Here is a 71,379-nt window from a genome sequence, read left to right as displayed (position 1 = left end):
TGCACCAGAGGTTTAGACCGCTTCATTTTCGATCAACGCGCCAGCAGCTGAGCACTTCCCTAACGTAACGTAACGCAACCCTCCCCTGGTGAAAAAAAAATATGTTAAGTATACTTGAAGCCAGACTAATTATTATTATACTTCAAGTGTGTTAATGATTAGTTAACTTAAAGTGTGCTATTTTGAAACAACTAATTTTGTACTAAGTATATTTTAGTAGTAATTAAGTTGTAGTAAAGCATAACTTTAAATGTATTTAGTGTACTTTTGTGTACTAAATTGGAACAACTTTAAGTATATTTAGTATACTTTAAGTATATGCCTGTGTAGGGACTAGTTACATACTTGATTAGTGTATTAAAGTGTACTTTATTTGTGTTACAAGTACATTACAAATTAATTACAAGTGTCTTCGAAACATACAAGAAATATACCGTAAATGTATAAAAAATATATACTAAGTATACTTGCAGCCACACTAATTATAAGTATACTTCAAGTGTGTTAAGGATTAGTTAACTTTAAGTGTGCTATTTTGAAACAACTAATTTTGTACTGAGTATATTTTAGTTGTATTTAAATTGTAGTAAAGCATAACTTTAAGTGTATTTAGTGTACTTTTGTGTGCTAAATTGGAACAACTTCAAGTATACTTAGTATACTTTAAGTATATGCCTGTGTAGGGACTAGTTACATACTTGATTAGTGACAATAAAGTGTACTTTATCTGTGTTACAAGTACATTACAAAATCATTACGAGCAATATACAAGTCTATTATTTTTGAGTAAAAATGATATTCTCCGTAATACCTTTGGCTTAATCCAAATACTACAAATAGCACACTTTGTCTTCAATAACAAATGCACATTAATAAACAAATATTACTTAGCTATACTTTGTACAATATACTTTAAACATTACATCGTCACAATGCAGTATTTTAAAAATCTTACCAGAATACTGAAGACTGAATTTCTTGGGGGATTTTTTTTTTTTTTTTACACAATACTGAATGCACTTGTTTTCAAGGCCCTTAGTACAATAAATAACATAACTTTAATAACAGAGACACATGGTATTGACAACACAAACAGTGTTTATTTAAATCTCGTACACGGTTTTATTATTTTAAAACATAATAAAATGTACCAACCATGTTTTTAAATTAAAAGAACACTGAAGAAAAAAAAAAAGAGAGAAAAAAAAAACATTTTGGAACAGCGGCCACACACAAACTACACATTGTTATTTACTTTTTCTTGCTGAAATGCTCGTTGTTACACTTGCGCCTGATGGCCGCTCGCACATCAGACACACTTGTGTGTGGAAACTCTGCAAGAACAGCATCTGTTAAAGTGAACGAGGTAAGGTCAGAGGGCATGTTCATACAACTTTTTTTTCCCACTACTTCAGTCTGTTAAAATCCTGTATTAAACAAGTATTACTAAATAAAAAGTACACGAGGATTAGCAGTGAGGAATTTTATCAGTATGTCATGTCAATAATGCTTTCAGTATATACGGTATTCACACATACTGTATGCAACAAAAGCGAGTACACACATGTAAGATCATTTTGATGAACCAATGTCGTTTTAAAATCCCAATAATACATTTTGCAGTCTAGCTTTTTTTATTTGATGAATGAACAAAAAATTGCAGTGTACCTCTCATTAAAAAAAATGGCAATAACAGTTGTGTTTTTTATTATTGTTAAGGAAAACTCAATTTCATTATGAATTTGACAGATTGCTGTAGTGCCTCAGTTCATGTGGCATGTGAACCAAATCATCTCTTCCTCTTTACTACTAGGTTCATTCTGAAACTCAACAGAAAATTAACTGTAACTTGTCTTAACAAAGCTTTAAGTCTCTATTTTTAAAATACGTAAATCATATCAAAACCAAATATTCTCTGTTTAAGTAATCCGTATGAAAGCAACGAGAGGTACAGTTTCTCAAACGCATGCTCATTATCTCTAATGTCACCAGACCCACATGCGCACAAGCGATTCACATGCTAATCGTCCACGTGAAGGAACCCAAAACCTGTAAACTCCCTCATCAATTTAAAACAAAGCATGAAGAGAGAAGAGAAACTTCATCATTCCTCTGCTTTTCATCGAGTTTGGAAGACAGGCTATGAGTTTACCTTGGATTTACCTCAGACGAAGAAGAATGCGGTTTGAAAATACGATTTTGAAGGTAAGAAATGTATTCTCACATATATTAGCTAGAGTGTTATTGGTGCATAAACTGTACATTGTACTAGTTGAACTGGTGCCAGACTGAACTTTATGAAATCGATGGAAATTTTTTAAAATATGAACAATAGACAGGCAGGCAACCTTTCAATGATAAATAAATATACATGTATGATACAAGGATGTTTTTATGTTCGATAATAATTAAACAGCATGATATAAAATTAGGTTGATATGAGTGTTTATTCTAACATGATGAATTTTATAATGTTTAGACCAGTGTTTACTGTTAAATACTGTGTTTGTGGATATCTGCTCAAACGTAGATATGTATAATGTGGTAACAATAATGTTTCATAGTTTGGAGCGGTCGGTCGGTCGCTTCAGTAAATGTTCTCTGCACGTGCTGTGCGTTTCAAAAGCAAAACGCATCACACATTAGGCTTCATGTTTTTACTCCAATCTCATTTTGTAACATCATAACGAATGAAAACATTTGAAGTAACATGATAATCCATATATGTTTCTCTAGTGCAGTGTACTGAAGTGTTCCTTTTTATTGATTTATCGCTATAGGCTGCCTGTATTTATGTAAAATTAATATTATTATTATTATTTTATGCAGCCGTATAAGTATATGCCTACAAGGCACAACAAACAGGGTTTTTTCTTTTTTTTTTTAAATGGCAATTTTAATCAGAAAAATTCAATTAGATCTAAAATAATTTTCTTCCCCAAATCTGGCAGGTTTCTCTTGATATCAGCATGTTCACATTTGTCTTTTGTTACTTTTTTTTTTTTTTACAGGGACCAGATGGCACTGATGAGCCCTGCTGACTAAAACATTCACACAGATTTTTGTGTTTTTAACCTGAAGCAAATACCTTGGAAATGATAACTAAGATGTGTGACTGTTCACGTCTCTCTGTTTTTTTGTATCTTAGGACTATGTTGTGTTGTAAATAAATCCATTCTGTTAGGGTGCTTTCACACTGGTAGTTTAGTTCGGAACGGGGCACGGTTCGCATGAAAAATCGCTAATGTGAACGCTGTCATGCGGCCCTGGGTGCGTACTGGGGTACCGAACCCGAGACTAACTGGAGGAGGTGGTCTGAGTTTGGTTGCTCCCGAACCGTGCCGCGGCTCGCGTGAATGTGAAAGCAACACAGACTCAGGTGCACACTTGTTCAGGAAGTAAAGTGACCTGCGCATGCGTTTTAGCTGATTATTAAGTATTTAGTTAAATAAAACACATGTAAGGGATGATAATGTTGATGATTTACCTTGGATACGAGCGAGAGTGAGCCTACAGTGTATTCGCGCATATCGCGTAGAATCAGGGCACCAAAATAATGGAAATCCACTGTCTCCTCAAAAGAGTCAGTTTGCAAGCAGCAGAAGGCCACCTTATGTGCAAACTCAGAAGGTCTGAAAAAGGTGACACATTTCTCCAACTCGCGTGATGTACTGAGTGGGCAGGAAGATATTCACATAGTTTTGAAGCAAAATGTGTAGACTACATGATAATAACGTGACCAATAAGTCAGTATGGGTTTTATGACCTTATTTTAGTGACTACAATTATTTATTTTTTTCAACAACGTAATTTTCTCAAAACTACAAACTTTTACATACATGCTGCTGAGATATTATTGTAGCAGAGTTTGTGGTGAATACAGTGTAATCAGACTTTATCCATGGAAATATTAAAAGTAACAAAAATAAGCACAAATGTCAGAGCATGTCAGAACACCTCCAGGGCCCAGAAAACACCTCAGACCCCAGAGGGTTAACTCAAGAAAATTACAAACCTGTTATGGCCTGCACTTTGGCAACATCAAGCTGACTTTTTTGGGAGTCCACTTTCCCAGATTTCCCTGTCAGGGTGGACTCTGCAAGGATTTCCCTAGTGAAAACCAGAACAGCCAGCTCCTGGGCAAAAATGGTCATACGAGATCTGTTCAGCCGCTGAAAGGCCCTCTTTGGGACTATCACTGCAGTTCCAGCCAAGGGGTGCTGTATAGAGAGATGTGTAGGGAGAGAGAAAGAGAGTCCACTGACAAATTAATACATAGTTGGGACATCCATCTCTGAGGAATAAATATTATTCCAATGTGAAAATATGCTTAAATCTAGCTTGGTTTTGAAATGTTTTTGTCACGTTTTTTTAACCTTGCCAGTTTAAACTTTCAGTCAACTATAAGCCATTCAAATTCAATTAAATGGGAAAGGGACTCGGTAGGGAATTCGGTACTTTTTTGCTGTTCCGACAGATAAATCACTTTAAGATTGATCCATTTTACCATAAAGTTACATGGTGGAAATTCAACATTCTAAACACCCATGAATTCATGATGGCTGTTAAGTGATAGACACATTAGCCCTTAATTGTAACATACCATATCAATTTCATTGACCACTGTATTAGATGACATTGCCGATGAGGGGGTTCCGTCAGGTGAGCAAATCAATGACCGGACACACTGCACACACTCCTTCATTAATTTAACCATTTCCGGGAGCTCTACGTGAAAATAAGGGGGAAAGTTAAGTTAGTGTTGTTTAACTAGAAAGGACTCTGCATCTGTAGTACATGACAGATGGATGAAATGTAAAAGCTAGCCAGTATTACAGGGATAAAGTTACTAAAGTTAAGCAAAGGGAAATCATGCCCATTGTGGGACTTTGCAATGTAATGTCAACCCCTCCAATGCCAACCTGAATACCTACCACGAAGGGATGCCATGATTTCTTCATCCATTTGGGGCAGCGTTTTCTGTCCAGTGTTAGCATCCTTTATCTGCTTACAAACAAGCACAGTGAAACTTTTGATTACAGTAACATTATACCACATTTACATGTTTGTTATAATACAAATAATAATAATAATCATCATGGGAAAGTAACAGAAAAGTAACAATTAATGATGTTCTAATTTTAATTCTGCATTGAAACAGCGGCAGGCCTTAACGCTAAGGACTTTAGCTACTGCATTTAACTTAAAATACTCTGTAATTTTTTATCATACAGATCAGAGTAATGTAAAGGGTCTACTTTTATTTTCTGTAAACTCACAATAACAACAAATTGTTGAGCTTTTGTAAAAAAAAAAGAAAGAAAAGAAACCAATCAGGATGCGTTTTCTGCCGTCCCGTTCTCAGTGAGCTGAAACTCAGCGTACACTTGCCTTACAGACATGAGAAATAGATATATAGAAAGCTTGTAATGTCTACTTTTAAATGAAGCAATTCAAATGGAAAATAAATATTCTCAGATTATGTAATTCGTAGGGCTGGACCCGTATATTCGGATATTCAAATATTTGTTCGGTGGGTTGGTATTCGATTTTAAAATTGAACATTCAAATATTAGTTTTTTATTTTTATTTTTTTGCACACCTGGCATCCCCCTCGAAACGGTTCTCATTCGTACTTGAATATGTTTTACACTATAAAATCTGGCAAAATACAATACAATTTTTTTTAATTATCTTATATAGCCTAGCAATTTTTAATAGGCTGGACAGTTGAAGGAACCCAACCTCATTATACTTAACCCTCTGAGGTCGGCAAACGCGCCCACGCGTTTTGCTGGATTTTTTTCAGTTCAGTTCAAAAGAAATTAATTTTGCTCTGTTGACTTTGATATTACAAGCAAGTTTCATACATCAATTGATTCTGTTAAATGTGTATTATTTTTGTGTATACTCACAATAAAAACAAACTGTTGTGCTTTTTGCCAAATAAAGAAAAATAAACGTGATGCTAGTTCTGCCTTCTCTGTCAGTGAAGACCATTCTGAAACGCGTCCGAAAATGAACAATAACTCAGCGAATACTGAGTCAAACAGGCATACAGACATACAGGCATGAAGCTTGAATTCTCTTCTTTAAAATGAGGTAATTTATATAAAAAACAAATATTCTCATCTTGTGAAATCTGTATTAAAAGAGAGCGATTCCAGTCGAGCTAATTAGACCTCATTCAAATGTAATGTGACTCCGCCCACGGAGAGCGCGTGCTATTCAAACGCAAATTACTGAGGCAATCCTGTGAACGCCCCCATATCAGCTCGAGAAAACACAAGTTTAATCAGATCATTATAGCCTACGTGTTTACACCATCTGGCAGCGCTGTGAGGAATAATAATAACGGAAAATCTACCTCAGAGTGCGGGTATTGCAGGAGAGAGGATCCGAATATGTAGTAAGTTTTTTTTCCTTCTCAAGTTAATCGCGTTTCTGTGAATGAATGAACGGCAGCCGCAGAGATGCGAGCTGTGATAAACGAAGACAGTTTAAATTTAAATTGTGTCTCTGTGTGAATGAATGATGATGTTTTAGCAAACTGTATTGCTATACTGAGCTGAGTAAAAATCGACAGAAATATGTTGAAATAAAATGTAGGCTATTTGTATAAGCAACGTATTAAACTGAAAATTAACATTTATATGCCCTAATATTTCATAAAAACAACGTTACAGTCAGGCGTTTCTGTTTGTGAATGAATGTTTCGGTTTTAGCAAACTGTATTGCTATACTGAGTAAAAATCGACTGAAATATGTTGAAATAAAATGTATTTGTATAAGCAACGTATTAAACTGCAAATTAACATTTATATTTCTTATAATAAAAATGAAAGACCTATGTTACAGACATATAAGACATAAAATATCTGCCAACTCAAATAAGCTTTTGTTTGCCAATATTTGCTCATGTTAAATATAGTATGTTTTGTCAAAAATAAAGTAATCAAATAATCAATCAAATCCTTAACTTTGAAATATGTATGATAAAATGTATACTTTAGTTTTTACAAAGAAAGATTACACTTGAATTGTTGTTGTAATTGTAACCTTTTTAATAAAAATATATATTTACAAGGTAGATGTAAACAAACTATTAAAAGGTAAATATAAGCCTTTTCTTTAAATAATTTTTATTGTGTTTTATTAGTGACAAATTTGGGGAGAGGATAAATATTCCAAAACTGAAAATACAGTATGAGAATTAACTGCACAATTACTAGACATGTTTTCCTTGGATATTATAGGCCAAATTGCAAGCACAATATGTGGAAAAATAAAAAAGAATTGAGATGCTTCCAACTGTTGCTCTTGCATTCTTGTGGCTCAGTGACTCACCTGAATGAATGGCTAATTAAGTATGCAGGCCCCATTGTCTCCTAAGGTGTGAACCACTAAATATGCATGATCTGTGACGCCCACTCCGCATATTGCCTTTCCAAACAGAAAGTACTTTGCAAAATTCAAATCAATGTATTGTGTTATGTGAATGATTAGGCAGGGTGATTTTCACATCATTTTGAAGAAAAAACACTAGGCAATGACATCTATTAGACAAAAGTCTTATTGGCACATATTTAGTATGTGTTTTATGGCCTTATTTCAGAAACTTTAGTTTTTAGTTTTTTCAATAACCACGCATAAACATTATTCTCTCAAAAATGCAGACATGTACATTCTTGTTGCTCACATATTATGGTAGCCCTGTTTGTGCTAAATAGTGTGTAAATTTTTTTTGCCATTAATATGTTTATAAGCAACTGAAAAAAGCACAAATGTCAGGGCATGTCAGAACATCTCAAGGACCCCAAAAACACCTTAGACCCCAGAGGGTTAATAAATATATTTGCTTCTTCTTAGCCTACTAAAGTGTTCCTCAAACTGGAGTATTCTCTGGCTAGAGCAGAACAGCAGAGTTTGTATGGACAGAAGTGCATGCCTGAGCTTGTATTTTGGGTTAAGCTATTAGAGGGTTAGAATAATAGAAACAAAATGTATTAGCCTTTTTACCCGTTATTATCAATCTAAATTAACCTACTGCGAAATATAGGAGCTTTTGAGATTTTACGTCATGTCATTTAATCTGTTTGTGATGCTGATTATGCTACCATGTTCTTTATTTATTACAGTTCGTTCATTTATTTTTCGTTTTTCCTAAATTTTTTCTCAACTACTAGCGGTGGCGCGGTGGTTGTTTTGAAAAATTATTTTTTATAATAATAATAGGCTAAACAAGGCTCAAACATCCATTTTGTAACAGACATACTGTTTATTTGAGCAATTTTGTCAAAGAAACAACACACTAAAGCCTGTAAAGCATTGAAATACATATTAGGGATGGGAATTTCAAGCGTTTTTCGAATAATAATCAAATAATACCCAGCGATCTTCGAATATTATTTTTGCTTGAAATTCACACAGTGCAACTACCTAATTGAGGTTTTCTTGAAACTTAATGTTTAAATTGGCAAATCTAAAAAACACACATAAATGATTAAATGTGTGCTATTATTAGTTCCATATTCAAATATTTGTTTGAAAAGTGCGCTTACTGAATTTGGACCTAATAATAGCACACATTTAATCATTTATGTGTATTTTTTACTGCAGCCAAAAACAGAAAACATTAACAATAAATTACTAAAATGTTTAGACAGTCTCCTTCTGTTTTTTCATGACACATTCATAATCATTACATTTGCTGGTACACTGTAGCAAGCTTTATGCGTGCGTTTGAGCTCTGATTATGCTATGTAATAGGCTATATAGACAATTAAAGGCTTGTTATTAAGATTTATGGATTATTAATATTAACGCGCAATATTAGTCGACTAATTGCTTAAATGAACGACTACTAATTGACTGCAAAAGTCTTTAGTCGAGGGCAGCCCTACAAGGAAAACCAAACCCCATCAGGTGACAGAAATGGAGAAATAACCTTTGGAGAAAGTCAACTTGCCTTTGTTTCAGTTGAGGGTAAACCACACTCTTCATCCGAGTCATTGGCCTGAAACTTTGAAAAAACGAAAAGAGATCAGTGAAAATCTGGGGTAAAATCTTTGTGTGACCGGGGAGCTGCCGCTCAACCTGTCACTCAACCCGTCACCGCTAGAGGCAGCTAACGATGACTGGTCGAGTAGCAGGCGCATATAACGGTGGCTGGTCGAGTGGCAGGCGCATAAAACGGTGGCTGGTCGAGTGACAGCTGCCTCTAGCGGTGACGGGTTGAGTGACAGGTCCCCCTGTCACGCAAAGATTTTACCCCCTCTCGAAAATCAATAGAGAAAGAATTTTAAAGAAAAAAACAAAGGACTTACCATTTCAGGACTCCCTATGTTTGTAGCATCATCAGAACTGGTGTGATGATCTGGACAGAGATGGCTCGCTATGTTTGTGGCCTCATCAGATCTAGTATCATGATCAGAAGTGAATGCCAGGGGTCTGGCAGCCTTCTTAATCGTTGCTTGCTTTACATGGACAAAAATGTTAATAAGTGGTGGGTGAGGAGAGACTCCTGATATGATTGTAAAGCTTTGGGTGTAGAATAGTACATATTAAAGTGATATGCTATAGAGCTGGTAAGTCCCGCCCCTTCCGCTAACCCCACTGGACCTCTAGGTTGAAAAATCGTCAATGCAAGTGAATGAGAGAAAATAATCATTTTCTGGTCCCGTTTGAATTTTGCCATGAATGTGAACATGTTGTCTGTGAATTTTTTATATAATTTTTCGTGTAAAGAATGCTACAATTTAGCGGGTAGAATTTTGATACGGTTAGACTTTGTGTGAGAGCACTTTGTGGTCTACAACTCTTCTCTGCTTTCGACGCGTTTGAGCTGAAGAAAGAACAGCCTATTTTGTTTGAATGGTGACATTTGGGTACAAAACACACAGGCTTCTTGATCTGTCTCCATAGATGTGATTTGTGGAGGTAAAATGTGTTATGGGGTGACGTCGTCACATATGCGACATGTAGTCTTTCTCGTTATGTCTTTTCCACAACTGCTAGCCAAAGAATCATACCATATACTGTCAAACTCGTTACATTAAAAATTATATAAAAAATTCACAGACAACATATGTTCACATTAATGGCACAATTCAAACGGGACCAGAAAATAATTATTTTCTCTCATTCACTTGCATTGACGATTTTTCAACCTAGAGGTCCACTTGGGGTTTTACGGATGGGCGGGACTTACCAGCTCTATAGAAATGCTTCATTGTTTCTAAGTAAATGTCCCCTAGTTCTGTTTATAAAGCATATCAAAATGTAGCCAAATCCTCAAGAAAACAGCATGCATTACTTTATTAAGACATTGTGGAAAATCATCATCAGAGCTAGTGTGTTGATCTTGTGTGGCTAGGGCCAGGGCCCTGTTCTGAGAAAGGGAATTCTTCAGGTTTTGTAATATCTGGTCTCTGGCTGCTTCTTTGATATTGGTTTGCTTTCCCTGAAAAAAGTAAGTGAGAAATAAATCAAACAGTTGTTAACATCTTCACAATGTCACATTCATGATGACATACTGAAAATTGATGCAGTATGTCTGATTTAAAAAATAGTTTTGGCAGCCTTCACAAAAAATATTTTTGCTTACATTACAATACTCCAATTTGAGTAAAAAATAGAAAGAAACAAAGTACTAACTTGACTACTTTATAAATAAATTTTATATTAAAAAATCTTTCATTTTACTTCAAATTAGCACATTTGTGGACTAAAACACCTGAGGTAGAGAGTTAAGGGACCCTGATGACAAGTGTTCAGATTGCATAGAGAGGCTAATATTTAATGTATGGACTCAACTTAGAATAGCATGTGGCAAATTAGTAAATTACTGTCATTATAAAATATTTATTATAATATCCAACTGAATCTTTGACCTTTCTAAAGATGTATAGTTTGTTAATATAGCCTACAATTAGCCTAATAATTATGCACATCCACTCACCAGCCTGGCTTTTTTAGCCTTCACCACGTTGTTGGTGTCCAACCTTTTCTTTTTAATGCGAACACCCCTGTTTTCGTCCTTGTTCCATATATCGCTTCCCAAAAGGAATAAATTTTTCTTTGAGACGAGATCTTTGAAAGAATCTAATATAAGAGTAAAGAAGTTTAGCCTACAACAGCTACACATAAAGTGACTCAATAACGCAATTAAATAGTTGAAAGTGTTTAAATAAAAACAGGCTTAACGTCAACTTACCTCCAAATAGCAGGACTTTAGCAGGCACCGTTTTCTCTGGTTCTTTACGTGTAGGACATTTTATTTCAAGCCAATCGTCGTCTCCATCAAGGTCAGGTTTCGATGTAATTTGACTTAGCTGGTCTACATTGGATAGAAGAATAGATGTGCTCTCCACTTTTAACGATTTGTCAAACAAGTAATAAATTGCGAATTGAAACGCCATCGTGTCTTCGTAACGTCTCCTGCTATGAAAAACCTCACGTTAGCGCGGGAGCTTCAGGCGAAATGAGTAGGCTACACTCTGCAGCTCTGATTGGCTGAATTCAACACTACGAGACATGATTGGTCAAATACCGTGGCGCCAATTTTTCTCAAATTCAAACCCATATACCGGTAATAAATACAGATATAACATTTTCATTTTGGTGTAGGCTACCCTGAAATAATCATGGCATCAAAACGCAAGTATAAGACACATTTGAATTCCGTTGGGACTCCACCAGATATGTCAAGAACCTCAAAACACAGAAAACTTCAACAGAATCAGGTAAACAAAAAACATTATATTACAGTATTACCAATCGTAATGATTAAGGGTATCCTTGTGAGACCCAGACATTTTTTTTAACATAGTATTTTTGTCATCATTGTTAGCATAAGAAACAAATGTAAAGATGTTGATGTTTTTTAGATTTTTTTATTCATATGTATAGCTATGTTTACTTTAGTGTACTTAAGACATGGCTTTTTTATCACCAATCAATATTTATGCTTCAGGATATATATATTTTTTAACAAAGTCTGTATAAGCTACTTTTAATTGTCATGTTATAAAATATATAAAGGAATGAATTGATATAGGCTACCATTTGACTTTATGCAATATGTGGGTAAAATGGCCATAAATGGGGTTTCCCATCTAAAACAATGGATCTATAAGCTATATCTAATTTGCATAAATGTGTACATGTACTGTATATTAACATGTAATAAAAAATTAAGTTGAATAATGTGAGTAATATTTGGCAAAATTTTCATAATAATATCTAATATTTCATATGAATATTGCTATATAATTTCTTTCCCTATTCACTTGCTGTGACATTCCTGGGTCCCAGGAGGATATTATTATTTATTACTTTTTTATAACTATTTTACTATTTACATACATACCCTTCCCGTCCTTCGGATGAGACGTTAAACCGAGGTCCTGACTCTCTGTGGTCATTAAAAATCCCAGGATGTCCTTCGAAAAAGAGTAGGGGTGTAACCCCGGCATCCTGGCCAAATTTGCCCCTTGGCTTCTGTCCATCATGGCCTCCTAATCATCCCCATATACTGATTGGCTTCATCACTGTCTCCTCTCCACCAGTAAGCTGGTGTGTGGTGGGCGTTCTGGCGCAATATGGCTGCCGTCGCATCATCCAAGTGGATGCTGCACATTGGTGGTGGTTGAGGAGATTCCCCCATCTATGTAAAGCGCTTTGAGGTCTCAGAAAAAGCGCTATATAAATGTAACGAATTATTAATTATTATTTATAACTTTTATGTAAAAAAATAAATAAAATAAACTTTTGCCCAGACAAAATATGCATGGAGATAAAATGTTTATTCAAACTCATTTGAGCAGTTTTAACTGAAATAAACTTGCACTGACATATCTTAAAATGTGTCATAGCCATTGTTTTGTCTCAAGATGCACACTATTAATGTTTTTTTTTTTCTAGGGCATGTTTAAAATTGTTACTTAAATGCCTTAATTTAACTAAGGACTAGTCCTAGCTTAGTCTAAGCTATGTTTAACAGAGTCTAAGTTACTTAATTTTGTTGGCACTGTATCCACAGAAACAGACGAAATTGTACAAGAGATTTCTTCATGGATCTCCAATTACCCGAACAACTCTGTTTAGAAGAAAAGGTTATAAAAAGGTACGTAAATGAAAAAAACAAATGAATGAGCCTTGCACACCTCTGTGCCCCGGACTGTGTTGGTGGGCTGTTTATACAATGATATTTTGATTGAATTACATTTGGCCTATATCTAAATACTGCTGTTTGGTTTTTGCACTTGTTTTGTGAAGCTGCACTTACCTTTTGTGTACATTTGTTTCAGATTCTTTTTACAAATCCTAATGAAGAGAAGAGCAATCTTGAACGCAAAAAAGATAATGAACAAGAGGACAGACAGGAAGATGATGGAAATGTTCAAGAGTACAGAGAAGAAGATAATGGAAATGGAAATGAGGAAAGTAAGGAGGACGGTGAAAGTGTAAATGAAGAAGAAGAGGAAGATGATGGAAATGGACAAGAGGACAGAGAGGGAAATAATGGAAGTGTAAATGAGGAAGAAGAGGAAGAAAATGGAAGTGTAAATGAGGAAGAAGAGGAAAATAATGGAAGTGTAAATGAGGAAGGTGAGGAGGACGATGGAAGTGTGAATGCGGAAGAAGATGAAGATGATGGAAATGAGCAAGAGGACAGAGAGGAAATTAATGGAAGTGTAAATGAGGAAAGTGAGGAGGAGGATGGAATTGAGCAAGAGGACAGAGAGGTAGATGATGAAAGTGAACCAGAACACCTTGAAGAAGATGGTGGAAGTGAACAAGAGTCCAGAGAGGAAGAAGATGTAAGTGGACAAGAACAGAGAGGCGGAAAAGAGAGGAACCAAGGAAATGAAGATTCAAACCAAAGGAAGGTACGTAATTATAGATTATCTATATGCATGGTGTTAATTTATGTTGACTGTGTAATCCATCTTTCTTCAAAGAACAACACTTTTAGTTATATTTCTTCTTATGGTTTATACAGTTTTGTAGCTGTTAATGTGATCCGCCTTATCTTTTATTACAGAATCAACATGGTGATGATCCTGTATACCCTGGTGCTCCCCTCACAAAGGGACAGAGTCTGCTTTTACTCATGTCATATGTACTGAGGCACAATTTGACAGGAGTAGCTCTTCAGGATCTTCTTACTATGTTCAATGAACATTTCCCTGGCTTGGTGCCAGCAACCTCATATCTTTTTCATAAAGCATATGGACAATTTGGCCAGTATGTGCCACATTTTTATTGTATCAACTGTGAAAACTACATGGGAGCTACTGAGACAGCACCACAAAACTGTTCTTCTTGTAAAGCTGAATTTGACATAGAGAACAACCTAAGGTCTGGATCTTACTTTCTTGTACTTAGTCTATCAGCCCAAATAGTTGATGTTTTGGAAAAGCCGGAGATACATTTGAATAAAAGGGAATCAATTCCAGGCATTGTTTCTGATATTCAGTGTGGGGCAGAATATCAAAAGATCAAACAGAGTGGAGTAATGGGAGCTGATGACATATCCATCTTGTGGAATTGTGATGGAATTCCTGTTTTTAAAAGTAATAATGTTCAGATATGGCCAATCCAGTGTCAAATTATTGAGCTGTCACCAAAAGATCGTCAAAGAAACATATGCATACCATGCTTATGGGTTGGTAACAGCAAGCCAAATATGGTCACATTTTTAACTGCTTTTGTGTCACAGCTCAAGGAACTAGAACAGGTTGGAATCAAATGGAGGGACTCTGAAAACATAGAGCATACAGCCAAAGTTCATTGCCTTCTCTGCTCCTCAGATTCAGTTGCCCGTCCCCTCCTGAGAAACACAAAGCAGTTCAATGGAAAATATGGGTGTGACTTCTGCCTCCACCACGGTGGTGGCCCATATATCTGGGAAACACCAGAACCACCTTTAAGGACGGAGACAGATCATTTCCGGCATGCTATGCTGGCAACACCTGCCAAACCAGTAATGGGTGTAAAAGGACCATCCCCTTTGATGGAACTTGAGAGCTTCCACATGATCAATGGATTCGTTCCAGAATACCAGCACAGTGTCTGCCTTGGTGTCACTAAACAAATTACATCCCTGTGGCTAGACAGTAAGCACCATAAGGAAGACTGGTACCTGGGCTCAAAGGTCAATGACATAGACCAGGGACTGATGGCCATTAACCCACCTTTGGAAGTCACAAGGGCTCCAAGATCATTGAAAGATAGAAAATTCTGGAAAGCATCTGAATGGAGGTCTTTTTTGTTGTTTTATGCTTTGCCTGTTTTAAGTGGTGTTTTGAAAAAGAAGTACTGGAGTCATCTTTTTTTATTAGTTTTTTCAATGCACACTCTTCTTCAGGATGCCATCAAATTAAGCCATGTGAATATGGCAGAACAAGCTCTTCGAAAGTTTGTGTGTAACTTTGAGAAACTTTATGGTGCTACTAATGTTTCTTTCAATGTGCATTTGTTAATGCACTTAGCAGCAAGTGTGCGCAACTGGGGACCACTCTGGGCAACATCCACATTTCCATTTGAAACATTTAATGGCACTTTGCTTAAGTTTTTCAATGGAACAACACATGTGCAAGATCAAATAGTGAAGACATTCCTTAGGTGGAGGGCTCTCTCAACAAAAGCAGGGACTACCATGGCAAACGCCAATGACAACATACGGAAATTATTTGACAAACTCCAAAGTACATCTGGCTTAACAAAGAAGTCAAAGAAGTTTCAAGATAATGTCAGAGGTTTTGGTTGCCCAAAGAAAGGTACCACATCTGTGCTGCAGAGGATGGCTATTGAAGATTTTACAGGTAACAAAGTTAATTCGGGTTTATTTTATGACCGTTTCATTTGTAGCGGTGTTGTTTATCATTCTTGTAATAACACAGCTCTTAAAAAGAGATATAATTCTGTTGTACAGTTAAGTAATGGAACATTCTGTGAAATTATGACCCTGGTGGCTTTCACGTGCGAGAATGGGGCATCTTCTGCATCCACCACAAACAGATTCTGTGTTTTAGTTAAAGAGCTTGCCAAGAGTGGAGGAAAGTTGTATAGAGATGTTCAGCTCAATATATCCTCAACATTTATAAATGAAGTGTCTCATACCAATTATGTATTTGCTGTCCATCCTCAATCACTCAAACGTAAATGTGTTATGGTTAGGTCTAAGGACAAACTGTATGTCATTCCACTTCCAAACAATATTGAAAGAGACTAAAAACTGATTCCTGGGGAACTACTTCTGCAGCTTCACAGATATCAATGCCAATTATTTTTCAGCTTTTCTCCCTAAAGTCAATAATGATTTGTTATTTTTTTTTGAACACTGATTATGCTTCTAATGTGTTAATGCAGTGTGAGTGAACTTCCATTTTTGGCCATGCAATATAGCCAGTGTTTACTTGGCTGTAGTGGTTAAACTGCCACTTGTGACATCACAATCCAGTAGCTGCCACTTTCTGTACAGTAGAAAACACATTTTCTTGTGTGTTCCAATGGTGTGATGTTGATGTAAAATTTGTAATGGATTTGTGTTTATTGTACATTGTGCCTATCTTTAACATTGTATAAACTTAAATTAAAAATACTTAAATCACAATTACAAAAGTAGCCATTTGTACACTGCATACTCAAATCTATTTTAAGTAGAGCAACATAAGTATGTTTTCTTTAAATACACAAAAACTTCAAAGTACTTGTATTGTACTTTTTAGAAATATATTAAAAGTGTGCTTGTGTTTAGCATATTTCTTAAAAGTGTAATTAAGCATATATTTATTTCCAATGTACTTATAGTGCACTTGTTAGAAATATATTAAAAGTATACTTGTTTTTAGCATATTTTTTTAAAAGTGTAATTAAGCATATATTTATTACCAATGTACTTATAGTGCACTTGTTAGAAATATATTAAAAGTGTGCTTGTGTTTAGCATATTTCTTAAAAGTGTAATTAAGCATATATTTATTTCCAATGTACTTATAGTGCACTTGTTAGAAATATATTAAAAGTATACTTGTTTTTAGCATATTTTTTTAAAAGTGTAATTAAGCATATATTTATTACCAATGTACTTATAGTGTACTTATTAGAAATATATTGAAAGTATGTTTGTTTTTAGCATATTTCTTAAAAATGTAATTAAGCATATATTTACTACCAATGTACTTATAGTGCACTAGTTAGAAATATATTAAAAGTATGCTTGTTTTTAGCATATTTATTTAAAAATGTAATTAAGCATATATTTACTACCAATGTACTTATAGTGTACTTGTTAGAAATATATTGAAAGTATGCTTGTTTTTAGCATATTTCTTAAAAATGTAATTAAGCATATATTTACTACCAATGTACTTATAGTGCACTAGTTAGAAATATATTAAAAGTATGCTTGTTTTTAGCATATTTCTTTAAAAGTGTAATTAAGCATATATTTATTACCAATGTACTTATAGTGTACTTGTTAGAAATATATTGAAAGTATGCTTGTTTTTAGCATATTTCTTAAAAATGTAATTAAGCATATATTTACTACCAATGTACTTATAGTGCACTAGTTAGAAATATATTAAAAGTATGCTTGTTTTTAGCATATTTCTTTAAAAGTGTAATTAAGCATATATTTATTACCAATGTACTTATAGTGCACTTGTTAGAAATATGTTAAAAGTATGCTTTCTTTTAAATATATTTTTTAGAAAATATACTAAAGTACTATTATTTTAAAGTGTGTTAAAAGTTGTATTATAGAAATAGATAAAAAGCATGATGCTAATATACTTTTAATATATTTAAAGATAGTATATTTTTTAAAAATATATTTGCAATGTACTATTGAAAAAGGGAATATATTTCAAATACAATAAAGTATACTTTTTTTTCACTAGGGTTTACAATACAGAAAACAAATGTTTTAAATTGCGATTTAAATTCAGAAATATTATTAATGCAGTGACCGGGGGAGAGAGTTCCAGAGTTTAGGTGCAAAAACACTAAGGCCATGTTCACACTGTAAAGTTTCAGGAGTGACAACCGTATTTAAATGCGGAACTGCAATGATTGACACCAGAATCTCACCAGAAGAAGTAGGTCATCCGGGTACTTTTTGCCTACTCTTTTATAAGTACTGTGAATTCGGACATGCTTCTTTTGTTACATTCTGTTTTTCGTCCTACTATATTGTAGGGAAGTATGCGATTTCAGATGCATCCCGCACAAGTCCTGAGAGGTGAAGCCAAAACGTTTTGATCACCCCAGGTGGTTGGATGCATTATAGGTCATAAACCCCACCCACTCCATGTAAACAATCAAATTACACTTCAAATAATTTTGTCCAAAGATGATTTCTGTAATTTTAGGTAATAATCACGCTGATGTAAGTTCAAGTGTTAGTTTTTTTTTTTTTTTTTTTTTTTTACGTTTTGTTTTAGTTACTTATTTGATGCTATAAAAACGTGGGTGTGACTCTGAGCAAAATAGTCGCTGAGGCACCAACAGACTTTTCCGGGATTTTCGGGGTGGAGATAGGAGCTTTAACTTTAATTTCTACATTTCCATATTTATTCATAACATAATGAGTTGTTGTACTAACCAATTCTGCAGGAATTGATACCACGGCTCCACTTCATGCTCACTATGATGCAGACTCGGGCACCAAGATGTCAGCGCCATATTGGGGCATTCACTTCACTTTTCATGCCTTCACTTTTCTAAAATGGTAGAGAGTGAAGGTGCGTTGCCCATCTTTTTTTAAAGTTTGTGTTCTGAACAAATATTACAGTAACAAAAGACTCGTTATGTTCAGCAATTTTAACTAAAGCAAAGTTGACAGAGGAGTCGTGTTTTGCTTATGCTTGGAAAGGCAACTTCACAGAGCTCGCTCTTGTAGTGTTGCCATGTCCATTTATTATATTTAATGATTAAAGGCTGTGGTTTAAGTCAGATCTTGTGTTTATCTTTCCTTCAGTGATTCTGCTTATTAACAGCAGGTGATCATCACTTAATTATTCACATAATTATCTTATTTTTATCTTATAATCTTATAATTATTCTTATTCACATTATTACCAATCCTATTGGTTCCAGCAGTCACCCACAGCTGTCAAGTCTTTGTTTCTTGTTGACCCTTCTGTTTGGACTGTTCCTGCCTCACCCTATCTTGTACAGTACAAGATAGGGTGAGGCAGGAACAGTCCAAACAGAAGGGTCAACAAGAAACAACGACTTGACAGCTGTGGGTGACTTCTGTTAATAAATATCACTCCCCTGCTCATTCTGCGTCTAGGTCTCCCCTCTCTGAATCCAGACACTTCTATTCAGTGCTTTACTCAACTGTCACAATTGTAATGCTATTGAATAAATATATTTATTTTGAGGCTTTTCAAAGCAAATATGGATGAATGTGGTTGTTGTTGGTTAATTTGATTAACCATCATATCATGTAATTAGTGAAAAGTTATCCTTTCCCTTTTGTATCCACAGGAAGATGATAAATAGAGTGCTGCAGGAATAAAGTCCCAATCCTTAGAAATTAGGTTGCATTACTTCTGGTTCAATTGTCCCAACGTCAACAAGAACTAAATGCCTGAAATACCGGTAACACAAAATCAAGATTTCATTTGATATTTTGTTTATAGAACATACCACATAAAAAAAAAAAGTAAAACCCCATTCCTGAAATGTAAATGTGCTAGCTGGGTCCAAAAGTATGAGTTCTGGACAGTTTTGAATTTTATGAGGACATTTTACGAGCAATTTTGATACATTTTGTAAATTAATTCACAGAAGGTTTGGTAAAGCACTTCTTTAAACAAGCAAGCATGTTCTTTAAGAGTGTTACATGTTTATTTTGATCCATTGCACGCTTTATTTATCCAATAAAATGTCATTTCAGTTTTATTAAGATTTTAAAGTTTGTTAACTTTCTCTGCTGATGTCTTAAAATGAATACTTTGGGACTGGCTGACAGTGGATCTTGACATTTGTCTGACCATGGTATTGAAAGATCTCTGGTAATTTATTCCAACCAAAATGCAACGTCCACCCAACGTTGGAGTTTGATGTTGGATCAAACTCCAACGTTGATCCAACGTTGGATCAACAATATTGATGTTGACAATATTGTGCTTTGAGGTCAACCTGATTTTCATTTTCAACCAAAATTTCATGTCTGCCCAACGTTGAAGTCCAACGTCTTTATGTTACTTTGACATTAAAGAGGAATCAAACTGACAAAGATAATGCAAATTATATATTTTTATTTTTGAAGTGCACTTTCAAAATAATAAATTTGTATTGCTAAAATAAATCAAAAGTTTAAAATAAACAAACATTTTAGAGAAATCATTCAAGAATGAATAACATGAATTTTTAAAGGAGACTTGATAGAATTGATAGATTCAATTAGACTAGATTCAATTTAATAGAATTGAATGAACTGAAATGCCTGTAGTAAACTACAGTAGCCAAATGTAACTGTTCAGTCAGATATATTCTGGACGCACAACAAATCTAAAACTGTAGTCATCAGGACAGGGGTTAGGCAGGCCCATACTGCTGTTGGTTGAAATCACCGCCATGTCATTTTTGAATTCTTGGACATGAAAGACATTTTTTTGATTCTTACAGGTGAGAATCAACCTGTTGCTGAAGCGAATGGTGTTAGTGTAACTGTACTGATTACCATATGCCAAAAACCTTGCAACAGGAAAAGAATTACATGAAACACCATAGTTAGAGCATTCCTGAGCATTCAGAAAAACCTGGGCTTGCCACTGGACCTTCTTCTCTTTGTAAAGGGCACTAGGGTGTGCAGGAGTGGAGAAGGTTTGGATTCTGTTATTTTGGCCATAGTTGTAGTTATGCCTGTAGTACGGGTAATTGTTGGTTGTGTCATTGATAACTACACTCCACTCATCATCAGTGTAGATTCTGGGCAGATAATCATTACTCATGTTGTCCATTTTATTCCTGATCTTAGAGAAAGGCAGAGCATTGAACTGAAAACCTCTGATCAGACCAGTTAGGTACAGTTTCTCATGATTCTGATGGAGAACACTTGAGGAAAACTGCATTTCATACAGTTTATCCACAGGGATCAAGAGGAAGCGGATGTGATTCAGGAGGCTGGCCTGTTGTTCTGAACTAATTTCATCACCTTTGTCTTGGATCCATCTCTCCAGAGCTTCAAGAAGTAAAGCTTCATCCTCCACAACCAGGTCTGAGCGCTGCAGCAGAGCGTCCATCATGTGAAAGGAGATGGTGCTCCACAGCGGAGAGCTTATGAGGAACTCACAGTTCCAGGAGAGATACTGAAGGACATTCTCCTGCAGAACAAGGTCACCTGTGCGGACGCCATACTCGTACATCGATAGCTGTGTCCGGAAGGTGTTGTCTTCTGGAAGGAGGGAAGTGAAGACCCTGCCAACATCCTCCATAAGCGTCTTCACTCCGAAGATAAATGACAGCTGATGGAGACATTGAGCCGATGTGATGGAAACATCAATCCGACGAGTGTACAAATACCTGAGCAAAACAGTTCAGACACTGTAAGCATCTATCACCCACAATATATTCAGTAGGATTATGATATGCACTATTCAAAGCAACATTCTCGATGAATTGAGACAGCTGGATTGAGCTGCAAATTGAAGTGATCTTAAGAAATGTAGGCTACCTGAGAAAAGCAGAGACATGAGGATGGCACGCCTGGCTGACATCCACTGTGAGGTTCCTGGACTCATTTGTTATGTTTAGTTCTGGATAAATCATGAGGATCATACGGTGGACACAAAACGCCAACTCTGCCTCTTCACTGAGGTCTCGTGCATTAATGCTGAAATCACAACCATCTCCACTGTCAAACAGAAGACCAAGATCATCAGACAAACCCAGACTGTTATCCACAGAGAACTGACGATTGCTGGTTATGTTTTTACCTGCAAAGAAAATATAATAAAGCTGATTAAATGTATGTAAATAATAGATATACAGTGGACAACTGCAAATATATCTCTTGTAGCCAATTTTTTTTTTACCAGTATCGCAGATCACTCCTGCATCTTCTTTATGTGTGCAGTCAGTAACACCCCAGCCTTTAAAGCTGCAATCAGACAATGAGCTTTCTGAACCTTTACAGTTCATGTCATCCAGCCAGATTGGACCAGAGCCTTGAAAAATCAATAGAATTTTGGGTTAAAATTTTTTTGACAATTATTGTTATCATAGTGTCTAACAATAAAATGGACTGAGGATCATATACCTTCACCATATTTTCCTCCTGGCGTAACTGAGATTGCTCCAGGGAAACCCATCTGACGACACACCACTTGTGCTTCTGCCACGTCCCATCCGTCATCACAAACTGTTCCCCATTGTCCATCATGATAGATCTCCACACGACCAGAAGAAGGAAGATTCCCCACCAATCTCACTCTGCCCTCCTGTGTTGGCTGCTTTGGTGTGTAACCTTCATCCCACAGCAAAATATTAAAATATTTATTTATTTTACTGAAAAACACTTTAAAGACTTTAAAGCAGCCAATGAAATGTGTTGCTTAACCTCAGCTAACTGTGCATTTGTTGTTGCAACAGATGTGTTTGGTTGTAAAATTCCACTGGATGTTTAAGACTTTGTAGATTACATTTAACATAAAAAAAATGTTGTAATGTTTACAAATATTACTGTCATATTGTATTTATTGTATATAAAACTCACAACAAACCTGTAAATACAAATACTGCACATAAACAATAGAGCTTTTTACACTCTTTTTCAAAAAGAAATTGGGGCAGTGATGAAGTGATCAGGTAGTTTAGAGTCCAAAAGATGATCTTGAGGGAGACACAGAGGAAGGGAGACAGGGAGAATAGTCCACTATGGGTAATTGAGACCGGACAATGAGCTGGGGTGAAGTTTGTGTAAAAGTAGTGTAGGTAATGAGGGTGATGATGAGGTGAATGTGTGTGGGAGGTCATGAACAACGTGCAGGTGGGAACCAAGGAGAGTGATGGGAGATAATGTGCAGAACTGTGACAGTAGTGCCGTGTAACATCCCAGGGATGGAAGGGTGGGCACCTTGGAGGCTGACGAGAAGGTGGAAGCCTCCAGGATGGCGCTGGTTCAGACGGCCAGGGCGGAGCCGTCCATTTCAGACAGCCAGAGTGTAGCCGGCAGCTCGGAAGACCAGGGCGGAGCCAGCAGTACATGTTTATGGACCCCCGCCACCTCGTTACGGTTTGGTTTCTTACAAACGTTATTAACGTGGCTATAATTCCGAATGCTTGAACATGTATGTTATAATTTTTCATATGTATGCAGTGTATGTATGCAGTTTCATAACTACATCTCTGACGTTTATAACAAACCAAACCGTTTGAAAATCGGTAGAAAAATGAGCAAGTTATGGTTATTTAAATGTACATGCACCATTGAAGTAGTGAGCGAGTACACTGTGGCAAGATGGCCGCCACGTGCGGACGTCGACCTCCATTGGCCAGCAGTGCGCACGAGACATCTAGCCTTTATATATGATATCTATGGTGGCAGCTGCCATCTTGGACTAGGGATCAGGAGCGTCGGCAGCCATCTTGGACGAGGGATCTGGCGCGGTGGGGGCCATCTTGGACAAGGGCTCGGGCGCGGCAGTAGCCATCTTGGCAGAGGGCTCTGGAAAGGCGTCCATGACGGGACAAGACTCTGGAATAGCGGCCATCTGGGACGAGACTCTGGAACAGCGGCCATCTAGGGACGAGTCTCTGGAAGGGCGGCCATCTTGGGACGAGACCCTGGAAGGGCGGCCATCTTGGGACGAGACCCTGGAATGGTGGCCATCTTGGGACGAGTCTCTGGAATGGAAGCCATCTTGGGACGAGTCTCTGGAAGGGCGGCCATCTTGGGACGAGACCCTGGAAGGGCGGCCATCTTGGGACGAGACCCTGGAATGGTGACCATCTTGGGACGAGTCTCTGGAATGGAAGCCATCTTGGGACGAATCTCTGGAATGGAAGCCATCTTGGGAGACGAGGCTCTGGAATGGCAGCCATTGTGGGACGATGCTCTGGAAAGTCGTCGATATAACCATCGCTGGAATGGCCGATGGTTAACGGGGACTCACTGTTGGCCAACACCCACTCCACAAAAGCCTCGAAATTCTCCAGAGGTCCCGCATCAGGCAGGCGTGCCTTCATTGAGGCCTGTGTGGAAGAAAACACTCAATGATCGGTCGGGGAAGGAGGTAAGGCATGCCAGGTCGAGGAATACCGCAGTGTGGGCCTCGAGAGAATGCTGGTCTTGGTCCAGGCAAAGTAAGAGCACTGCTGGATCCATTTTCTGTCTTGGTCTGGTCTTCTGTTACAAAATGCAGACACTGAGAGGAAGATGGAAGGTGAACAGTGAGTTTATTGAACAATAATGGGGCAGTGATTAAGTGGTAGGTTAGAGTCCAAAGGATGATCCTGAGGGAGACACAGAGGAAGGGAAGACGTGGCGACAGGGAGATCGCTGGAGAGATCGGACAATGAGCTGTGGTGAACCCTTGTGGAACAAAACTATATGGGAATATACTGCAAAATAGAATGCAATATATAAAATAATACATTTCCATATATGGGAAACTAGTGCTTATATTTTTCAATATACTGCAATATATGCATTGACCATGTATGGCTATATATGAATGAATATAAAATATTTATAAATGAAGACAAAAATAGCATTACATGTAATATTCACAAAGTTTTATCCTTTATTGTGTACATATATTGCACATACATGTTCCCATATAAATGTGAATGCATGTTCACCAGAGGTGTATAGTCCAGGGGTCAGAAAGTAGAAGTCCTGCCATATGTTTATTCCACCCATAAACTCAGTCAGCTGATTTCACTAATTAGTTCTGTCTCCTGCTGAATTAGCAACTCTAGGTGATTGGAACTAAATACTGAGGAGGACTTTTACTTTCTGAACCTGGACTTTACACCTCTGGCCACATGTCAGCCAAGAGCAAAAGAAATAACCCAGAACTAGACCTTATCTGAGTCAAAAAACCTGTACTGTCCCATTATTTTTTTTTATTTAAAAGGTTTTCTGGTATGTGTGAGTTTTTGGGGTTACTAATGTGCTGAAGAGTAGAGCCTGTTGTAACAGTTCCAGAGTGTTTTCACTATTACTGGCTGACTATAGCTGTTTTGTAATTATCTTCCTGGTCACCAGGGGGCAACGCTCTCAGGTAAGGGGGTTAGAATACCCAGCTGATAAGCCATGTGGTGGCTCAATTTGGAGAGGGCTCACTCTTTTTTCTTAAGAGGGGTTTTGAGTTGAGGCTCAACGTTGTATGCCTCTTGTGGTTACTATTTGAGGAACAATGTGTTTGCAAAGCTCAATGTAGGCCATATATATTTCCTCAATTATGTTGTTTGGTGTGCTACCCGGAATCATTGTATTCAATATGGACTTAACCCCAGCATCAAAGTGTCTTCGATCGGATTACCTTGGTGGATTATATATGTTTTTTTCAACCTGGCCTTTGAGGACTACAAGTTTTGGCTGTGTGAGTTTTTTTCTGTGATGGGACTGTGGTCGCAACTGATCTAACTTTGAACTCAACTATTGTGCACTAACAATCGGATTCGTCATCGCTGGATTGCAGGTTCATTATTTCCATTACACATACATTATCCATATTGTCATTTTATGATTTTGTGTTTGCCTTGTATGGACTGAACTAATATTGAAGGACTCATTGGACCGGGTTTTGGGTGATTTGTAAGGTATTATTGCTTTATGGTGTTGTGATATATTATTTTGATGTATATTCATGTTAGAAACATGGTTAGTTTAATATCAGTTTACTATTTTATCTACTAAAAATCCACCACAGTTGCATGAGTAAGTATATCTGCAATATATTACACATGCAGTACCATATCATATACATCTATATATTATGAAGAGAATTACTGAATATAAAATTACATACATTGATATATTAGTATACATTTTTTAATATATATATTTTGACATTTAATTTATTGATCATTCATATATGTAAAATATATTTTCGTTCTGTAAGGGAAGTGTGTGTATAAGTAGTGTTGGTAATGAGGGTGATGATGAGGTGCAGGTGTATGTGATCATGAACGACATGCAGGTGGGAAGTGGGAACCATGGAGAGTGATGGAAGATGAAGTGCAGAAACTGTAACAATGTTAAATCCTTATTAAATGCTAAGTTTATCCCATAGGATAAAGTGTGGTTGGTTACCCCAGCTGTTTCATATTAGAAATAAGGTTAAAGAAATACCTTTTAAACTCAGTCATCGATTTTATCCAGCTAATCATTATTTACAAAAAATGTTATATATATATATATATATATATATATATATATATATATAAACTGTACTTTCCGTAATAATTATCATGAAACAACCTTGGATTTATTTTGGCATTGTACTTTTTATGTTATACTGTGGTGTAAGGTACATAAATGCATTAATGAAAATATTCAGTGTTCACCAAATTTTATATTTATAAATGTAAGTTTACCGATCAGAAACCCAATTTGATATGTTTGTTGACTGAAGTAAGGCTGTACGTAAACAGTATTAGAGACTCTCTGAATAAGAAAGCTGTCAAGACTTTAAAAATCTGTGAGCTTGACAGATATTTATTTGATATTTTTATATCTGAATGCACTTTTATTCTGATATTTATGTTACCACCCCCCCGGCATCCTTTTCTTTTTCTTTTCTTTTTTATATAGTAATTTTTTCTTTCTCTCTTTTTTTGTAACTGCAAACAATGTATTTTATATAAAAAAAGAAAAGAAAAGGTTTACTAACCAAACGGCGTCCAATGTTGTGCTGAAACATGAAGAAACAGTAGAGGCAATAGAAGATACATGATTCTTCTCATGCTGGAAATATTGCAAAAAGCAGAGACAGGAACACGATTCTCAGCTGAATGAGTTACAAAAAATCTTTCCTTTCCTTTAAATAAGGATCAAAATATTTTGAAACTAGGATAAAATGCTGTGTAATCACATTTAAAGGCTACCAACATTTTTATTTTACGAAAATGTTACATTTGAGAAGTTTTATTTTTGCAGCATGCATTTAAAAAAGAATTATCAGTCAGCACATCTGGGCTAAGGTTAGTGTCATAAAAATATATTTTTTAGTTAATCATTTCACACAAACTTTGCTCTGTTGTTCCGTCCGTGTTGCTTCAGATCCTTTTCATGCAGTCCAACATAGGAAGAATGATACAAACACAAAATGGTATCTCCTTCTATAAAGTTTATTGGTCAGACCCAAAGTTTATATACTCTTCTTGTTATGAATATTCATTTGATATAGAACAAAGACTTTCACAATTGATTGGATAAACAAATTAACTTTATCATAAGCCCTCCTACTTCCGTTTACCATAAGTGGATATTTTACCTCTTTTCAAGGACAAATGTGTAAACGGTTAGATAAAGAAACATGTTGAAACACAGCTGGTGCTATAGCAAGGTTGATTTCCACGCTAGAGCACCAGCTGTGTTTCAACATGTCCAACTAAGAGAATGATGGAGGAGAATGAGTGGATCAACTCCCTGAGGGGATTGCATCAGGGATAGTTCTCTGCTAAAGCGAAGAGGTCCACTTCTGATAACTTGTGACAAACCTGGTAAAGTTAAATGGTCAAAGTCAACTGTATGATGGATCAAAGTAATTGTAGACCTATTTGCTGCATTCTTGTTTTCTGCAGTGTTTTAGTAAAATTATATATTTTATATGTCTTATTGTCTTTCTGTTACTGTTGCTAAAATAACCTTTAAGCCTTTAATGTGGCGCTGTTTAGCATGACAGAAAAGCAACCCGCATGGAGCAAAAAGGGCTTGAATGAAGCGCGTTTGGCTCTAAATAAAATATTAGAGGATGTGGCGCAAAAGATAATTGAACTATGGCTAAGCCACGCCCCCTCCACTCACTCGGACAAACAGTCGACATTCGGTAACAGGCGCTATAGCGGTAACTGTCACTGTAGGAGACATTTCACAGGAGGCAATTGATGATTTTTGGAGACAGAAAGATTATATATCATCTCGAAGTCACCAAAAGGGCCTTAACTATAGTGGGTTATATTAATAATTTAATTGTTGAGAAGGTTGATGAAAAGCTTCAGCTCCAGACAAAGATTTACAGGTCACAGTGTACACGTTATAGTTTGGTGCTATTTCGCTTCACACGCTCGCTTTATATGCGCGTCTTATGGATTCAAAAGGTTCAAGCGTCGAACTAGACGCGATACGCGCGAATTTGACGCTCTATTCGCGTTTGGTGCGACCGCAGCATAATGAACAGTCTCAAATCGATGTGTCAGAGGTGAATATACGCAGGCTATAAACCGTTTTATACCGTCTCGGTCGTCTGTCTTTGATTTCGCTGCTCCCTGCCCATCAGTCGGCAGAGCTCACCCGTCTGATGCCATGAGCTGCTCCCGTCAAGAAGCGGTGTGAGCCCTCCCGATCGGGCACTTTCTAATCTTGCTGCGTAGATTACGTATTGAACAGAGGGCAGAGTTTTACTTTAGCGCTCCTCCTATCCATCTCTCGCTGATAGCAGACTAACGGTTTGAGGGGAGTGGTTAAGCGTTTTCAACCCAGCCGTCAAACTGACGTCATCAGAAAAGGAACGGGCCATTCCAGAAGTAACTTTTCAGATTTTGATTAAAGAGTACCACGGCAACCAATTTTTTTTCTGTGTATTGATTTGCACGGATTAATTGTTCACCACAAGACTAGTAATATGCGCTAACAAAGTAAATAGGGTCAATTTTGATTTCATGTCGACTTTAATAACCAGCTTGACTTTATTTCTGTCAAACATCTACAAAAGTTCTCATTGAGAATTAATAGAGGTTTAGATGTTGCTGTTTTGTTGAATTGTTCCCATTATGGTGATCAGTGTTAGATTTAGTTGGTCTATTGACCCTTGTTTTTTTTTTTTTTTTTGGTTGCTGCACCTTTGTGTTTATAAAGCATGTTTGTTATGGCAAAATAAATGCACATGTCATGATGGTTACGTTTTGATAATGACATAATTATCATGTAATGACCAGATTCACTTATTTCATTCTAAAGTTTAAAGCTCTGGTTATATAATTGATGTGTAATTTTAATATTGATGGTTGTAGACCTGTGACTCTACAGCTTCAGTTCCAGCAGCGATAAACTAAACTGTTTCATAAATACAATGTGCACAGAAACCACTAAATTATTTAGACACACACAAACATCAAGTATCAGCATATGAATCTTAACAATGGTGACAATCAACAAAATAATTAGAACATGGCAAAACAAGCTACCAAAGTCTCAATAAAACAACATTGATTCTTTGGTACTCGCAAATCAAGTGAACATGCTTGAGCTTCTGTTTACCACAATTGATGCGTGAGTTGATGTTATGTGTGAATAAAAGCCTAAATTCAATCTGTTTATCATATAGAGCGATCGTGTCTCTTCAGAAAATATGGACTAAACCGATCAATTCATATGGATTAGTTTAAGATCTCTTTATAAACTTTTGTAGACATCAAAGTAGTAGTTGCATCCAAGTGCGTAGCTGTCAATGGAGGGACAGAGACATGAGGATGAGTAATTAATGACAGAATTTTAACTATTGGATGAACTATCCCTTTAAAATATATTTCCAAGTTCATGATGATGAACCAAGTGCAATGAAAATAAAAGTGAAAATATAATTGATATTTGTGGCTATGTTATGCATATCAACTAAACAAACTGAATAACAAAGAAATCTTTGAACTTTGTTTTGTGTGAGGAGAGGAGATAATAAAAGACATATCTTACTACGAGTTTGAAAGAGTATGTTCCACAGAAAATGTTAAATGTTGAAAAGTTTATATACATGGAAATTGGATTCAGGAGGTATCAAGAAATCAGTGGAAAATGATGTTTATTATAAGTGTGTGTGTGTTACCGTGTGACATCTAGCACATGATGGAGGGGACACACTCATCAGTTTTAAGATTTTTTTTTTTAGTAGTGCTTAAATATTTGCCTATATCCTTGCTTTCATAGAAGAAATGTCATATTAACAATAAATCTGAACAAAACAAGAGAAAATAAATCAATTAATGTAATTAGGCAGTATCACAAAGCAAAATCAACAAGCAAGAGTTGTAATTTTTGTAAGATCCAATAGATACCAGTATCGCAGATCACTCCTGCATCTTCTTTATGTGAGTAACACCCCAGCCTTAAAACAGCATTCAGACAATGGGCTTTCTGAACCTTTGCAGTTCATATTATCCAGCCAGATTTGACCAGAGCCTTAAAAGTATAATAGAACAAACATAATAGCTACTATTGTTGTTATCACCATGTGTAACGATCAAATTCTCTTCCTCAAATTGGAGGACTTTCACAGAGCTTTATGTTGCGGATGAAAGAAAGATCGCCATGTTACTCACCATTGCTGGAGCAGATGCTGTGGAGGTTTATAACACCTTTATTTTTGGGAGGAGGCTAAAATATATGTTGTAAACAGTGAAGTTCAATGAAATATACAAATAAACTGGATAAGGTATTAGAATAATTTGATGCCCTTTAGAAGAAAGTGACACGAATTTGAACAATATGTTTTCATAATGTGAATGCAGCATGAAGGAGAGGCTTTTGATTGCATTCTTCCAGACCTCAAGTTAAAGGCTAACAGCTTGTAATTTTACCAAATTGAGAGATTCAGTGATTCGTGATCAGATTGTTATTGGTATATGATTGATTAGAAACTGAGAGAAAGATTGTCGAATTGGCAAGACAGCAAGTGATGCAGTTCGATGTGGCTCAACAATTTCAGCAGAGCGCAGCTGTAGACGCCATGAGTTTGGTCAGTGTCCTGCCTTCCAAGGCAGTGGTGGACAGTATTTTTAATTGTTACTCCACTTGCATCAATTTTTACTCAGTAGGCCTACAGTATTTTTACTCAGTACTTTTTACTGAATACTTTACTTTTACTTCGCTACATTCCAAAGCATAATATCGTATTTTTACGATGAGGGTGAGTAAATAATTACAGAATTTTCATTTTGGGGTGAATAATCAATTTGTTTTTGGGGTTATTTTAGCACTCTGTAATGTGGATGCACATATGTACTGTACAAAGGTTCTAAGGATGTTCTTTTAAAACAGCGCACAAAACCTTATTCATTTAAAGTTAGTTGTCATTATAATGTTTAAAAGATGTTCCAAGAATGTTTTCTGAGGACATTTAAAAATCCTTCTACAAACAATACATTAATGTGCACCCATTGAGGATTCAATGTCAGTTCAGTTCTCATCCAATAGTGTGAGTGCAGTCAAGTCAATAATATTGCACATGAAAAAACCCCAGCAATGTCCATACAATATATACATGATCATTCTCTTGTTAGAAACTCTTTAAAATATAAAATTAGGATGAACACAATTCATGAAAGTTCTTACGGAAAGACTTACAATTCTTATTGTCTTCCATTTAAATATATACCAAATAAGGTCAAGCATTGTGAGATAGGTATGACTTGCATGCACTGTCCAATCAAATTTGAGGACTACCTTAAGTTTCATTTCACGAGAAAACAAAACCAAGTAACTTCAGTGTGCAGACAAAACCTGTTTGAGTGGCTTTAAGTTTGCCACAAAAACGTTTCAAACAATGCAAAGAGGAGGTTCTCATGTCTCATCACAGGTATATGAATATAAAAAGTCTATTTTCAAATAAACCTGACTGTTTACTTTTTCATTTATTCATGTTGACATTCCAGTTAATTTTGTGATTAGACCTGGCTTTGAACTGGTCTTGACATGACACAGCTGAAACATAGCATTAAACAGAGTATCTTAAATTATTTCCATAAAATGTTAATCTATGGAAATTTATCACTGATTAATTATTGAATTAGTATTTTTGCATAACGCAAAACTAACAAGCATGGTTAAAGGTGAACTAAGTAACTTTTTTTATCTTAACCGAACCGCTTCGGAGTCATTGGAATGGTTATATGACTGTTTTTGGGTTGAATGGTGGTCTTCTCGCACCCCTCGAGAGCCTGTGAGACGAAAAACCACCCTTGCAACTTTGGCCCGGCGGCCCGCTGGCCGCAGCATCAGGAAATATCGCGTGATATCAGGTCTCGCGATGTAACAAACTGCTTTACGGCACTGCACACATATACTATCTAAACATTTATATGCTAGCCTTCTGTGTATTATACATACCTCAGTGGACATGGCTCCGTGCGTTCGCCGGGTTCTTTGAAAACAAATGCACATGACCAGCGGGAGAAGATGGGACGAGCCAACGAGTTTTAACGACAGTGTTGTCAAATATCTATTCCGAAGCTGTAGGGGGAGCTCTATAGAGAAACCCGCGAGCAAAAAGCGAGAAAACAGCGAAGAAGTCGGCAAAGCTGCATAATGCAGCTTTAAATGAAGCCTCTGCTAAACTCACTGACGGTAAGGAAATTCAATGTTCACTGTGGTTTTGCTCCGGTATTCAAGAGTTGGAAAACTAGGTGCGCTGCAGCTATATTTAACTAGCTATATTTAACTCAATTTTATATTTGTACCGTTCAATGACAGGACAATTTTAAGCATAATGGGCCAATTGTGACCATTTATGGGTCCAGTGTGATCACCCATGTGTCCCCTATAAGGGTTTTTTGTGTAGCCCACATCGGCCAAATTATTAGCACTATTTGCGACCCAAGTGAGCCCATATAATGAACTTCTAAATGGGCCCCTCTTAGAGCCCACTATGGACCCATCATGTGCCCCTATGGGCTAACATAGGTGTGGGCAACCCAAATAGGGCCCATAGAAATTTGTCCATCGGCTCCACATGGGCCCCATTTGGGTTGCCCACTTGGGCCCAAGTGACAGTCCATCAAAAACCCACATGAGGCTCACGTGGAAATGTTCACTTGGACAGCATATTGACATCAAACACTAACAGTAGGTATGGTAACCAAAACCAGACGTCTGCTAAACATCATAATGTTAACGTCCATACAACATTAAAATGTAACATCATTACACACTGATATTTTGTTGGTTTTAAATTGTGGTGATAAGTAATTAATATATAACATCTTCCAAAAATCTAAGAATGATGTAGAACGACTTTGGTCAGAAGACAAAAAGCAAGATCTGACAACGGAGTTTACTCGCTGATTAAGTCTCAAACCACAAACAAGCAGTGCTCAACTGACTTTGCTATAGATATAGTGAACAGAATTAGCTTGGCAACAAAGAGCTGGGGGTGTCCTTCTTGTAGTGATGGGCAAATGAAGCTTTGGTGAAGCACTGAACCACTTAGAAGAATTGTTTTGAAAATGGGTTCATTACTCGAAGCTTCAGTAACAGCGACCTCTTCTGGTGACGTGCCAAGGCTGCATCTAAATTATCCCGGCTAGATAGTGAACAGGAGGCTTTTAGACGAGTGAAATAAATCTAGTGCAGGTATCTTTGACCCAGAGACTCTCTTCTCCTCAGATAGTTATACTGTGGCCTGGTAGAGTAATTAATGGCAAGCAATTTCAGGCATGCAGAGATGGTGTCATGGTCCTCTGAGGACAGAGGTCTCACATCAGTCCTGAGTGTTGCAAGAGATGCCCCCACTGATTGTCTCTCCTCAAAAAGGCGCTGAAGCATGTGAAGCATGTCCACCTCCTGAATAAGCTTCATGACTTGGACGCTGCATTTGCTCCTGCACTTCTCTTAGCTTCTCCTTAGTTGTGGTGCTGGTCTTGTATAAAATATGTCACCACCTTCCTTGCCCTTGATCATATGTCTGCTAGGCCAGGAGTTGCATCCAGGCTCTTTTTAACCACTAAATTAAGAGCATGTGCAAAGCAAACCATGTGGTGAAGATTTAAATTTCTTCTTGCAACCATATTGTCTCCTGCATCAGTCACAATGGAGGTGACTTTGGTTTCAATGCCCCATTCCTCCATCAGTGACCTCTGTGCTGCTGAGATGTTATCTGCTGTATGAGCCATAGGGAAAGGCAGCACTCCCAAAAGAAGTGGATATGCATCCATATTGATGGAGGTCCACATATCAGCTGTCAGGCTAACAGCTTCTACCTTATGCATGACAGCCCTAGCCTTTATCTTCTCCTCCTCATACTTCTGGACCACCATGTTCTTCAGAGCCTGTCTAGATGGCAGAGTGTATGTGGGATCCAGCAAAGCCACAAAGTCCTTGAAACCGCTGTCGTCCACGATGGTAAAAGGCTGCAGGTCTTTCACAATCATATTCACAAGAGCCTCATCCAGCTCTTGCTTTCGGTCCACTAAAACAAACAAATAAATAAAGACATAAAAATAGATTTAACAAAATAAATGAAAGATGTATGTAAAATGACAGGCCCAGGAGTCATGGAATGGACACAGTAATCAGTAGTGTGTCTAATAAAACATTTACCTTACCATGACTTGTGTTCCCCTGATTTACAGCAGCTCTATGCTTTGCGGTGAAGTGCCTATTCATGGATGAAGTATTTCCATGGTACTTCAGTTCAGCAGAACACACCAAGCACCTCACCTTCAGATATATTTTTATCATTATTTGTAAATAAAAAAGCATTTTGAGTCTTCAAAGAGCCTAATGGCTACACTAATCAAGAGCTGGGGGTGTCCTTCTTGTCCATGATGAGAGGTGCTGAAGGCTGGGAACTCCCTCCTCAGCTGTGACTGGGACAACAGGCGGCTAACAGCTGAACAAATTAAATTAACACTACACAAAAACAAGATGGCCCAGAGGAAAGCCGCCATGTCGCGAGCTCCAGCAACATGCAATGAGAGGTGGGTAGTAATGAAGTACATTTACTTCGTTACATTTACTTGAGTTTTTTTTTTTACTTTTAAGAGTAGATTTAAATGTGGGTACTTTTACTTTAACTCGAGTACATTTCTAATGAAAAACTGTACTTTTACTTCGTTAAGTTGGGCGATGAATGTTATCAAGTATTGTTCTGTATTTTGTTTTTGTACTTGAATCTATGTTGCTGTGTGCTAACTTTATGTAATGTCCCTTTTTCTTTCTTTGAATTTTCTTTGCTCTAGTCTACTGTTCTACTGTTTAAAATCTACTCCATTTATGCTATTGTCTGTTATTATTGTCTTTTCTATTTCTGTTATGTTTTGTTTTTTTGTATATATATGTTGTAAAGTGTCCTTTAGCTACCCAGCCAACATTTGTAGGCTATGTGGGGCCCATATGGGTATGAAATGGGTGAAAAATTGGCCCCATATAGGGAATTTGGCCTTTGTGTTACCTCATATTTATAGTCCTGTGAAACAGGAAGTCATGGCTGGACAATTTCATGTTCCTAGTCACCCTGGTGTGCTAATAATTGTAAATATGAAGGGGAATATTCTTATTTTATAGCAATATTTTACTCACAATTATTTCTAGGGGTGCCAATAATTGTCGCCAACGTGTTTTGGAGAAAAATATTTATTTCATAATGTGATTTTCACCCCACTTTTTGTGTTACTTCAATGAAAGGTTAGATTTTTGTGATTTTTTTTTTTTTTTTTTTTTAATGCAAGATCAAAAAGATAAACAATGCAGATTTATTTTCACAGCTATCTTTGTTCAAATTTACCAAGGGTGACAATTCTGACAGTATGGTCAAACAGTAATATTTGTAGTAGAGTAGAGACAGGAACACAGTTCTCAGCTGAATGAGTTATAAAACATCTTGCCTTACCTTTAAATAATGACCAGATCAGGCCAACTATTGTGAAATTTGGATAAAACACTGTGTAATCACATTTAAAGGCTACGATAAGTTTCATTTCATGAAAATGTTACATTTTTGCAACATATGCATTCAAACAAGAACTGTCTGTCAGCACATCTGGGCTAAGGTTAGTGTAAGAAAAATTTCTAACACTTTATTTTGATGGTCCCCTTTACACATTCTGCTGACTATACTAGCCATAACCCTTAATTCGAAAGGAGAGTTAGTTGACATGTAGGTGCAATGTTACTTACTGTCAGCAGAATATCTAAAGGGGACCATCAAAATAAAGTGTAACCGAAAAATGTATTCTTTAGTTATTTTTTTTTTCTGTCAAACTTTGTCTGTTGCTCCGTCCGTGCTGCTTCAGATACTTTTAATTCAGTCCAAAATGGGAAGAATGATACAAACACAAAGTGGTATGCTTCACATCCCCTTCTTCAAAGTTTACTGGTCAGATACACAGTTTATACTCTTCTTGTTAATAATACAATAATAATGTTTTATTTATATAGAGCTTTTCCATAGCTAAAGGACCCTTTACAACGTATACAAAAAAGAAATTGTAACAGCAATAGAATCAACAATATAATAACAGTAAAAATGGAGTAGATTTCAAACAGTAGACAAGAGCAAAGATTATACAAAGACAGAAAAAGGGGACATTACATAAAGGTAGCACACAGCTAAGCTTGTTTACACCACAGAATAGAAGATTTTAAAAGATAATTGCAAATTTTTATCTCACAATTGCGAGTTTACATCTAGCAATTTTGACTTTATTTCTCAGAATTGCGTGTTATAAAGTTAGGGTTGTGAGATATAAACTAACAATTGCGAGAAATAAACTTGCGTTTTCTGTGGCGGAAACAAGTTTCCATACGTAGCAACATAGATTCAAGTACAAAAACAAACAACAGAACAATACTTGATAACAATCAGAAAACAAATGTTTTAAGTTGTGATTTAAATTCAGAAATGTTATTAATGCAGTGACCGGGGGAGAGAGTTCCAGAGTTTAGGTGCCAAAACACTAAGGCCATGTTCACACTGTAACGTTTCAGGAGTGACAACTGTATTTAAATGCGGAACTGCAATGATTGACACCAGTCATCCAGGTACTTTTTGCCTGCTCTTTTATGATTACTGTGAATTCGGACATACTTCTTTTGTCACATTCTGTTTTTCGTCCTACTAGGGAAGTATGTGATTTCAGATGCAGCCCAAGTGTGCCGCACAAGTCCTGAAAGGTGAAGCCAAAGCATTTTGATCACCCCCAGGTGGTTAGATGCATTATAGGTCATAAACCCCACCCATTCCATGTAATCTAATAGGACATGAGACAAACTAACAATCAAATTACACTTCAAATAATTTTGTCCAAAGGTGGTTTCTGTAATTTTAGGTCGTTTTTTTTTATATATATATATCATGCTGGTGTAAGTTCAAGTCTTTGTTTTTTTTTTAAATAAGTTTTGTTTTAGTTACTTATTTGATGCTATAAAAACGGGGGTGTGACTCTGAGCAAAATAGTCACTGAGGCACTAACAGTGTAACGTTGTGGTTGAATGTTAGGAGGAAGCAGGATCCACGTGCAGCAAACTTTATTAAATAAACCCAAAACTAGACAAACTCAGACTAGGGAAACAGGACATAGGAACCAAACAGCCAACATACAATAACAAGAACTCACAAAGACTGAGACTAGACACAGGGCTTAAATACACAGGCAAACAAGCTAATAACAAGATAACAAGGGGGCGTGGCTAATTAGAAACACCTGGGAAGACTAATAAACAAGAAAAAACTACAAAGGACTACAAAACATGACACAGAACAGGAAATAACAAGAGTCCACACAAGACAGGAATCATGACAAACAGACTTTTCTGGGATTTTTGGGAGGAGATTGGAACTTTAACTTTAATTTCTACATTTCCATAACTATTTATGTTGCACTTAATAAATAAAAGTGATTGATGTGATTAGTGATTAGACTCTATATGAGCTCGGTGATTCAGGTCAAATGATGATTAAGTCAAAACACAACCAACACCATCAGATCACCTTTTCTCTTTGTTTATCTGGCGGTTATAACTCAGTTACAGCAGCCAAACTGAATTTAATGTTAATAATTTAAGGGACCAAAGCCCAACTAAAGCAAACACTGATCACCATAATGGTGACTTGAATATTGTGATTTTTCTCTTTTGGTGATTCTGCTTGTTAACCTTGTCTTCAATAATGGTCAATCATTGAAATAATCACTTAATTATCTCATTTACTTTAACACTGCTTCATTTTAAGCTTAAATTTAACACTAACACTCTTGAGTGTGGAGCCAAAGAAACTCCCAGGAGAGTTTATTTAACACTGGAGTTTTTGCTCAATATTATAGTGGTGGGCTGCTTGTCAGAGTGGTGCATAAAGTGATAAACTTATTATCAGGGTTCTACCCTGACAGCCTTCCCTGTGTTGCCTTTGTTTCATGTCTCTGTGTTTGTTTTGTGTGTCAGCACATGGCTTTGTCTTTGCCTGTGTTTGCCATGTGCTGCTCTTGTTCCGCCTCCTTGTTTCCCGTTTCCACGCCCCCTTGTTTAGTCCTTGTTTGCTTGATTGTTTTCACCTGATCCTCATGTGCTGTTCCCTTTATATTGTTGATATTGTATATCTTTTCCCTCATCTCTTTGGTGGTTTGGTATGTGCAATCTTTGTGTGCGTGTTTTTGCTTAGCTTGTCAGTTACTGTTGCTGTCTTTTCTTTGTTCCTCATAGTCAAGTCTTTATTTTGCTCTAGTTCTTCCAAACTTTATTTTCGGTCCACCTCTTGTTTTTGTTTTTGCTTTTGTTAACTAATCTTTTATTTATTTTCTTTTTAGCTTGTCTTCAAGGTTGCAGTCTTGTTTTATTTCTTTGTTTTCTAGTTCCAGTAATTCATTTATATAACTTATTTATTTTTCCTTTGCTATTGCTCCAGTTATATTTAGTTTCTTATTGTTTTCTGGTGTTCTAGTTTTTGCCAGTTTTTATTTTGTCTTGTTTTTGTTATCTCTTGTTGTCTTGAGTTTTGTCTTTTATGTTGGTTCCTGTCTGCTCCCTGAGATTCCCTGCCTGCTGGTTCCTTCTCCTTGGCAGTTAGACTGGTTCAGGTTCTGTGTGCAGCAAGTCTCAGATCTCAACGTTGGAGTCTGATGTAAAGACAACATTGTGCTTTGATGTTAACCTGATTTTCGTCTCCAACCTAAATCTGACGTCTGCCCAACGTTGAAGTCCAACGTCTTGATGTTACTGTGACATTAAAGAGGAATTAAACTGACAAAGATAATGTAAGTTATATTTTTTTATTTTTGAATGCACTTTCAAAATAATAAATTTTTATTGCTAAAATAAATCAAAAGTTTAAAATCAACAAACATTTTAGAGAAATCATTCAAGAATGAATAACATGAATTTTAAAAAGAGTCTTGATAGAATTGATAGATTCAATTAAACTAGATTCGATTTAATAGATTTGAATGAACTGTAGTAGTAAACTACTGTAGCCAAATGTAACTGTGCAGTCAGATATATTCTGGACGCACAACAAATCTAAAGCTGTAGTCATCAGGACAGGGGTTAGGCAGGCCCATACTGCTGTTGGTTGGAATCACTGCCATGTCATTTTTGAATTCTTGGACATGAAAGACATTGTTTTGATTCTTACAGGTGAGAATCAATCTGTTGCTGAAGCGAATGGTGTTAGTGTAATAGTTCTGATTACCATATGCCAAAAACCTTGCAACAGGAACAGAATTACATGAGACACCATAGTTAGAGCATTCCTGAGCATTTCGAAAAACCTGGGCTTGCCACTGGACCTTCTTCTCTTTGTAAAGAGCACTAGGGTGTGCAGGAGTGGAGAAGGTTTGGATTCTGTTACTTTGGCCATAGTTGTAGTTATGCCTGTAGTACGGGTAATTGTCAGTTGTGTCATTGATAACTAAACTCCACTCATCAGCAGTGTAGATTCTGGGCAGATAATCATTACTCATGTTATCCATTTTATTCCTGATCTTAGAGAAAGGCAGAGCATTGAACTGAAAACCTCTGAGCAGACCAGTTAGGTACAGTTTCTCATGATTCTGATGGAGAACACTTGAGGAAAACTGCATCTCATACAGTTTATCCGCTGGGATCAAGAGGAAGCGGATGTGATTCAGGAGGCTGGCCTGTTGTTCTGAACTAATTTCATCACCTTTGTCTTGGATCCATCTCTCCAGAGCTTCAAGAAGTAAAGCTTCATCCTCCACAACCAGGTCTGAGCGCTGCAGCAGAGCGTCCATCATGTGAAAGGAGATGGTGCTCCACAGCGGAGAGCTTATGAGGAACTCACAGTTCCAGGAGAGATACTGAAGGACATTCTCCTGCAGAACAAGGTCACCTGTGCGGACGCCATACTCGTACATTGATAGCTGTGTCCGGAAGGTGCTGTCTTCAGGAAGGAGGGAAGTGAAGACCCTGCCAACATCCTCCATAAGTGTCTTCGCTCCAAAGATAAATGACAGCTGATGGAGACATTGAGCCGAGGTGATGGAAACATCAATCTGACGAGTGTACAAATACCTGAGCAAAAACAGTTCAGACTCTGTTAGCATCTATCACCCATAATATATTCAGTAGAATTATGATATGCACTATTCAAAGCAACATTCTCGATGAATTGAGACAATTGGATTGAGCTACAAATTGAAGTGATCTTAATAAATGTACCTGAGAAAAGCAGAGACATGAGGATGGCACGCCTTGCTGACATCCACTGTGAGGTTCCTGGACTCATTTGTTATGTTTAGTTCTGGATAAATCATGAGGATCATACGGTGGACACAAAACGCCAACTCTGCCTCTTCACTGAGGTCTCGTACATTAATGCTGAAATCACAACCATCTCCACTGTCAAACAGAAGACCAAGATCATCAGACAAACCCAGACTATTATCCACAGAGAACTGACGATTGCTGGTTATGTTTTTACCTGCAAGAAAATATAAAATATAATAAAATATAAAATATAATAAAAGAGGTTGAAACAATAGAAATATATAGAAATACAAGTGGACAACTGCAAATATATCTCTTGTAGCCAATTTTATTACCAGTATCGCAGATCACTCCTGCATCTTCTTTATGTGAGCAGTCAGTAACACCCCAGCCTTTAAAGCTGCAATCAGACAATGAGCTTTCTGAACCTTTACAGTTCATGTCATCCAGCCAGATTGGACCAGAGCCTGGAAAAATCAATAGAATTGTGGTTTAAAAAATAAGACAATTATTGTTATCATAGTGTGTAACAATAAAATGGACTGAGGATCATATATACCTTCACCATATTGTCCTCCAGACGTAACTGAGATTGCTCCAGGGAAACCCATCTGACGACACACCACTTGTGCTTCGGCCACGTCCCATCCGTCATCACAAACTGTTCCCCACTGTCCATCATGATAGATCTCCACACGACCATAAGAGGGAAGATTCCCCACCAATCTCACTCTGCCCTCCTTTGTTGGCTGCTTTGGTGTGTAACCTTCATCCAGCAGCAAAAGATTAAAAGGTTAAGATATTTTACAAAAAAAAATGCTCAGAAAGTCAATCACATTTGTTGTTCAACCTCAGCTAACTGTGCATTTGTTGTTGCAACAGGAAGACATATTTGGTTGTAAAATTCCAATAGACCAATAAACGCTGTACATTTAGCGTAAAAAAATACATTGCAATGTTCACATATTGTAACATTGTATTCATGTTTATAAAACTCATGAAAATCCTGTAAATACAAATACTGCAAACAATGTATTTTTATAAACAAATGAAAGAAAAGGTTTACTAACCAAACGGCGTCCAACGTTGTGCTGAAACATGAAAAAACAGTAGAGGCAATAGAAGATACATGATTCTTCTCATGCTGGAAATATTGCAAACAGCAGAGACAGAAACACGATTCTCAGCTGAATGAGTAACAAAACGTCTTGCCTTTCCTTTAAATAAGGAACAAATCAGGTCAAATATTGTGAAACTTGTATCAGACGCTGTGTAATCATATTCGAGGGCTACCATAAGTTTCATTTCATGAAAAGGCTACATTTGAGTTTCAAGTTTCATTACTGCAAAACGTGAATTTAAACAAGAACTGTCTGTCAGCATATTCTGGGCATGCAGTGCGAGTGAGACCAGTCCAACTAAAGTCACACAATACAGAAAGTAAGTTAGAACTAAGTTCATTTAATTTGTGTCACGATCCACACACGTGAAACAGGGGTTAGATCCAAAAGCAGCTTTATTTGGGTAATCCGTAAATCATAATTCAGAAACAGGTCAATAATCCAAAAGGTTGATATCCATGTAAGCAGTCCAAAACAAGAACAAACAAATAAACAAAGCAATACAAACTCTGGGAAGCGGGTGATATAATACAAGGACTCCAGAACAATCACAGAAACAGACAGGGATTTATACACACAGAAACTAACAATCATGATGGGGAACAGCTGGGTGCAATGAACAGTGATGAGTGCAGACACAGATTGTGGGGAATGCAGTTCCTAATGTGAATGACACCGTGGGGAAGAGGACCTCTAGTGGACACCCAGAGAAAACACAAACCAGACACTGTGACAATTTGTTGGCTGCCTGTTGTCCCAGTCACAGCCGAGGAGGCAGTTCCCACACTGTAAAAAATTTCTAACCCTCCCAAATCAAAAATTTCAAGTGACCGATAACATCTACATTTTTCAATTGGCCCAAGTGAAATTCTGTAAATCATCAAATTAAAATGACAGATTTTCACTTGGGCCAATTGAAATTTACAGAATTCCACTTGGGCCAATTGAAAAATTTAGATGTTATCGGTCACTTGAAATTTTTGATTTGGGAGGGTTAGAAATTTTTTACAGTGCAGCCTTCAGCGCCTCTGATCATGGACAAGAAGGACACCCCCAGCTCTTTGCTGCCAAGCTAATTCTGTTAGAAAGCCTGTTCACTGTAGTTCTAGCAAAGGCGGTTGAGCACTGCTTGATTGTGATTTGAATCTTGATCACCAAGTAAACTCAGTTGTCACATCTTGCCCCCCCCCCCCCCTCCCTCTTCTTCCAACCTTCCTCCAACCTTCCCTTCTTCTCAAGTTTACGAACATGTGATACATGCAATTTCATCATCTTGCTTAGACTACTGTAACTCTGTATTATAGAAACTCCTTTACCCTGGCACGACTCAAGACCGTCTAACATGTCCTGTCACCTGTTAAGGGGTGGGATATATTAGACAGCAAGCGAAAAGTCAGTTCTTGAATTTCATACCTTGTAAGCAGGAGAAATGGGTAAGCGAAAAGCTCTAAGTGACTTTGACAAGGGCCAAATAGTGATTGCTAGACAATTAAGTCAGATCATCTCCAAAACGACATGTCTTGCGGAGTGTTCCCGGTATGTAGTGGTTAGTACCTACCAATAGTGGTTAGTACCTACCAGTATTGGGAAATTTTGCAAGGAAGGACAACCGGTGTACTGGCCTCAGGGTCATGGGCACCCAAGGCTCATTGATGCTGGCCCGATTCACATAGAAGAGCTATTTTATGTTAAATTGCTGAAAAACATAATGCTGCCTATAATAGACAGGTGTCAGAACACAGTGTATCTCAGTTTGCTGCACATAGGGCTGCGAAGCCAAAGATCAGTCAGAAAGCCCATGAAAACCCATTTACACCACTATTATGAAGATTGAAGAAGAATGCCTGGTCTGGTGAATCTCATTTTCTTTTAGATGAGGTGGACGGCCAGGTACATGTGCGTTGTTTACCTGAGGAAGAGATGGCAGCAGGATGATCTGGGCAATGTTCTGCTGGGAAACCTTGGTCCTGGCCTTGATGTGGACGTTACTTTGATACAGTACGTACCACTTACTTAAAGGGATTAAGTAAGAAAGCCTTTTTTAAGTAATAAAGCCCCCCAGAAGCCTTTTTTCCCTTGGTTGAACATTATTAAAGTTAGAGCTTATTTAGAGATATCAGCCGAATGGCTTAGTGCAGGCGCTAATGGATCCTAGGATGTATCTCGTAAATTACCCCACTAATAATGCCCAGAATGGTACCAAACTTCTACAGTGGTACAAATAGGTTCTGTACTCATAAAATGAGGCATTGTTGGCTCATGCTACTGCTAACCCGGACGTCGAGGTCACTTCAGAGGTTTGGGAAAAGCCCGTAAAAGTCCTGGCAGAAAGCGATGCATAAGGATGTAGTGTAACGACACCCAGTTCCAGGAATGCACTAATATTTTGTTGGTAGTACCAGTTTGCAACAATTATTAGTTAACACTAAGTTGTCAACACTTCGGAAAAAAGAATAATTCGTCGTTACACTACATTCTTTTGCATCGCTTTCTGCCAGGATTTTTACGTTCTTTTCCCAAATAACGGAAGCAGTAGCCATCAGGCTAGTGTTATTTAAATAAACTCCTGATGTACTTACAAACTTTCCAATGCCTCATTTTATGAGTACAGAACCTATTTGTACTACTGTAGAAGTTTGGTACCATTCCGGGCATTATTAGTGGGGTAATTTACGAGATACATCATAGGATCCATTAGCGCCTGCACTAAGCCATTCGGCTGATATCTCTAAATAAGCTCTAACTTAAATAATGTTCGACCAAGGGAAAAAAGGCTTCTGGGGGGTGTTTGGCTCGAGGTCATGGTGCAAAGGACCCTAGGTTGATTTTACTCCGAACCATCCCTTTAAAGTGTTCCCTGATGGCAAGGGCTTCTTTCAGCAGGATAATGCACCCTGGCACACTGCAAATATCGTTCAGGAATGGTTTGAGGAACATGACAGAGTTCAAGGTGGCCTACAAATTACCATTGCTGTGTAGATCACTTACATGACAAAACTTGTAGTTAGTAACATAATCCATTACAATAAACTACTTTTAGATTATTTTTTACCAAACTTGTTTATCACATTCATTTGATTAGGATAATCTTGTACCACACTGATATAAAAACACAAAGAGAAAGAAAATATTTTCCATTCTTTTTTATCAACACCATGAAGTGCATTAAATATTATATTACATCAGGGTTCCCCAGACTCGTGGTGGAACTGCAAGGGGGTTCGTGAGTTTAATGAAAATCTATTAAGAAATTAAATAACAAAATAAAAACTCACTACAAAAGATAAAAAGATTATTTGTTTAATTGCTAGATAATGGTTAGATATGCAATGCTGTAATTTTGTGAAAACCCAGCAGTCAAATGCTGTGTTGGGTCTCAGTTTTGTTTTCAGTGATATCACATGACTAGTGAGGTACTGTAACATGACTAGCGGTTGGTCTGTGAGCATGATTCCTCAAACCTGTAGGACGTATACTGTATATTAAGATGTAGACTTTTATAAAAATTAACAATAAATTATGAATAATTTACTGCCATTGTGAGAACAAAATGTAATCATGCAATCACTAAAAAATAACTTTAGTCTGATTACAAGTATTTTAAAAAGTAATATACTCTAATTACAAGTAGTTTATTTCTTTAAATCTGACATAATCCAGATTACATGTAATCAGTTACTACCCAGCACTGAAAATTTCCCAGATCTCAGTCCGATTGAGCATCTAAGGGATGCACTGGAAATCCAAGCAAAACCAATCAATGGAAGACTCACATTGTAACTTGCTGGACTTAAAGGACCAGCTGGTAATGTCTTGGTACCAGATACCATAGGACACGTTCAGAGGTCTTGTGGAGTCCATGTCTGCATCCGAAAACGTAGGCAGTGACTTGTTGCCTCGCTGCTCTATAAGGCGATGACTTTGCAGGCAGCATTTGCGCACTAAGGTTCCTTACGAAACTGATTTTGGACAGACTTCTGAGACTGTAAAAAATAATCCTGTAAAAAAACGGTAAACTACTGTTAGCTGCGGTTGCCAGCATCATATTGTAAAAATACAGTGTGTTACTGCTTTTATAGATTAACAGCTAAATACCGTTTTGTCAGCTATAGTATAAAACAGTTTATAATAATAACAAATATAACAATAATAACAGTTTTATCCTGTAGCTGACAAAACAGTATTTAGATTTTTACGGTATGATGCTGGTAACCACAGCTAACAGTAGTTTACCGGTTTTTTTTACAGGATTATCTACAGCAAAATAGAGCTGGGTTTGATGAAAACTAAGTGAGTATTTAATGACTACAATAGTAATTTCTCGCAAGAAATGACATAAGTGGAAAACATTGATCAAAAATGTACAACTGATGACCAGCCGCAACTTTCAGAGGCCATCTTTATTTTTCTAGCTCAACTGTCACAGAATGTCACACACATGATATTAGGAAAGTGGTTTTAATGTTGTGGCTGATCAGTGTAAGTGAATCAGTGTCAGCACTTCCTCCTCTAGCAAGCCCTTTGGTTCTGGTTGCCAGTTTCAGATTGATCTCACGATACTGTCCTGCCTCTTGGCCCCAACCTCGCATCTTGATTCCCCCCTCTGGCCTGTCTGCTCTTCTTGGACGGCCTTCCCCTTGCCGGGTTTGCTCCAGGATTTCAAGGCCTGCACTCTAAACGATATTAAATTCTTAAAGTCAATGGTTCCCAATCCTGGTCCTGGAGGACCCCAGTACTGCACAAAAAGTGTTCAAAATCACCCCCTATACCCTCATTCACTATTCCCTACAGAACTCCACTAATGTAGTCCAGTTGAAGGAGTGGATGAAAATGAGTGAGCAAATTCAGACACTGAGTGCACCGATGTTTGCATAGTTTGTGCTTGCTGTTTAATAATCATTTGAAACTTGGCAAACTGGCAGCTCCAGTAGTAATGAAAAGATTTATCTTGAACTCTGTCATAACAACTAGCATGTATAAACCATAATAAACAATTTAATAATCAATTAAAAAGGAATGTATACCTGTATTATATTGCCCTGGCTGTAGCCACATTGGAAAAGCAGTTTGGAAAATGGATGGATGGATGATTCAGCTGCGGCGCCATCTTCTGGTCAGACGCGGGAATTCCTTCAGCCTTTGACTCTCACAGTGCATTATGGGTATTCTCTACTCTAGCCATTGAGTGTACATTAGTTGTACACTTGTTATTGTGGTGCATTATGGGATTGAATAAGTGCACTCGATAACGTCCACTATGGTTTCGGCCACCGCTACAAATGGCTGTCCCCTCAAATAGTGCCCTATTTAAGGATATAGAGGCGTTTCAGACACAGCCAAAGACCTCGAATGAGTGTGTCAGATAAAATTAGCAGCACCAGGATTGGGAAACACTGAGTTAACTGATTGTTTGAGTTTAACATACCAAAATAAATGTCTACAAATCCAACAGTTAATTTTGTCGAACATTTACAGCTTATGTGTTTTTTTTGTTTTGATTTTTGTTTTTACAAAAAGAAACTAGTATTTGACTAACAAATTATATTTTGAAAATATACTTAATATTTTTGTTACATTTCAATAAAAATGTTTGAGAATGGAGAAATTAATCTGATCAGCTTCAAGGATCATAATGATCACTTATTTCAAACCATTATTATTCATCTTTAACAAAAACTTAAGATATTGAGTAGGATGGCTATAAGTGAAACAATCAATTGGTTAATCTTGCTGACAGTTGAAACAAACAATCCAGCAGCTTCTAAAATGTTTGTTAAGTGTTTACATTTTTAAAGTTGTGTTAAATTCCAGAAAAATCTGGTATTTTACTATGTCAGCAATGAGGAAGGTTACTTATCGCTGTACAGCCGACACAAACTCTGTTGCATTATTTTCCTGTTATCACTGTAAAGCTACTTTGAAACAATCTGTATTATAGAAAGCGTTATATAAAAAAAGGTGACTTGACTTATTACTGTAGCGTTGTTTACTATTCGTTTGTACAGTATTCTAGTTTACTATACTTACAGATATACTATACAGATTGTTCAAGGTTGTGTCAGGGAGTGAAAAAATGCTTAAGAAAAAAACCTCCAAGTCTCTATGAAAACCCCAAATATGTAATTTTGCCATTTTGTTAAAAACAATTATGAATAAATAAATGCATTAACTCTGTCTACAGACCACACTGTTTGTGCAGCATTTCCTAGTAATTGTGATTAATTTTAATTATTATTATTATTATTATTTTAGCAACATCCCTACACTAAAACCATATAAACAGACTGATTATAACAATTAGATAAAATAAATTCATTCTTTCTTAAAAACCTTCAATCTGTTGTTTTCAGAAAAAAAAAAAAAAAAAAAAAAACAGCAACAACAAATAAATAGCTGTGGCACATTAATGAAAAATAACATTCATCATTCTGTGACGGATCAGTTTGTTTTTTAGATTTCATTTTAAAAGTAGCTGAAATTCTTAAGACATTGATCAATAAAGTAAAAAACAAAAATGCATGATAAAAAAAAAAAAAAAAAAAAAAAGACATTCACAAGATCACATGGCAACCGCAATAGTGTGTGTAGAGTAAACTATTATATGCATATTCTATAGTCTATCACTTCACTTCATTCTGGTACATTCATTACACTGTGAGTACAGTACTGGCGTGAAACCACTATAGGTCGTTGCTGAAAATGGTAGTGAAAAAAACAAAAACAAAACAAAGAAATAAAAAAACTCTTGATGAAGGCTCAGATAAGTCTCTCAAAACAATTAAAGAGTCAGCATGTCCTAATTTCTTCAGTCTCTATAACCACAACCACATTTTAAGCAATGTCTGCCAATAGTCATTTGGCATTATTTGAACGTCATTGAACTATTTCAACCTAAAGACACCTCAATGTCCACATCTAGATGAACATCATCTAGACGACGGTATTTACCAGTCCTTGGCACGTATTTACCTCCAGACAATCCCTTAGACACTAAATGAATTCAAGTCCTTCATACTTCACATCTCCAATCTTAGTTTCAGGGAGCAAGATTCGGCCGTCCAGGGTGAATGCCACGATGTAAGTGGCAATTTTCCCAGCATCCTCCTCAGACTTCAGGGCAACAATAATCTGGTCATCCGTGTCGGGGACAAACTTGAAGGACGAAAAGCCGTGTGTAGGGTTCAGGGGCCCAATGTTTCTCGCTTTAATGTCCTGGAAGTCTGGGGAGCAGCTGAGCATTAGGTTGGTGCCGCGCCGCTCATCCGCCGTCTCGTCGTAGCGCTCGCTGCTAGCACGCCGCGGCAAGAAGAACCAGCGCTGCAATGTGTCGCTCCAAGCTGCAGACTCATGAATGAGGTACCCTGAGAGGACCGTAGAGAGGAAATGAGCATTTCATCTAAGAGACTGAGTACTAGTGAATCTCTCAAGCCTGTGTCATACAAGCCATATTTTACCCTAAATTAAAAAAAAAAAATAATAAGAAGAAGAATTCACATTTTCCATGAAGAAAATGAAGCCTATTTTCCTGAACAATAAAGGGTTCACAACACATGGGATTACATTTTCCTTGATCTTTCGGAGACACTAAAGCCTGATGTTCTATAAAAATATATTCTAACTTTCATTATTCAACAATAGTGAGTGTAGTCCAGTGCAAATTATATTTAGTAAGACTAATAATGCCAAATTGGGCAAAAGCCAAAAGCCACTTCCCTGTCCACTTTCCGCTCTGGCTCACAGTCTGTGACGTCATTTTTTGCCGTCAGTAATGTCCGCACGATTTTTGTGTCAGAGTGGACAATTTATCACTGTCAAACTTCTTTAAAGAAATTTGTACTGTATAAAGCACTATATAAGTTAAGATTGTAAACTAAGGTCCTCTGGGAACGTCTCCATCCGTGCTCACTGTCAATGGAGTGTTCCTCTCAAAGGTAGAAATTAAAACAAGCTCATTCCCCAAAAAATGGCTCGAAAGAAGATTATTCTAGGTTCATTTTGACGAATTTGAAGTCCTGCAAGTAGATTGTCACTGCTATGCTGCAATAAAGTTCTCATTCATCGAGATCTTTGATGTTCTCATTATTTTTGTCTAACATGAGTGTACTTTGAATGGCTTGTGCGCTCAACTGTGCACTAGACAGAGCGGAATGCGGAAAATGAAGTATTCCCGGACTTTGGTATGAAGTATTGGTATGAAGTATTCCCGGACAGATTTTTTTTACTGAAAAAAATTACGTTTAGATTTTTTAGTTTAAAAAAAATCATGGACATGATTCGAAAAATCGGGTTAAATGGTCCTGTAAAAAATAGTCACACTTTTGTGCTCCTCGCAGTCATAAATGACTGCATTGGAAATGAATGGGAGACGAACTGTATCTGGTGAAAACTTTTGGTACTGCAGCCAAACAAAATCTTACTAAAAGCTCATTTTTTGAGATATCAAGCTTGGACCACAACTTGTTTAGATTTAGGGCTTTGATTTTCTTGCATTTTTAGAGTAAAACGTGATTTTGGAAATATACATTTAATATATAAATTCAAAATAGTATTTTTCATAATATACGTAAAATTCTGATACTTTTTTTTCACTTCAGCAATAATCTGCCATGTGTCGTCTTTGAATAGAGATCAAACTTAAGTCTGTGCTCTAAAGCATTCAAGATTTACGACGAGTTTAATGCTGGAAATTAAATTTTCAGGTCTATGCTCAAAAAGTGAATAAACGGATTATAAATACAGCGTAAATATAATTTAGCATAAAAAAATTCCCCTAAAAATACAAAACATTAAATAAAAAACATTATCAAACTAAAATATAGTACATTCATTTCATTGACAACAAAAATTCGGTCATTTCTGACTGACACGCAAGGAGCACCAGAGGGTTAAAACTATAAGAGCTATTAACACAGAAGTTCTTGAGAGATCAATGTCCCTTTTAAAATACCAAGCATATCAGTATTTACTGCTCACTACAAATACACACTGCATGCGAGTGAATGGCTGCCGCTTACCGGGCGGACTGATGCCTGCGGCTTTGCGGAGAGAGTTGTACTTGGGAACCCAGTTGTGGTGCTGTACATCTCCGTGGATTCCCACCACTTTCACCCACTCAGGATTGTCATTCAGCACTTCTCCACTGGTGGTGGTCCACTCCTTCCCCAAACCCCCCACATACAGATGTTCGTCCTTCACTGCAAGCCACTCTGCCTTAAACCCTAGGTAAGAGAATGCCAAAGAAGAAACCACAACTGAATTCAGATATCATGTAAATTGATTGCTTTGAATTTGATTCATTATTTGACATATATTTCAGTAGTTTCTGACCATTACACTAAAGTCAGCTCATGCTGTCTTAAGGGTGGTAAATTAAAATGCCCCGATTATGCTTTTTTTCTGGAATGTTCCTGTTATTTGTGTATGGCAAAGGTCTGTAAAGTTTCAAAGATCAAAGTGCACAATAAATTATGTTAATGTCGAATTCAAAAGAAAAAACTGATTCTGAACTGCCTGAAAGGAGTCATCAGTAATTATTTTCTTCACCGGCTGGTGGCAAACAATGTCTACTTTGACCTACCCTTTAACACTGTAGTTGCAGCTGAGGCTGGAAAAGTTTGGTTTAAATGCTGTTGACATGTTGAGAAGATGCTGTTTTCTGCACTTCGAAAGTAAATCCACTTTGATGCACTTCCAAATGAAAAAGACTCGGGCTCGGATTGATACGGTAAAACCAATGCCATCGTTACTGTTCGTGTCACTGTGTGTACAATTGCTGAGGAAGAGCTGACATTGAGATTGGTTACTGACATGCGCTGTAAGTGGTTGACCAATTACAATAGACTGAGCCATATGACCAATCAGTGCAGAGTAGACCAATCATTGAGTCATCTGACCAATCAGAGCAGAGTAGACCAATCATTGAGTCATCTGACCAATCTGAGCAGAGTAGACCAATCATTGAGTCATCTGACCAATCTGAGCAGAGTAGACCAATCATTGAGTCATCTGACCAATCTGAGCAGAGTAGACCAATCATTGAGTCATCTGACCAATCAGAGCAGAGTAGACCAATCATTGAGTCATCTGACCAATCAGAGCAGAGTAGACCAATCATTGAGTCATCTGACCAATCAGAGCAGAGTAGACCAATCATTGAGTCATCTGACCAATCTGAGCAGAGTAGACCAATCATTAAGTCATCTGACCAATCTGAGCAGAGTAGACCAATCATTGAGTCATCTGACCAATCAGAGCAGAGTAGACCAATCATTGAGTCATCTGACCAATCTGAGCAGAGTGGACCAATCATTGAGTCATCTGACCAATCTGAGCAGAGTAGACCAATCATCGAGTCATCTGACCAATCTGAGCAGAGTAGACCAATCATCGAGTCATCTGACCAATCTGAGCAGAGTAGACCAATCACAACAGACTGGATCATTTTACCAATCAGACCTTGAATGCATGTAAACATATTGTAGGAGACTCCAAAATAAAATTAGGAACCTTTAAAACAGCATAATAGGGGCACTTTAATACATTTTATCAAACCGAGAAGGCTGGTCAAACAAAGACAGCAATGCATGTTTGTTTGGGGGCAGATTAAAAGAATTCATTCTCAAGGCTCTCAAGTCCGTGGAAATTCTGGATGGATCTGAAAGAGGTACAGATAACAGCACCATCTTGGTAAAAAAAAAAAAAAGGCACTATAGAAACACTAACCTTTTGACACAGAGCCATCCCCATCTGGCAGTATGACCCAGGGCACCGCCTTAAGTCCTTCTATGTTATAAACTACGCCCGTACGATCATCCACGCTGTACAGTTTGCCATTAAACACCACTAATTCAGAGAGCTCCATGCCCCGACCCTTCTCTGCCAGGTGGCTTTCCAAGACCACCCTTTCCTGATCCCATTCGACCGCCACTGTATCTCCACTCTCCGACACCAGGAGGTGACCCTTTAGCATGTAGCTGAACCAGGTCAGCTTCTTGTCACTGAGAGAGTTTGTGTCCAGGTCAGCAATGACCCCTATCCGGTAGCGCGTGCCCTGGGCCGTGCGCTCCGGTGGACTGAGGGGGTAGGTGTCATTGTAGCGGTCCTCCAACTTCACCTCATGATGGTTTAACTTTGAGCCATATCTGCCACTAGGATGAGGGTGAAAGGGCAAAAGCTGCATGTAGATGAGGAGGACGAGGGCTAGTGCTGATGCTACCACCACGATGGCTCTCCATTTGATGCGGAAGCGGGGGTCTGTGGTGTTGGTCATGGAAGCCAGCATCGGGAGCCCTCCAACAGAGATGCGCAGAGAGTTCATAGGCTCATTATGGTTGAGAAGTGCATAGCCTGGAGAAACAGGCATTAGGGAGGGACGGCAGCCACACCTACACAGGGAAACAGAGAGTATAGGTAGGGTCAACATGACACTTTTACAGACTCTTAGGCACCCAAAATGTGTAAAACATCCCGGACATCGAGTGAGTGAGAGAGAAAGCCTGTTTTCACCTGGTATTAAGCTGCGCTTTTGGTGGACCAAGTGATCAGCCAAGTTACCAGGTATTATTACACGGCTCTGTGGAATACTTGATTCTGATTGGTCAATCGCTCCATCCAGCGGTAGCCTGTGTAATTTCCTGGTAAAAGCTGATAACACGGGCTCATCCGGATCACTGAAATCGGTGCTATACGTTTGCTAGGAAAGTTTTTTCCTTTGGTGAGCTAATAAAATATTAAAGCTCAAATCAATATTTTGTGCACAGTTAATTCATTATGTCATCCGGTTATCGCAGGCTCAATCTCTCGTTTCATACAAACGCAGCTGCCGCCATTTTGTGACGATTGTTTTGTACACTGTATTGGATTATAAGATAACAAACAGATACGACTGTAAAACAGATTAATCTCATATCAATATCTCTTATCCCCATAATTATTTATTATATATATATATATATATATATTATTATTGTATATCACTTAAATGTGCGTCTAGTTTTAACTAGCAACTGCTTTCTCCACAGAAGCTTTGTGTTTAAAGAGCTATTAAAATATTTTGACTCAGATCAATATTTCGTGTCTAATTAATTACTTATTTGGCAAGTAGCCATGTAATAAGCGGGAATAATTAAACCCCTTCAGAGTGATGCAAGATCCTGATCACCCTGTCTGGGTTTATTCTGAGATAACAAAAGCTGGAAGTACATTATCTGTTACTTAACAGGCGTTTCAAATGCGTCTTCTATGACCTTTTGCATTTGGATTTTGTAGAGACCCTCGCCTCTTTTTCCATCACGTCACTGAATACTACTAAATAAACGAACCCATGATTAGTTTACGTTTTTAATCCCCCTTAAACCTGTTTAGCAACCTTGTTTCTTCCCCATTGCTTCCTTTAACTGTCAGTCTTAGCCACTGTATTCTTTGACACAAACAGAAGCAAAGGTTAGAAATGCACAGATGGCTATTTCCATCTCTCCTGCATGACTCCTCTTCTTAAGTTTCTAAAGAACAAATATAATCCGGGAGATTCTCAAAAAGCTTTTTTTTTTTTTGTCTAAGCTTAAAGGTTTAAAAACAGACAATTGCATCAATAACACAAATTTACAAGCAAGTGTTAAAACAGTCCTACCTAAGACACAACCAATTTTGGACCCAAAGCACCAGACACTCACCAGCTTGTCAAACTCTGACAGGATCCACTGAGGCCACGGCAACACTTAGCGTAGGAAATGAACAATGTTGACGTGGAGGTAAGGAGTGGCTTGGCGAACGGACGGTAGCCAAACAGGATGAAAACAGGTACAGCTGGATACCACAGCTCTGATGTTAAACCAGCTAGTCAGTTTAAGAAGTTTCTTAACTTTAAAAGAATTGTTAGCAGCAGCCCTGGTCTTATCTATTAGTTTGTAACGTGCATCACCCCAGTAATACAGACCACAAAGGACTATACCTGAGGAATGTAGTCTGTTAACAAGTTATTTATCTGAAATGTTAATATTTAACAACTGAAAGTCTAAAAAACTAGGCTACTTCTTTTAATGTACATGGACAAAGCAAATGCTGTAAATGACCTATTGAAGTTTTTTTTTTTTTTAAATACATACATTTCTCTGCATAATTGTTCAAATTATTGGTATAGCATTACGTGTCCCTTCATATACTACATGATACTTGTTTAGATAATACAACTTTGTGGCTCACTGTAGTTAAAATTACACATATTATTAACTCAGCAATGTCATCAATTCTTGTTCAATACTGGGCAAGTTCAAAACTCTCTTTGCATTTCTAAACTTGGCAATGACCGGATTTTGCATATCTGATCACAAAGATAAGGGTTCAACAAAATTGCAAAATATTTATTTGTATTGCATTTAGTTTCCCTTTATTTGATGACTGGCCGTGACTCTCATGTTGGTCTTTGTCCACAAATAGCAATCGCTTTATTTAAAGATCAAATGTGTAAACTCGACCAATGAACTCTGCATCAGATGGCACGTGTTGGATTTAATTCTATCACATTTTATGTTTTTAATGTTTTAAATACATCGTTTTACGTGTATTTGTAAGCGTTTCTTGGTTGTGCGCCAAATCTGAAAAGAAGATGTGTAGATGTAATGGAGAGTCCAGACATTCAGAAATTTTTCATTTTTAATTTATCATTTCATCATTTGTATAGATTCTCTCCAACTAAGATAGTTCTTTCCCCGGATTATTCAGCAGTAACGTCGTATAACCACAAATAAATACAGTTTTATCAGTTAAGAATTTTAAGAATAAAAGTTTAAGAATGAAAGCTAGTCAAGGACTAGGATTTGTACCGTGAGCTATCTATTTATAGGTTTAACAATACAAAAATACAACCAAGTAGCTATTTATGGATTTAATAATACAAAAAATACAACCAAGTAGTTAAGAAATTCATTAGAGCAGTTAAACTAACTGCCAAAATCTTTAATCACGTGATGTAAACATAAACTGCTGGACCAATCAGAGAGTGCTTATCTTCCTGAATCAATCTGACATTTATTAAACAAAGATACAACACATTATTATTATACAATTATATTTACCTACCTGTTCGGTCAAATATCTGTTCTAAAAAAAACAGTTATACAAAACATTTAACAAGAGTCCATCTATTTCCCCAACATTTACTACGATCTCACATATTCATATATGAAAACATTGCCTATAAAGAAATGGCTTTTAAACGACATTTACAGTGAAGGTATTTCTCTATTTGAATACATTTGCATGTTATTTCACAAAGTCAGTGTTTGCTTGGCCCACATTACAGTGTCATGTCTATCTTTAAAGCGAGCTTCTGCATGAACACAGTGCAGTGTTGTCGTCCTCTAGAGCTGAAAGTGTTTGAAAGCGGACTCTACTTACTGTCGAGTGGAAGACAAGGCTTGAAATGAACCAGGGAATGAACTTGATGATCAGTTTAAATCGCGACTCGGGAACTACATATCATTCCTCACGGGTCCATTCAGCAATGCACGCGACCAGTGCACTTCCGCAATCGGGTGCGCGCTCGAACCAGCTCTTTCCGCTCATGCCTGCGTACATTTTACGCATATGCATTATAACAACCACACGTTTAAATTATGTAATCAGTAATATAACAAAAAGTGCCAGGAGTGTAATAAAAAAGTACATCACACCCTCATTACTTTCTTTATTCTACTCAATCATGTACTCTAATGTGATTTACAAGATACGACAACAGTATTATTAACATGAATTTATTGTCATGAATTTTGTGGAGATATATGCATTTTATTTATTCTCCACTAAATTCATTGTTATAATAATGTAACTCAAGGCATCTACCAGCAGGGGCTGTAACTTGAACATGCTAACCTTGGATATCTAATAAGAGTAGTTTGTCTAAGATTGAGACCTCTCTGATAAATGCATACTAGCATTTATTTAATAATTAATTATAATATTTAGATTTTAGTTGTGAAACTTTAGGCTTAACATATCAAAAATATTAATGCAAATTTCATGTTTTTTAACAGTAATTTTACAGACATGATGCAATACGTAGTAGGGTAATATGAGAGAAAATGCCCCACTTAAGAGCAAAGTGCATTTACTTTTAAAAATTAACATATTTAAATATACATTTAACATGGGGAGGGGCATCAGACTCCAATGTTGAATGACTAAATAAAACTTAAAATTCATAGACTACACAGTTGAGTACACGGTGCATAGTGTAGTGTATTTGGGACACAACTCAAGTCTTTGATACTTGTTAACAGACAGAACCAACTGTTTATTGCGCATCATTTCCTTACAAAACAAAAAGAGAGAATGTTGCAATAACTGCTGTTACAATAACAGTTGCAGAGAAAATCAACAGAAAGACAAAATTATGTGCTATGACAGAACTGTGAAAATAAAGGAAATTTCACTACCTTAAGCAAAAAAACACAAAGATTTAAAAACGTTAAATTTAGTGGTCAACTTAGATAAAGTTTCTTTGTTAATTTTAGGAAAATGAAGAGAACCGTATAAAAAAAAAAAAAAAAAAAATATCGTTCTAAAACAGTCAATGCAGAAATAGTCGTTGTTTCAATTCCTAGATATTAATTTCCTAATAAGGCACAATTTCAATAGGAAGAGGTAGAAATCTTGCAGTGAATTTGGCCTGACATAAAGAGCACATTTTTAAAGGTAAACTGCTAGAAGTCATCAACAATATTACATTTTATGATTGTTTAACACTTCAAAACTCAGGTGCTTAAAGTTTACAAAAATAAGGCTTATCATCCACACAAAGCCTATTGTCTGTCACAAATACAAATTAAAGCACGTGTTTACAGTAGTTTATCATTTCATACCTCCCAACATCAGTATAACTATCTATCCCAGCCTCGGTAAGACTAACAGCCTCACCATCCTCAGTTAATAAAGCCATTTGGCAATAGATTTAGTGCATACTTTTCAGCAAATGTGATGTAAGGCAACGCTGTGTTTTTAAGGAATTACTTCATTGTGGTAATGCATTTGGCACACAGAGTCTGTTCACTTTCTGTTGTTTAAATATGTTATGGAAACAAACATACCTTTAAGGAGTTATGGTAAAGCTTAATGTGATTGTGTATTAAGCAACTTCTATGTTTCAGTGATGTAAAAATGGCAGCTGGTGTAGAATATATTTGTCAGAATCAAATTTGGGGGAGCAAAAAAAAAAAAAAAAGTGCAAAGAATGTTTGCACTCAGGGTTAAGTTTAGCATTCGCATCCAAACTAAATAAAAAATAAATACCTTTTTCAAACTTGAAAATGCACACTTGCAAAGCACACCAAGTGTCAATCCCAGGTCACAATTTAAACTCTTATGGAAAAGGAAAAAACAGTGTGGAGCGTATGAATGCGTCCACACAGATGAGCCTTTTGAGACGTGTTAAAATCCCCTCAGTACGCTGGAGGCTGATAGGCGCTCTCTCCCGCAGAGGCGGGGGTGAACGGGGACTGCTGGTAACTGTCTGGAGCGCCGGCATAGGCGGAGGGGTACGGGGACGTGTGGTCACTGACGGGATCGTTGTAGCCTAGGCCAGCATCGCCCAACCCTTGGCGGTACCGTTGAAACGCGAACACAGTAAGCAGTCCCTTGAGAAAGAAAGATAATTTTGTTTCAGTTAATGAAATGTACAATGAGGCCATCGGGCAGCAACAAAGACCCTGAAACACCAAGCGCATGGTTAACCGGCCCGGTGTGTGTTCCACACAAGCATCAACTTTCCGGTCTCTCTCTCTTGAATCCAACCCGAAAGTGACTTAGGGCCCTGTTTTAACGATGTAAGCGCATGGTCTAGAGCGCACGGCGCAATGCACTTAGGTTGTGTCCGAATCCACTTTTGCTAGTTTAACGATGGGACAAATGGTCGGCGCTCCCGGTGCATGGTCTCATCTCCCATTCCCTTTAAAAGCCAGTTGCGCTCACGCCATGGCGGATTCCCTATTTACATGGAGGAATTTGCAAGCGGAAAGACGCTTCCATAGCGAGGAAACGGATCTGCTCGTGCGCGAGATAAAAGAGCGCAGACCATCTACGGGACAAGCCGGATTCCACCATATCTTTATGTACACTATAATAATCTTTTACATTGTTATCCTTTTATTTTATTTTTAATATTTGGCATGTTTGTGTGCTGTTACAAGTCCCTGTGTGTGTAATAAGCAGAGTGTACGCGCGTTGTGGACCTGCTTATAGGCGCACATTACTAATGCGCTCTTTAAATAACAAAGAAAAATACTGCGCCATTGACTTAAAGACCAGGTTTCGGTCGGTCAGTGGCTCAGTCTATTTGTCTATAGGACGTGAAAATGAAAACTGCATCGAGCAAAAAACACTTGCGTTGGGTGTATGATAGGGCCTCTAAACTGCAATTCATCGACTGGCCGCTAGAGACAGGCTCCAAAAGAGAGTCAATCCCATAAACTCCCCATGTTAAAACTTGTTTACAGCCTGGTGCAAAAAAAAAAAAAAAAAAAAATTGGACGCAGTGTGCGTGACGTCACCCGTAGTGTTTCTGAAGAGCATTTTTGAAGGCCAAAGTGGGCGGAGCCGGCCGTCGCCATCTTGGCAGCGCATCACTCCTGGATAAACCGAAAATGAGCAAAGAGGCGGATTAGCTGAGGTGACGTAACGCTAAAGAGGCGGATTAGCTGAGGTGACGTAACGCTAAAGAGGCGGATTAGCTGAGGTGACGTAACGCTAAAGAGGCGGATTAGCTGAGGTGACGTAACGCTAAAGAGGCGGATTAGCTGAGGTGACGTAACGCTAAAGAGGCGGATTAGCTGAGGTGCCGTAACGCTAGAGGCGGATTAGCTGAGGTGACGTAACGGGTGACGTAACGCTAAAGAGGCGGTAGCTGAGGTGACGTAACGCTAAAGAGGCGGATTAGCTAAGGTGCCGTAACGCTAGAGGCGGATTATCTGAGGTGACGTAACGCTAAAGAGGCGGATTAGCTGAGGAGACGTAACGCTAGAGAGGCGGATTAGCTGAGGTGCCGTAACGCTAGAGGCGGATTATCTGAGGTGACGTAACACTAGAGGCGGATTAGCTGAGGAGACGTAACGCTAGAGGCGGATTATCTGAGGTGACGTAACGCTAGAGGCGGATTAGCTGAGGAGACGTAACGCTAAAGAGGCGGATTAGCTGAGGTGACGTAACGCTAAAGAGGCGGATTAGCTGAGGAGACGTAACGCTAGAGAGGCGGATTAGCTGAGGTGCCGTAACGCTAGAGGCGGATTATCTGAGGTGCCGTAACACTAGAGGCGGATTAGCTGAGGAGACGTAACGCTAGAGGCGGATTATCTGAGGTGACGTAACGCTAGAGGCGGATTAGCTAAGGAGACGTAACGCTAAAGAGCGTTACGTAACGCTACGTAACGCTAAAGAGGCGGATTAGCTGAGGTGACGTAACGCTAAAGAGGCGGATTAGCTGAGGCGACCTAACGCTAAAGAGGCAGATTAGCTGAGGCGACGTAACGCTAAAGAGGCGGATTAGCTGAGGTGACGGTGACGCTAACAGGCAAACGACTAGTAGTGACATCAGCGGCAATCCACCTGTCACTCAAGTGGCCATGCCCTAATTATGCACAACTTTAAGGCTCAATATAATTTAAGTGGATGAGTTGTAAAAAAAAAAAAAATAAAAAAAAAATTCACCCCCTTAGCAAAATTAGCTATTGAGACCAAAACCAATTTTTGTACCAGGCTGTAAACATATATTTTTTCATATATTTAACGTTCGCTTGATGTGTCGCAGCCTTAATAGAGTGAGATGTGCTCTGCTCACCCAGCTGGCCGTGGAGAAGAAGGAGAAGGCCACCACAGCTCGAGCTGCATCACCTGGGACGCCTGTTTTCACACTTTTAGACCACTGGTTGGCCAGGACGCAGAAACACACAAACCACAGGAACGTCCACACGGCTGATGAGAAACCGGAGAGAAACTTTATTAGTCATTTCTACCAAAAAAATTCAATTCTGTAATCAATTACTCACCCTCATGTCATTCCAAACACAAAAGACTTTCATTAATCTTCAAACCATACAGCAAATGAAGATATTTTAGGCGATATCTATGATATTTAAGGTATGCTCTTAAGCGTTGATCCTAAAAAGTCAAGTGATGAAGTCAAATAAACACCCACATTTTCATATCTTTTCGCACGACTTGGAATGAACCACTCGATTCATATGGATTCGTTTTCCGAGAACTTCAAAGTTTTGGTTGGATAGACTTTCAATCGAGGGACAGAAACCTTTCACGTTTCATTAAAAAAAAATCTTAATTTGTGTCTCCAAGACAAAGTCTTGATAGGTTTGGAACGACATGATTCAAATAAAACCCGAAATTAAACCTGTTCATCGTATAAATCGATCACATCTCTCCACAAGACTTGGATTAAACCACTTGATTCATATGGATTAGTCTGAGAACACCTTTATGAATCTTCAAAGTTTTAAGTGTGTGGATTTTCAATGGAGGGACAGAAACCTCTCAGATTTCATTAAAAATATCTTAATTTGTGTTTCGACGACACACAAAATTCTCCTGTGTTTGATCCCACATGAGGGTCAGTAAATTAATTTAAATGTTTGGGTAACTATCCCTTTAAGAACAAGCGCACACAAGGAACAGAAATACGGCTATTATGACATTAAATCAGTTGTTTTGCTGCAAGCAATCTGGAGGAAAAATAATGTGTGCCGCTACGCATCTATCTGAGTCCGACAAAGGGCTATTTGGACATACACTACCAGTCAAAAGTTTTGGATCGGTAAGATTTTTAATGTTTTTAAAAGAAGTCTCTTCTGCTCACCAAGGCTGCATTTATTTGATAAAAAAAAAAAGAAATATTGTTAAATATTAAAATAACTTTTCTATTGGAATATATTGTAAAATGTGATCAAATCTGAATTTTCAGCATCATTACTCTATAATATGTAACATTACTATTATAATATGATGATTTGATGATCAGAAAACATTTATTATTATCAGCAGTGTGTTGAAAACAGTTCATATGTAACATGACACTGTGATACATTTTATTTTCTCAAGATTCGCTCAGGAATAGAAAGTTCAAAAGAACATAATTTAGTGTGTAATGCGTTTAATGTGACAATATCTTTCTAAATCGGATAAATGCAGTACTTTTGAACTTTCTATTCATCAAAGAATCCTGAAATAAAAAATGTTAATCAGTTTTCTGGACTGGAGTAATGATGCTGAAAATTCAGCTTTGATCACAGGGATGAATTTCACTTTACTATATATATATATATATATATATATATATATATTCACATGGAAAACAGCCATTTTAAATTGTAATAATATTTCACAATATTAACGTTTTCTTTTTTTCGAATAAACGCAGCCTTGGTGAGCAGAAGAGACTTCTTTTAAAAACATTAAAAATCGTAGTGTACACAGGATTACTTGAGCTCTGTTGTCTTCATCAAGTTAAACTTCTCTTAACTTTGGCGTGTCGCCCACATCTAGTGGCAGTGTGAACTGGGTTTTCAAGCTCACTTGGTTTTATATCGAAGCAAATATGTGGCTCTTGGACACCGATCATAAAAAAGAAAACCCTGTACTACTTCTTACCAGAGAACACAAGATCAACCAAGACAATGTATTTCCTCTCTTTGGCATTGCTTATCTGGTGGAAGAGGGCATCCAGAATAATAAAGATAACACAGGCCAGGAAAGCTAAAATCCCGACACCAATTCCATAGCTGCAAGCACTGTCACTCCCATTGAACATGCATTTAGCGTCTCCTTCATGCGACTCATTGATGTAGCCTTCAGAAAGGATGGTAGCGAACACCACTATGGCGAAGAGCTGCGGGGGAAAGAAGAAGAGGCATTAAGGACAACGTCAAATCAGGCACACCAAACACACTGCTATTGAGAGATCACAGAAGTTCACAGAGAACAACACTGTGTCTGTGTGAAGGAGTGGCGGTCTCACAAGATGTTTACTTTGGTTATAAAAAAAAAGAAAAAAAAAAGTAGTAGTAGTCAAACAAACAGTAAAGCACACAATAGAGTATCTTACCATACAGCAAAGCAGAAGTAGGCCAGTAATGCCGGCATTTGGGCATCTACACGTTTTAAATCTTTCTGCCTAAAGATTTAACTTTTAAAATGTTTAAAATGCGAAATATTTTATTCAACAAGGATCGATGCATTAAATTGATCAAAAGTGACAGTCAAGGGTTTTATATATATATAAAATTATTATATTTCATATAAATGCTGTTCTTTCAACTTTGTTCATCAAATAATTCTGCATAAAATGTATCATGGTTTCCACATTGATAATAATAAGAAATGTTTCTTGAGCAGCAAATCAACATATTAAAATGAATTCTCGGATCATGAAGACTGAAGTAATGATGCTGGAAATTCAGCTTTGATCACAGGAATAAATTACAGTTTACTATGACATAGAAAACAGATTGTCTATGTTAAATTGTAATAATATTACAGTTTTTACTGTATTTTTGATCAAATAAATGCAGAAGAGAATTAAAAAAAAATCGTACAGACCCCAAATTAGGGTAGTTTGGTAAAAGTCCCTGACTAATAATTACGGCGAGTTGAGCACTGCGAATGCAACCAAGAAAACGTTCCTATGGGAACCATTAGTTCTCGGGGAACCACCCAGGTGGCCAGTTCCTATAACTAAGTTCCTATAACTACCCGGTGCGAAAGCCCCTAAAATTCAAAAACAAAATTGAAAATGCACTGACATTCATCATGCACTTTAAAGTGTGGCTAAACTGTCACAATACTATTGGGGACCACTGTAAGATGTAGGCTAATGTACAGTATAGCTGTGATCAGTGTTGGATACTTTACTCCCAAAAAGTAATTAATAACTAGCTACTAATTACATTTTCAAAAGTGCAATTAGATTACTGTACTTATTACTCTCTCTATAATGTATTGCATTGCTTATTACTAATTACTTTCTAAATCCCACATCAACCTCTCAACCAGTTGAACAATACGGATTTAGGATAGACATGAAACTACTCTTTTATTTCTTTCAAATAATATAAATTGCTCCTGAACTGACCAGAGTGTGTTACGAGAGAAGGTTAGGCTACATTAAAAGCATACATTTTAACATTGAATTTTGATGCTAAATCCACTATAAACCCACAGTATGTAGGCCATAATCCACTAGATTTGCTGTACTTTAATGAAATGAAATCTAAGTTAACTGGAATACAAACTACAGAAATATCAAGGGTAATCCCTATGGAGGTAGATTTGTGTCTTTATTATTCAATCAAAAAAAAGGTTGCTTCAATCAAAAAATATATTTTCAATCAAAAAAACCCGTTTCAATCAAAGAAAAAAAGTGTTTGAATGCAAAAATATATTTGAGACTCAAAAAAATGCATTTGAACACTATTTTTTTTTGCTTGAAAATGTTTTTTTTGATAGAAGTGAAGGTTTTTTTGTTTGAAGCAACTTTTTTGATTGAAGTATTGTTGTTTTGTGTTTGGGCCATATTATGGGTAGGACATTTGTGTCTTTATAATTCAATCAAAAAAGAAGTTGCTTCAAACAAACAAAACATATTTTCAATAAAAAAATCACTTCAATCAAAAAATAAACCTTTTCAATCATAGAAAAAATGTTTTTGAATGCAAAAAAATATTTGAGATTCAAAAAATTGCACTTGAACACTTTTTTTTTGATTGAAAATGTTTTCTTTGATTGAAGTAATCTTTTTTGTGTTTGGACCATGTTATGGGTAGGACATTTGTGTCTTAATTATTCAATCCCAAAAAAGTTGCTTCAATCAAAAAAAAAACATTTTCAATCAAAAAAAAATAATTTCAATCAAAGAAAAAACTGTTTAAATGCAAAAAAAAAAAAAATCATTTGAAGTGTTTTTTTTTTATTGAACTTTCTTTTTTTTTGAATGAAGTGAAAAAAGTTTTGAAGTCGTTTTTTTTTTAAATCATTTTGACACAAACGTACCGCAGTGGGGGCGGGTGCTTCCCCATTGGTCAGACATGCTTGAGTGACAAGTGTCTACACCAACGACGTCTTTCTGACAAGCAAGTCATGGTCGCCACTCGCCAGCGAGCCAGGAAGCAGTGGTGGAGTTGTTGGTAAGTAGATAAAACCGTATTAAAATGATTGGTGTCACGTTATTAGCCTACTCTGTTTGATATTTCGATTAAACATACAGCTTGCTAACTTAGCTCACGTTGACTAATTTGTGTGATGGTGTTAGATATCTGACGCCTCATATTGTCAGGCAGGCTAGCAGGGTGCGCTAACGGCTAATTGAATTGTTTATTTCACTTAAGTAACGTTACAGAGGCTTGCTATGTGCTAGTGCTATATTGTGTTATAATACGTAACGTCATTAGTGGTCAAACAACAGTCCACAGGCCAACTGTTGCCCACAGCGCTGCCTGTTTAGCAGCAACAGGTCATGCAGAGCCTGAGTCTATCTTCTCACACAGCCCACAGGATTACAGCTATTTGACCGTCCCGCTCTCTCTCTCGCTCACGGGTAGTGGTCTCCCCACCATCACAGTCAAATGCTCGCAGACACAGAGGCAGATGCTGTTATTTTGAGAGCGGGGCTTACATATGCCGTCCCGTACGGAAAATAATGTTGCATACCACCGGTAACATGAATATATATTCCGTTGCTCGGTGCGCAAACTAGCTGTGTCAGGCATTATTTATAAGTAGCCTAATGTCCTGCACAACTCCACATGGAAAACTGGCAGTTCAATGAAGTGATGCTTATTGTCTGACATAGTGTACAAGTAGTTACTAGCTTAAAGTATTGTGCCAATAATGATCCTTCTGGTAACACCATCACACAAATTAGTCAACGTGAGCTAAGTTAGCAAGCTGTATGTTTAATCGAAATATCAAACAGAGTAGGCTAATAACGTGACACCAATCATTTTAATACGGTTTTATCTACTTACCAACAACTCCACCACTGCTTCCTGGCTCGCTGGCGAGTGGCGACCATGACTTGCTTGTCAGAAAGACGTCGTTGGTGTAGACACTTGTCACTCAAGCATGTCTGACCAATGGGGAAGCACCCGCCCCCACTGCGGTACGTTTGTGTCAAAATGATTTAAAAAAAAAACGACTTCAAAACTTTTTTCACTTCATTCAAAAAAAAAGAAAGTTCAATAAAAAAAAAACACTTCAAATGATTTTTTTTTTTTTTGCATTTAAACAGTTTTTTCTTTGATTGAAATTATTTTTTTTTGATTGAAAATGTTTTTTTTTTGATTGAAGCAACTTTTTTGGGATTGAATAATTAAGACACAAATGTCCTACCCATAACATGGTCCAAACACAAAAAAGATTACTTCAATCAAAGAAAACATTTTCAATCAAAAAAAAAGTGTTCAAGTGCAATTTTTTGAATCTCAAATATTTTTTTGCATTCAAAAACATTTTTTCTATGATTGAAAAGGTTTATTTTTTGATTGAAGTGATTTTTTTATTGAAAATATGTTTTGTTTGTTTGAAGCAACTTCTTTTTTGATTGAATTATAAAGACACAAATGTCCTACCCATAATATGGCCCAAACACAAAACAACAATACTTCAATCAAAAAAGTTGCTTCAAACAAAAAAACCTTCACTTCTATCAAAAAAAACATTTTCAAGCAAAAAAAAATAGTGTTCAAATGCATTTTTTTGAGTCTCAAATATATTTTTGCATTCAAACACTTTTTTTCTTTGATTGAAACGGTTTTTTTTGATTGAAAATATATTTTTTGATTGAAGCAACCTTTTTTTTGATTGAATAATAAAGACACAAATCTACCTCCATAAATCCCTTACTTAACTTTTTCAACGGAAAAGTAATCAACTACAGTTTAGATTAGGCTACTTAGTAGCACTGGTAGAAATGAATAAATAAGTGTGAAAGAAAGAAAGAAAGAAAGAAAGAAAGAAAGAAAGAAAGAAAGAAAGAAAGAAAGAAAGAAAGAAAGAAAGAAAGAAAGACACTAGCTGTATAAAAGTATGCTAAGTATTAAAACGAGCTCGAGCTAGAGCTAATGTTGACATGACATCTCGATAATTGTATCCGTGTTGTTGTCGAGTCACATGACAAGGCAAACAACAACAACAAACTCTCAAACTGCTGCCATATGGTCAGTGCTTTGCAACTTATGACAGCACTAGTATTTTGTTTTGCGAACGAACACTGTTAAACTACATCACAGTTTGAGGCCAGCAGTGGTAAATATGACAAACTTTCACACAGCAGAAGCACTAGCTCGATTAGCTAACGATGACTCTGGTCTCACCCAACTGAGCAGCCTGGCGATAGTCTGCGGTTGCTTTAGAAAGCTCCACAAATCAAAGGCCCCACCGGCCAGCGATGCCCCGTAAGCACTCGAGTCCATGCCCGCTTTACTGAGACTCTAGCCCGTCTTTATTGCTGACAGATTCGGCAAACTGTCCAGCGTGATGATAAAATTACTTTCACACTTGTTTCCTGAAAGCAGCGCACCGCCCTTCAAGGAAGTACACGTCACGTCAATGCGAACTTTCCCACAGGCAGCCAGTCAGTTATTATAGTATTAAAACCGCATCTATCTATCTATCTATCTATCTATCTATCTATCTATCTATCTGTCTATCTACACTCTAAAAAATGCTGGGTTGTTTTAACCCAAGTTTGGGTCAAATATGGACAAACCCAGCCGGTGGGTTAAATTTCTATATCTACTTATATTGGCTATATAGCACTTTTAGCCTTGTGAAGTAAAAAAAAAAAAAAACTGTTAAAAAAGTCACGTGACACAGTCTTTTTCAAATTCAATTAATTTGTCTAGGTTTAAGGTCTGTAAGAGGACAAACTTAGATTACTAGAACCATTGGTAATATATATATTTTTTTTCCGACCTGCAATGAACAAATGTCATTTCCACCACATCTCAATATATACAGCTGTTATTTAATAATATAATAACTTATGCCACTCAAGAATTGTCTAAGATCATTTTTTGTAACTAGTTTTACCAGTAAAAAATTTGACCAAAGAACATAAAAGTGCCATAGTCTAAGAATCACCCATATATATCAGCTATTTGACATATGGCATGAACAGCTTAAATATTAATGAGTAGCCTACTGTAGGAGTTCTGCTGTTTGTTAGGGCGTAGGCCTGATGTTTCATCACTCTACACACACACACACAATGATTGCCCTCTATCGTTTACACAGCTAGCTCTCTGTGATCTAACTGAGGAAGTATTGTTTGAAGGACCACGTGGACTCACGTGGTCTGTAGTCACTCATTCACAGACACATTTATCATACTTTACAATGTTCACTTTAAACACCATAAGACTTTTTATTTATTAGTTTGTTTCTCTTTTTAATTAATCTTTCAAAACACTGCACTGGATGTATAAGTAACGGTGAACATAGTCCCCTAGATGGCGCTATTAATATTTAGTTTAAACTTAAAGGGATAGTTCACCCAAAAATGAATATAATTCATCATTTATTTACCCTCATATTTTTTAAACCTGTTTTTTATTTTATTTAATTTTTTAGTGGAACTCAAAAGAAGACATTTTGAAGAAAACCCATTCAATATTGGACCCCATTGGCCTTCATTGTATAGAGAGAAAAAAAGAAAAAAAAAACTTTTATATTTGAATACAATATTTGATATTTTTCAAAATATACTTTATTGTCCCATAAAGTAAAATAAAAAAAAATTGCAGGCTGGAATGGTAAATGATGAAGTGATTTCCATTTTTGGTATGACGTTTGGACACTTCAGCCACAATTACAGATGTGTATATAAACATATGTAAACAAATAGCGTTTGTTTTAAAGAAATATAGCACAAGCACTCTTAATCAAAACATTGTGTTGTGTGTTCATGTTTAATGGGGACTTTACTCAGACATAATGTACAAACTGTATATTATAGGCCTATCCTATGGCCGAGAGAGCTCAACGCGCTGCAACTGAAGAAAACGCATGCAAATAGAAAAAACATCCGAAAATTAAGAAACATCTTCATCAGTTTCACAACACATGTGTGCTCCAAATACTCACAACACAACCAAATACAGAAACGCGCTGCAAAAGTTCACAACACAAACAAATACAGAAACGCGCTGCAAATAGAACAGAACACAACGGAAATGTTTCTGGGGAACCCAATAAGTGACGGACCCGGCTGGGACGTGCTTATTGCTCGTGAGCTTTACCTATGTAACAGGTACAGAAAGTGTTCTGTTAAAACATGTGTATTGATTGTATTGATTGTTATAATTCTCACAAAATGGTTTTTCATATATCTGGTGTACCTGCCTGAATGAGCATCTTTCCCCTTTAATTGCTGTGATGTCATCATGAGCCTACATAATTTCCTGTTTTGCCGCAGCCTCTTCCTCTTAACATTGTTAATGCATGGAAGAGGTGGGTTATTTTTGGCTCCTGCTAATCCTCATTAATCTTTATTTGCTTTTATGTCTATATCTTCATTGCAAATTATGTTATTTTACTTACCTGTGTGGTTATTTTTGTCATTTTGCCCAATTTAAGTTATATTTGTGTCTTTTTGGCCTATATGTGGAGATGAAAAGCACATGGTAATTAAATCTACGTCACATTTGTTTTGTAGAGCAAAATAAGGGTGATTGTACTCAGAGGCTGCTTTTATTTGTTTTACATCAGGTATGTTTTCTCTGTATTCGCTCTTGACATTGTTAATGCATGGAAGAGAGCAAAATAAGGGTGATTGTACTCAGAGGCTGAGGTTTTACATCAGATCTCAGAGAGTAAAACCCAGTGAAACCGCCGCCTGTTGTCCCGTGTCTGTCTTCACAATGCAGAAAAGTGATTTTATAACTGGTGTCGCGAGCCACCGGTTACACGTGGTGCCATAACCCTTCGGATTTCGCATGATCGGCTGATTACCGATCGCCGGAGCTGCTGCTTAAACAGACGACGGTGTGCCGTGAAAGATCGCTGGATGTGAGAGTGTTTCGCTGATCGCGGAGGCCGCAGCTCATTTCATCTCGTCCGACCTCGTCATCGGTGTTTTATCTTCTGTTGCTCATATCACAGACGGTAAAGGTTGAACGGTTGCCTTTTACGAGGTGTGATGAAAAACTGTTTAGATTTTTATTAATGACGATCGCCGTATGAGCTTTGATGTGTTAGAAGATAAAGAGAAAAAAAAAAAACTTTTCTTTTTTTTGCTGCTGCACGCTCCTCAATGACAGTGTTTTTGTGATCAAAACTGGATTTTTTTCTTTTTCTCCTCTTCTCCGTGCAAAGCTGTATTGAACTTTTCTTTTTGCGCTGCTGCACACTCGATGACTGAGTGTTTGTGATCGTCACATACTTTGTTTTCCTCCGTGAAACGTCACACTGAACTGTTTTGAGAGTCTAAATGAGTATTTCTGCAAACTACACTTATCTGCATATTAAGTGATTTCAGTGTTTTGTTCTTATTTCTTTCTCATTTTCTGAAACTGTTATTACATTGATTTATTTTTATTTTTATTTTTTTCTCTATTCAAACTGAGTCATGTTTGAGGACACTGTTAGTCAGGATAATTATAGCCCTGTGCAACGGCCTAGTGCCATGTTCCCAGTAGGCAGGGGTAGTGGGGCTGTTCTTAATCGTCTTGACAATATGTCTGGAGTTTCACCTCGATGTTTTGGGAGAGGGAGGACATTCTTTAATGCAGAAATTGACCATGTACTTACATCTGATTCAGCAATTGGTGCCTCTGTGAGCCCCGCTGCTTGTTCTACCCCTTTTGCACGACCTAACACTGATCGTGCAGTTACCCCTGAGTCTTTGGGGAGTATTATTTCTGATTTGGCACAGAAAATTGGTGAAAGCATTTCAGCCAGTCTCAACTTAACGCAACAGCCCAGCCCAGTGCAATCTAAGTCAAATGTACAGCATTCAGGCGAATGTTTTGATGCTTCTAATTTGAAAGTCATTGTCCAACATGATGTTGCGCCTCCACCGTTCTTTAGAGGTGATCAAAGTGATTCATTTACTGTACATGAATGGGAAGATTTGATGTACAGTTATTTGAACAGAAAGAAATGCACTGATGAAACTGCCTCTGATCTCATTTTGAGCAGGTTAGCTGGAAAAGCGAGAGATGTAGTCAAAGTGTCCTTGCGCAGCTTCCCCGGGCCGACTGCTGCAGTACTCCCCACCACCGTGTTCGATAAACTGAAGCGCAATTTCAGTGAGTTGATGTATTCAAATATGCCTATGTCTGACTTTTATAACACCCTGCCTAGGGCGGACGAGAGCCCAATGGACTACTGGATACGGCTCAATAAGGCGATTGATGTGGCTGATGAGTTTTTGCGTAGACGGAACAAGTGTGTTGAGGACCCTGCTACTGAAGCTGTTATGATGTTTATCTCACACTGTCCAGATCCTGGCCTTGCTATGTCTTTTCAGTTCAAGCCTGCTGAACAGTGGAGTGCTGCTGAAGTTCAAGAGCGACTGGATAGTCATCGCAGGACTCTGAAGAGAGCTTTTGCTAGAACTTCACGCTCATTGCCTGTGTCTGCTTG

At 37.3% G+C, this 71,379-nt stretch overlaps 6 protein-coding genes across 9 annotated transcripts; 1 reads left to right on the top strand and 5 right to left on the bottom strand.

Annotated features, from left to right (window-relative positions):
• Positions 1-234: 234 nt before the first annotated feature.
• Positions 235-13,298, bottom strand: LOC311295788 (uncharacterized protein). Its single transcript, XM_084417297.1, has 10 exons — positions 12,371-13,298; positions 11,216-11,338; positions 10,961-11,103; positions 10,316-10,462; positions 9,327-9,476; positions 8,969-9,022; positions 4,935-5,004; positions 4,604-4,728; positions 4,016-4,220; positions 235-1,349 (listed from the first exon to the last, which is right to left on the bottom strand). The coding sequence occupies exons 1-10, from the start codon at positions 12,510-12,512 to the stop codon at positions 1,252-1,254; spliced, it is 1,257 nt and encodes a 418-aa protein (XP_084273423.1). The 5' UTR covers positions 12,513-13,298; the 3' UTR covers positions 235-1,251.
• Positions 12,928-19,521, top strand: LOC311304997 (uncharacterized protein; the record flags this gene model as incomplete). The annotated part of the gene is made up of 5 exons (XM_084432421.1): positions 12,928-12,939; positions 13,004-13,126; positions 13,311-13,892; positions 14,048-15,208; positions 19,507-19,521. The coding sequence occupies 5 exons, from the start codon at positions 12,928-12,930 to the stop codon at positions 19,519-19,521; spliced, it is 1,893 nt and encodes a 630-aa protein (XP_084288547.1).
• A 285-nt stretch (positions 19,522-19,806) lies between these two features.
• On the bottom strand, positions 19,807-27,354 carry LOC311295620 (galectin-3-binding protein A-like). Of its 3 annotated transcripts, none has more exons than XM_084417087.1 (6): positions 27,221-27,354; positions 26,868-26,941; positions 22,286-22,492; positions 22,062-22,193; positions 21,701-21,962; positions 19,807-21,549 (listed from the first exon to the last, which is right to left on the bottom strand). In XM_084417087.1, exons 2-6 carry the CDS (start codon positions 26,938-26,940, stop codon positions 20,508-20,510), a joined length of 1,716 nt encoding a protein of 571 aa, XP_084273213.1. In that variant the 5' UTR covers position 26,941; positions 27,221-27,354; the 3' UTR covers positions 19,807-20,507. The 3 variants fall into 3 exon arrangements, with proteins under 3 accessions (XP_084273213.1, XP_084273212.1, XP_084273214.1); XM_084417086.1 differs by having other exon boundaries at positions 26,868-26,984; positions 27,225-27,354; XM_084417088.1 differs by having other exon boundaries at positions 27,225-27,311.
• A 9,621-nt stretch (positions 27,355-36,975) lies between these two features.
• On the bottom strand, positions 36,976-41,815 carry LOC311295644 (galectin-3-binding protein A-like). The gene is made up of 5 exons (XM_084417110.1): positions 41,695-41,815; positions 41,184-41,390; positions 40,960-41,091; positions 40,577-40,838; positions 36,976-40,429 (listed from the first exon to the last, which is right to left on the bottom strand). Exons 1-5 carry the CDS (start codon positions 41,765-41,767, stop codon positions 39,388-39,390), a joined length of 1,716 nt encoding a protein of 571 aa, XP_084273236.1. The 5' UTR covers positions 41,768-41,815; the 3' UTR covers positions 36,976-39,387.
• Positions 41,816-46,087: 4,272 nt separating this feature from the next.
• Positions 46,088-56,296, bottom strand: cant1a (calcium activated nucleotidase 1a). Of its 2 annotated transcripts, XM_084417373.1 has the most exons (4): positions 56,140-56,296; positions 52,468-53,129; positions 50,760-50,963; positions 46,089-49,106 (listed from the first exon to the last, which is right to left on the bottom strand). In XM_084417373.1, the coding sequence occupies exons 2-4, from the start codon at positions 53,105-53,107 to the stop codon at positions 48,736-48,738; spliced, it is 1,215 nt and encodes a 404-aa protein (XP_084273499.1). In that variant the 5' UTR covers positions 53,108-53,129; positions 56,140-56,296; the 3' UTR covers positions 46,089-48,735. The 2 variants fall into 2 exon arrangements, with proteins under 2 accessions (XP_084273500.1, XP_084273499.1); XM_084417374.1 differs by lacking the exon at positions 56,140-56,296 and having other exon boundaries at positions 46,088-49,106; positions 52,468-53,124.
• Positions 56,297-57,002: 706 nt separating this feature from the next.
• On the bottom strand, positions 57,003-67,527 carry syngr2a (synaptogyrin 2a). The gene is made up of 4 exons (XM_084417914.1): positions 67,107-67,527; positions 62,389-62,626; positions 60,569-60,702; positions 57,003-58,373 (listed from the first exon to the last, which is right to left on the bottom strand). Exons 1-4 carry the CDS (start codon positions 67,203-67,205, stop codon positions 58,179-58,181), a joined length of 666 nt encoding a protein of 221 aa, XP_084274040.1. The 5' UTR covers positions 67,206-67,527; the 3' UTR covers positions 57,003-58,178.
• Between the last annotated feature and the right edge of the window lie 3,852 nt (positions 67,528-71,379).

Source organism: Rutilus rutilus (genome assembly GCF_951802725.1).
Source record: "Rutilus rutilus genome assembly, chromosome: 1".
NCBI classification, from domain to species: domain Eukaryota; kingdom Metazoa; phylum Chordata; class Actinopteri; order Cypriniformes; family Leuciscidae; genus Rutilus; species Rutilus rutilus.
This window is presented reverse-complemented; position numbering and strand designations above follow the sequence as displayed.

Bases quoted from the DNA above. Each gene is read 5' to 3' on its own strand.
- LOC311295788 (XM_084417297.1), bottom strand. From the start codon at position 12,512: ATGATGGACAGAAGCCAAGGGGCAAATTTGGCCAGGATGCCGGGGTTA. The intron at 11,339-12,370 runs GTATGTATGTAA...TATCCAATGTAG, and splicing joins TCATCCGAAGGACGGGAAGG to ACCAGCTAAGTCAAATTACA. The intron at 1,350-4,015 runs GTTTGTAATTTT...TCACTTTAACAG, and splicing joins CAAAGTGCAGGCCATAACAG to ATGCTGTTCTTGCAGAGTTT.
- LOC311295620 (XM_084417087.1), bottom strand. From the start codon at position 26,940: ATGAGAAGAATCATGTATCTTCTATTGCCTCTACTGTTTCTTCATGTT. The intron at 22,194-22,285 runs GTATATGATCCT...TGATTTTTCAAG, and splicing joins AGGAGGAAAATATGGTGAAG to GCTCTGGTCCAATCTGGCTG. The intron at 21,550-21,700 runs GTAGCCTACATT...TGTTTTGCTCAG, and splicing joins CATGTCTCTGCTTTTCTCAG to GTATTTGTACACTCGTCGGA.
- LOC311295644 (XM_084417110.1), bottom strand. From the start codon at position 41,767: ATGAGAAGAATCATGTATCTTCTATTGCCTCTACTGTTTTTTCATGTT. The intron at 41,092-41,183 runs GTATATATGATC...TGATTTTTCCAG, and splicing joins TGGAGGACAATATGGTGAAG to GCTCTGGTCCAATCTGGCTG. The intron at 40,839-40,959 runs GTAATAAAATTG...ATTTTCTTGCAG, and splicing joins AGGAGTGATCTGCGATACTG to GTAAAAACATAACCAGCAAT.
- cant1a (XM_084417373.1), bottom strand. From the start codon at position 53,107: ATGCCTGTTTCTCCAGGCTATGCACTTCTCAACCATAATGAGCCTATG. The intron at 50,964-52,467 runs GTTAGTGTTTCT...TCTCTTACCTAG, and splicing joins GGATGGCTCTGTGTCAAAAG to GGTTTAAGGCAGAGTGGCTT. The intron at 49,107-50,759 runs GTAAGCGGCAGC...CGGTCCTCTCAG, and splicing joins CGCAGGCATCAGTCCGCCCG to GGTACCTCATTCATGAGTCT.
- syngr2a (XM_084417914.1), bottom strand. From the start codon at position 67,205: ATGGACTCGAGTGCTTACGGGGCATCGCTGGCCGGTGGGGCCTTTGAT. The intron at 62,627-67,106 runs GTGAGACCAGAG...TTTCCCCCGCAG, and splicing joins TCGCCAGGCTGCTCAGTTGG to CTCTTCGCCATAGTGGTGTT. The intron at 58,374-60,568 runs GTGAGCAGAGCA...TTCTTTCTCAAG, and splicing joins TCTTCTCCACGGCCAGCTGG to GGACTGCTTACTGTGTTCGC.